Source organism: Lupinus angustifolius, chromosome LG07 (assembly GCF_001865875.1).
Source record: "Lupinus angustifolius cultivar Tanjil chromosome LG07, LupAngTanjil_v1.0, whole genome shotgun sequence".
Taxonomy (NCBI): Eukaryota; Viridiplantae; Streptophyta; class Magnoliopsida; order Fabales; family Fabaceae; genus Lupinus; species Lupinus angustifolius.
The window spans coordinates 3035310-3091594 of record NC_032015.1 but is presented as its reverse complement, the minus strand read 5'-3'; the positions used below and the strand labels follow the sequence as shown (position 1 = coordinate 3091594).

Below are 56285 nucleotides of genomic sequence, written 5' to 3'. Positions count from 1 at the left end.
CGTTCTATGCTTCTGTCAGCATCGGCTCCTTCTGAGTTCTGGGGTGAGGCTGTCAAAACTGCGGTTCATGTCATTAACAGAATTCCTTCTTCTGTTACTTCAGGTTTGTCTCCTTTTGAAAGGTTGTATGGTCATCCTCCTGATTATTCATCATTGAGGGTTTTTTGTTCCACTTGTTTTGTTCTTCTTCCTCATGTTGAACGAAGTAAATTGACCTATCGATCTGCCATATGTGTCTTTCTTGGTTATGGGGATGGTCAGAAAGGTTATCGTTGTTATAATCCTTCTACTCGTAAATTGTATATTTCTCGTCATGTTGTTTTTCTTGAGCATTTGCCTTTTTATTCTATTCCATCTGACTCTCAAAACATTACCAGGTCTGATCTCATTCATATTGATCCATTTGTTGCGGATATTGATGGTCCAAATGACTTTAATTTTGAGAATTTCAGGGATGAAGCTCCTCATACCCCCCCGCCTGCCCATGACCCTCTGCAGATTGGTGATCCTCATCCTCAACCACCTCATCTTCCTCGTCGTTATCCTCAACGTATCCATAAGTCCACTCAGCTCCCTGACTTTGTTTACAACATTTATTCTACTTCTTTTGCTTCTGCTTTGACCTCTCTCCACAGGTTATCTGAGCCATCCTCCTATCAAGAGGCTGTTCTTGATCCTCTTTGGCAGCAGACTATGAACGATGAACTTTCTGCTTTGGACAAAACAGGTACTTGGACTATGGTGTCTCTACCACCAGACAAACGTGCTATAGGTTCTCGTTGGGTCTTTAAGATTAAGATCAAGTCTGATGGTTCTATTGAGCGTTATAAAGCTCGTCTTGTTGCCAAGGGATATGCTCAACAATATGGCATGGATTATGAAGAAACTTTTGCTCCTGTTGCCAAGATGACAACCATTCGCACTCTTATTGCTATTGCATCTGTTCGTCAATGGCATATCTCTCAGATGGATGTCAAAAATGCTTTTCTAAATGGTGATCTTCATGAAGAAATATATATGGTTCCTCATCCTGGAGTTTCTCATAATCCGGGGGAAGTATGCAAGCTGCAAAAATCTCTCTATGGGCTCAAACAAGCTCCTCGCGCTTGGTTTGAGAAATTCTCTATTGTGATAACTTCTCTTGGCTTCTCTTCAAGTCCACATGATTCTGCTTTATTTGTCAGAAATACTCCTCATGGTTGCATTATCATCTCTTTATATGTCGATGATATGATCATTACTGGTGATGATGTTGATGGGATTACAAAGTTGAAGACGCAACTAGCAAAACAATTTGAGATGAAGGATTTAGGTACTCTTACATATTTCTTGGGAATTGAAGTAGCCTCATCTCCTAGGGGTTATCTTATTTCCAATCGAAATATATTGCAGATATTCTTGACATGGTTAGTCTCTCTAACACTAAAGTTGTTGACAGTCCTCTTGAGACTAATGCTAGATATACATCTTCTGATGGTGTTCCTCTCTCTGAACCTACTCTATATCGCACTCTTGTTGGTAGTTTGGTGTATCTGACCATTACCAGACCCGATATTGCTTATGCAGTGCACATTGTTAGCCAGTTTGTGAGTTCTCCTACTACTGTTCATTGGGCAGCTGTTCTTCGGATCCTTCGTTATCTTCGAGGCACTCAGTTTCAGAGTCTTCTTTTCTCTTCAACTTCTTCCTTGACATTGTCTGCTTATTCAGATGCTGATTGGGCTGGGGATCCTACTGATCGCAAGTCTACTACAGGTTTCTGTATCTTTCTAGGAGATTCTCTCATATCTTGGAAGAGTAAGAAGCAGGATGTTATTTCTCGCTCTTCTACAGAGGCTGAGTATCGTGCTATGGCAACCACCACTGCTGAAATAGTTTGGTTGCATTGGTTACTTGCTTCTTTGGATGTTGATCAACCTGAACCCACTCCCATGTACTCTGACAATAAGAGTGCTATTCAAATCGCTCACAACTCTGTCTTTCATGAGCGTACTAAACACATTGAGATTGATTGTCACTTCGCACGTCACCACTTCCAACATGGCACCATCACCTTACCCTTCATTTCTTCTTCGTTGCAGATTGCTGATTTGTTTACCAAACCTCATTCTACTCAACGTTTTCGTTTCTTGACTAACAAACTCTCGATGCTTTCGATTAACACATCTTGAGTTTGAGGGGGAATGTTAAATGTATTTTAGTTATTAGTAAATGGTAGTCTTGTCTTTTTGTATTTACTTAACTTCCTATATGTATTGGCCCCTTGACCTTATCTCCATCATTAATTCCATTTGCATTTCTCATCTCCCTTCTCTCTTCTTCTTCTACTCTCCCTTCTCTCTTCCTTCCTATGCAGCTGATCTAACATGCATGTTATATAACCTTGGTAAAATATTAACACCTATCTTTTTAATAATTTTCTAAAATCGTCTTATATATGTAAGATAGCAAAATTATCCATTATGTTGATATAACATGTCCAAAACCCCTTTGGCTAAGCATCTTGAGCTGGAAGATGAAGAGATTGTTCCTTTTTTAAATCTGGATATACCACTTGCCACTATATTGTTCAAATGCATAGCTCATCATTGTAACACAGAAATTACTTTATGGCATAGTGAATTTTGGCCCGTACCAATTAGTTTGAACTTTTAATTGGCACATTCTGCTGAATTAAAAATACATTGAGATATTCTTTTATAGTTGTAGGATACATAATTACACTTAGACGACAACACCAAATCAACCAAGTTTTATAAGGGTTTAGTTTGAGAGTTGAATTTTGGAGGGGTAGAAGAGAAAAAGAAAACTTAAGAGTCATTAAATACATTTGTGAGATGACTCCCAAACTTTCTATTTCTCTTCATTTCACTCCAAAATTCAACTCACAAACTAACCCTAAATCAAGAAACATGTCATCTCCCGAAATTAGAGTGGATCCTTATTGCAGATTAATAAAGATGAACTACAGGGTTGTTGCAGTGTCGTATGCATCGTTGGAACACCATTGTTGTGTTGTTTATTTTGAATAACCTCTACATGTGTGTGGTAGGGGTGAGTAGGACCCGACCCTACCCGTTCACCCAGCAAGGTCCGATAGGGTCGGGTCTGATTAGGTCTAAGACCGGGTTCGTGTTCCAAAAATAGACACGATCAATATTTAGGACCGGGTAGGGCCAAACATGACTCGGTCTGTCCCAACCTAGGGTCACTCGCTCATCATGTTTATATGTGTTTTTACTCGAATATATATAGAGTAATGATACTCTTTTGGTCGAAAGTATCATTTATTCTTTAGTTTTTTAAAATATATACATGATTAATTATATATATATACATATATGTTTTATATATCAAACTACATATTCATAGTAATAAATAATATTGAGAAGTCTTTATCTAAAATAAGTATGCATTATATTTAATCGGGTCTAGGGTCGAGTTTAAAGCTCACTCGGCCGCTAATTAGGGTCGGGCTAGCTTCAGATCTAGAAACGGGTCCGGGTTCAAAAAAATGACCCAACCAATATTTAGGGCTGAGTAAGGACAAACCTTAACCCGTCCCAAAGTGACCTATGCTCACCTGCTCTGTGTTTGGTGACCAACCCGTCCCAAAGTGACCTATGCTCACCTGCTATGTGTTTGGTGACCAAAGTTCCGAATACTTGAAAGCATCAACTAACTCAATATCTTCCTCTCACAGAATAAAACAAATTTCATGTCGAATTGTTCCTAGGTAGGTTTCTTACTGTTTGTGTAGATTTAAATTGTTTATAAAGTTAGGCTATTCTTCTATATTATTCCTAGTCCAAGAATATCCTCAAAATTAATAGACCAAGGGGGATTCAAAATCGTCCCACCATGAGGTTTGGAAGTGACCAAAATTTCAATCAAGTATGAAGATTCAAATTAAAGAGAATAGAATGCCAATTATGGTGTCCCACAGACTTCAAGATCCTCAATAATGGTGTCCCACTATGCAAACCATTTTTGCTAATTATGCTTAAAAGGATCTGCTGCAGTGCTACTTATTCGGTTGCTGGTATATCTCATTGAAAACTCTATTTCTGAAAAGAAAAAAATAATATGAAAGAACGAAGCAAAAGATATCAAACTTCTTTTAATAAAAAACAGACTATTGAAGTGGTATCCCATAATTATATATGCAAGTAAGTAGTACATAAAAACAAAATACTAATACTAGGACAACTTGGCAGTATTATTATAATAGGCTCAACTAGCAACAATAATTTCCACTAATCACAAAATGCGCTTATTCATTTAATCAGAAAATTAGTCTTCTCATTACAAGTCCAATCAAATTTGCAAAAACAAACTCAAATCAGCACCGACGCTAAATAGTGGAGAGTGCAATTTAGCGTCGGTGCAAACCAAAACAACAAAAACCATTTTAGCCAACATTTGAACAAAGTATAGGAAAAACTAGAAATAAAAAATCTGACTATTTAATAGGAAAAGGATTGCGGGTTGGTCGGTCTAACCGATGAAAAAATCAGGTCTAGTGAACATAACTTGATTTTCAGAGTCATTATTATCAAGAGGAATGAAGAAAAGGTAAATGTGAGACCCATCTTGGACCCCACAATCAACCAGGGACACCTTTTCTTCATCTTTCCTCATCAGAGGGCTACGATCAGCATCAAGAACCAGGATCAAACGGTCACAAGGGAGCTTCTGTTGGGTCTCAATTTCCTTCTTTAGATCTTCAATCGTGGCATCATTCCCCACCTGTATGTAGAAGAGCGTTCCTGTCAAATTCTCCACTACTACCTTCATGATCGTATACACCAAAAATTGCTACCATCTTTACAATGTTTATTTTTTACCTTAAAAAATAAATGGGTTTCAATAGGGAAGAGGGATTTGGAGTTGCACACATATGAGGAGGTGTGTTCATGTGTGCTGCATTCTCGGAAGTTAGTTTCTGTGTGCATTGAATGTATTCTAAACTTGGATTCTTACATGTTATGGGAATGAAATTGTGATACATCTACATATGTATCATTAAATAAAATCTGAACAGTTATAATTTTTAAAGTTGAAAAAAAAGGTGTTAATTAGTATATTTTTCTTAATTAAATGATATAGTGCATTTATCACTTTTTATACTTGCTTTTCCTTCGTATCAACCACGTATTCTTTACTACATAGTACATACAATGTTAGACTACATAGTTCTGTTAACAAATATTGTATGGACAATCATTTGGAAGCTGGTTAAAAATTTATATTTTTTAATGACTGTTATCAGGTATTTAATACAATTATATCAACTATTTATATTAAGGGATTACAAAATAAATGATATAATTTTGACAATCATAAAGCTTCTAAAACTTATGAGCTTAATGAGTTGATAACTTATAGATATAATGAGAACCCTATATGTAAATGCATCATGAACGATTGTGGTTATCGACACATTAAATTACAACTAGTTTTCATTTCTCTAAATAAGAGAAAAAAGAAAATCTTTTGTGAAAAGAAGTAGACATGAGAATATAAATTCAAGTATATGTTCATACTCTTATTCTATTGTATGTATAAGAATCATGAATTTTAAAATCCTTACAAAATTGATTATTCATCAATCTTAAAGAAATTTCAACATATTTTTCTATGGAAATAGAGAAAAATAACTGAAAATATATTCAGCTGTGATTTATGGATGAGGTGAACATCATACCCCATCATACCCCTCTTGCTTGTTAGGGAATACATCTTCTATCCACAATATGTGTCATTCCAAGTGTTATGAGTCTTGATAGTTCAGAAAAATACTTAATAATTATATTTTTAAATTATATGTATTTTCTTCAACTAATCATAGCTCATGACACATGAAGTAACTCATATCGTGGATAGAAAATATGCTTCCCACTCTGGAACATGGGCATGTAATCAAGCAATAAGGCCGTTTCTGATAAGATATACGACTAAATAGATCCCAAATGAAGCCCAGGAGCCTTGCATGTTTTTTGTTGCGTCTACGAAGGTGCAAAACAAAGCCTAAAGCTTAGTTATACGATAACACTTGCGCCATTTTATTGTCATTGATTTATTTTAATAAAAAAGCTCTGTCATTTGTGAGATCAGTCCTTTTAAAAGCAAAAACAACATGCTATACATCTTTATTATTTTTATTTATAATAAAATAACATGTTTACCCATAAAACAAAAAAAAAGAAATCCTTCTCTAGTGGCGAAATATTATCTGCAATTTCATTATCCGCCTTTAAAAGGTTATATTTAATTAAAATAAGAGTAAAAGACTTTTTAGAAAATATATGGAATATTCTGATGGGCTGAGCTGTGTGATTGAGACTACTTGTCTCGTATCTGAACCGCCCAGTATTAAAAAAAACCCTATGACCCAATACTTGTTCATATTTTTCTCACTTTCACATTCGTATTCTCCGTCAATTCATTGCGCTTCTTCTCATTTTCTCTCCCAACTGTTATTAGGTATTCTAGCTATTTTCCTTCTCTCTCGCTTCTTCTTATTTTTTTTATTGCCCCCCATATGCTTTTTATTTTAGACTTTTGGTTTGTGAGTTTCTCTGCATAACGAGCACACAAAACAATAACATGTTATCAATTCTTGTATCAGTTCTTTATTATATCAATTTTATCATAGCAACACATTTTGGGGGATCTGAAGAGTATTCTCTTGTATTTATACCCTGCAGGATTTCTGTTTTATCTTGGTTTTGATTCTTTTTTAATTTGATTTATGTTAATGCGAAATTTTATTTGGGGCTTTATTTCGTTAGCTGATTAGCCTTTGGGTAAAGGTAACAGCTTGTGAATCATATATTCTCCGTGATCAATTTGTAGGGTTTATAAGTTCAGTCACAGTTATCTCATTTCCATATTTGTTCTTTAACTCTTGGGTTAGGAGCGGATTAGGTTTTATTATCTACAGTTTTATGGATCCTCGCAGCCTTGAATACATATCAGATCCCATTTGAATATATAGTGTCAACTGTCAACTAATGAAATTTTCCATGATTAAATGTATTCGAACGGCAGTGATGTTATGAGTGACTCAGATTCTGTATATTCTATGATCTTTTGGGTCTGTGATGATTACATACAAGTATAGCGGTTATCATAGTTATTGTACATGACAAGTATAGTGGGTTATCAATTGTTATGGTCCAGTTTATATCTTCACATGTTAAGAACTAGTGTGAGTAACATTTAAATAGGATTGCACCTTCAGAAATGCTGATTGTTACATATCATCTCTGATTTGAAGTATATTTGATTTCTTCCAGTACTTCGTGCCAGTGGTTGATTAGATCAGAAGAACTTTGTCACAACTCACAAATTACCAACGACAAGTTTCATGTCTGAATTTGACACAAACATCCCAACTGCTTTTGGTGAGTGTTGGGTCTATGAGCTCAATCTTTTTTTGTGTGGTATGATGGTATCTAAGTTTTTGTCCACACTTTATTATTTGTTTCTGACCTGGTTAATTAAATAGACCCCTTTGCTGAGGCAAATGCTGAGGACTCAGGTGCTGGGACGAAAGAGTATGTTCATGTGCGTATACAACAGCGTAACGGAAGGAAAAGCTTAACAACTGTTCAAGGGTTAAAGAAAGAGTACAGCTATTCTAAGATACTCAAGGACTTGAAGAAAGAATTCTGCTGTAATGGTACTGTTGTCCAGGACCCCGAGTTGGGCCAGGTTTGTTTTCTGTTCTTCATATGTAATTTTTTATTTAGCAATCATAGGATAAGGAAATTACTGATATTTATCATGCGGTGGAAGTATTTATCGCCTTCTTTGGCATGTAGACATTCTCATTTAATGAGATTTTCACCAGATGTGTCATCATGTGTATCATTTCTTCTTATCTCCTTATCAATGAAAGCCTAAATGATAATTTTGCATGGATGCAGGTTATACAACTTCAGGGAGATCAGAGAAAGAATGTTTCTACTTTCCTTGTGCAGGTAAACAGTTTGTTCTGACTGTATTATAATGTAGCTGTTATTAATTTGGTCTCCTGATTTCTAAATTTCTCTATTATGCTGTTGTTATAAACAGGCTGGCATAGTAAAGAAGGAGAATATCAAGATTCACGGTTTCTAAGCCCTCTTACCAATAGCGGGAAAATTTAGCTTCATGTTTCATATATAGTCTGCAGAATACAGTCAATAGCAGTAGCTTATAAATCTGTGAATTCAAGCAGTCAGCTGCAGCAGCATTCTGTTATAGTCAAGAGTTTTCTATATCTACTGTTTAAGAATCTAAATTACTATTTCTTGGTTTTTTGTGGTTGGATTATATATGTCTGCTTTCGAGACAATTATGTTGAATAAATTGATTATCATTTCTCACTGTGCAAATTCCTTAGCCCATGTCGTTTGCCTTTTGTTTTTGGGCCAATGCTGCACTACGTTTAACTGATGTCGGTACTCAAGTTTTAAGTGTAGGAGAATTTCATGAGTCCCAAGTCCCAACCTAGGTGTTGGTATTTTAGTTCAGTTTTTAACTGGATAATCAGAATGGGTTTAGCTATTTAGGGATGGGAATACTGGAATGGGATTGCTATCACTAAACCTGATCATATTTTGCGTCAGAACTAACCAACCGAACTTATTCCCTATTTTTTTGAGTTGATTTTTTAACCAATCATAGTTGTTTGGTTCCTGGTTTTGGCTGAATTAAACCAACACAAAGAATCAATCATAATAACAATTCATTTTACTAGTTTGGTACGCTTTACAGTTTACACTCTTTAAGTCTTGCAGTTACTCATTGAAATGATTTAAATACTTCCTATTGCTGAAACTTAAAGATCGATAATGTAATTGTGTGACAGAATTGGATTGTTTACTCATCATTAATGAGATAATGTATTCGTGTGACACAATTGACATTCTTAAAAGTCGATTTATAATCTTTATTGACATATTATTTTATAAACTATACAATTTTAAAGCAGGATTGGATAGTAGAGAATGTATACCTAAAATGCTAAAGTAATCTACTTAGCTTTTCAGTTTCCAATAAAGGCTTACATTAGTTTTAGAAAAATCGTTTAGCTGTAAGTGAATAAGCATTTTAATTTTTTAACTGAGCCTGAAAAACGATTTTACTTTGAAAGTTGTGTTATAAGTTGTTAGAGTATGATATTTTAAAAGGGAATTTCTAATTACAAAAGAAAAAGACTTAAAAATTACTTTCCAAATTTTGTGCATCCGTAAAAAGGTAATTTTTAAAAGAATAATTAAATACGTATTAAAATTTTGAGATAGATCTTGTTTCTAAACAAGCAAGCACTTTACGAATGATTATATGACAAATGATGTTGTGAATATTATAATACTGTGTTCGCTAAAATGATTTTGCTTCAGATTATAAAATGTAGCTTCTCCAAAAGCTAAAGTTAGTATTTTTTTTTAAACCTTAATCGGCAAGTATTAAAATGTTGAAATAAAAACATTTTTATATAAAATAGGTGAGTATTCACTGAAATATATATGATAAATTATTCACAATTATTGATTTTTAATTATATGATCATAATTACGTGGTTGTTCTAAAATATGCTTGAAAGTGTATCGATCTAGATTGTTGAATATAATGAATGGTTTTTATTAGAGTAAATTCCACCGACATGTATGAGTTTAATCGAAATTATATAAATAATCTCTCAATTTTTTACACCTACATAAATCTACTAATTTTTATAATTTTATTATACGGATAACCCTTGCATGAGAAATAAGTGTAATATTTTAAACAAAAAATGTGATAAATGTAATTAAGTTAAACACAAATGGTATATTATGGAGACAAATCTAAATAATATATGAGTCGATACCTCTTTATTAGTTGTGGTTCTTTAGATATAAATAAAAGCAATTTAAACAATATCTCTTTAGAATTGTTGATGCATTTTGTAATAAAAAAATAATAAAGATACATTCATATATTATTTGGATTTTTCATAATATACGACATTTTATTTAACTTAATTGCATTTATCACATTTTTTATTTAAAAAATTACACTTATTTCTCATGCAAATGAGGTAGTGTAATGAAAGTATAAAAATTATGAGAGGTTTATATAGGTGTAAAAAATGAGAGATGGTTTGTGTAATTTGACTAAAACTCAATATAATTGACTCTTTATATTATTAGACTTAATTTAAGGATTTAATATATATAAATTGTCAGTGTAAGTGTTTTTTACACTGTTAGTAAAACATCACCATTGATTTATTAACCACCATTGACTCTCAAACAAAAGTAATACAAATCAATGATGAATGATATGTTGACAGTGTAAAAAACTTTTACACTGTCAGTGTACAAATTTTAAACTAATTTATATAGTAATATCTATATCAAATTTTGATCTAAACTTATGGGCTTTGAACTATGAAGTTGTGCAAGTTGCACCCCCACCCTTGATTTTAATATGTTCTTCTAGAAAACTAACACCAATATAATAGGGCTCACTTTAACAGATATAAAACACGATTTAAGCAGGGCTATTAGTGCAACAACGTAGGAGTTGATGTTAGGTGTAGCTGTGTTTGGAATTCTTATCCTTCAGAAAGATGACTCACCACCTCTGGTGTTATGTATTATATTCCACTAGAAGACGACAAACAAATAGATTATGTTTGATTGTGTTTGTATAATTTTAGATAAGGACCATATATAAGATTTATATACTATTATTGTTTATCATTTTTTCTGAATTGTTTACTCTTAATTAAAAAAGGAAATCTAAGTGAAAGAAGGTGAATAATTTATTAACACATTGTTAATATGTTAGTACATAAATATTACACTTATCCTATCTTAAAGTCAGATGGTGTTGACATTTAATTGAATATTGTTGAGTGCACATCAAAAGTAAGCATATCATTTATATATGTTGAGGAATAGAATTTCTTTTGGTACAAGAGTATTAGAAGTAAAATATAAATGTACAAAAATAAAATAAAAGACAAACAATCAAAAACTGTAAAACAAATTGATGAGACATGCAAATGTTTAATACCTAATGATGCTTTGGTATTGTGATGTCAGGATTATGAATCCTAATAAGGTACTTTATAGAAGGTTTAATCTATCGGTTACCTTGATATAAGGGTTAGTCCAAAAAGTAAATAAATAATTAACAAACAAATCAACTCATTCCGGAAGCCACACTTTATGGAAACGTAACTCTTTTTTTTATATTGATGTTGATCTAATTGTTTGCAAAATTTGAATAGAATAACGAATGTAATTGCAATTCATTAAATTTCAGACTGATTTAGCTTAACTTTTTAGTTTGAATAATGCTTTTAATTTAAAAAAAAAAGATTGACATAAAAAATCCCAATATATAAAAAGATTTGTTTTTTCAATTTATAGGTTGAACGAGAAATATAATGTGTCTACATTATTGCATAGATTTATAAAATGTCCCAAGAGGTGCTTGAGTAATTAGAGTTGTAGAGCATTTGGGAATATTTAAATTCAAACTCGACAACTCCATAATTTATTGTCTCCTTATTATCCGTTAAAAAATTTTGCTTATAAAAAACACAATTATACATGACCTTACATTCTAATCTTTAAATATAATTAAATTATTTTTCTTATAATATTTATGTATTATTAGTGTAAAAATTATTCACTAACAATACATAAATAAAAATAGTATATAGTACAATAATAATATATAAAAATCTTATTCCATTAGTCACTATAGAATGAGGAAGGAAAATCTATCTTAATATGGCCAACAAAAGGTACAAAAAATTATATTTTCGCTGGGCCACACATTATTACAGGACCAACGAAAAAGAAAGCGTTTCAACTACCACGCCACTAGCCCGCACTAGGCACTAGTATCTTTAGTTTATGTAAAATAATATAAAAATAAAATATTTACTTATACTAGTAAATAAATAATTTTTTCCATTTACTAAAATTTTGACATATATTATATATTTTTTAGATTTTAGAAATACTATTACAAGAAAGGGTTAAACAAGACACATATATAATATATTATATTATTGTGGATTGCCTTTATTCTCACTAATGTGTACAAACATTTCTCCATCGAATATTGTGCAATACTACATATTCAATTTTTTATATATTATATTTTTTGTTTATGATAATGTTTAATTTAAGGTGAGATATGTGGTTAATTAATATATTGATGGTAGTTGCTTATGATTATATAGTTTTTTTTGTAAAAATTAAATAATATTAAGAGCAATATAGGAAATGAAAATTACATTACGAGATAAGTGTATTTGTGTATAAATAATATATTAATATTGTAACTTTCCGTCTATATTTATATAACAAACCTATCATTCCAGGTCCAGTTTGTATCTAAGTTTCTAGATGCATGTTTATTTTATTATTCTCTTTCTTTTGTCGTTTATTGTATTTTTTTCATTAAAAATCTATTTACAAGATCCTCTGTATTGCATGTTAGCTTTTCCTCAGTTATTGAGGAGACAAGCAGAATAATCATCATATGCTGAATATACCACATTAAAAATATATTATTTCTGGTTTTATTTATACGGATCTTTTGGACAATTTCACATCGATTTAAAAATAATTAATATGATTAGTATTATTAAGTTTAGCAACAATTTATTTATATACACATTTCCGGAATCGCCATTTATTAATGAGATTTTCTAATCTTCTATATGCACTCAATTAATTAATTAATTATTTTTGGACAACTAATGTGAGATTGTTTCTACACCAAAAACAACTAAAATACATAAAACTTGTGAAAATATTTATATACATGAAGTCAAATGTAGTATATTAGTTACTTCTTGTGGTTATAATTTTGATTCTTTTTTATACAATCATTTTTAAAGTTTTATGCATATCAATTTCTTTTATGATTAAAATTGATTGAAAAAACAAAATCATTAATTAATTAAAAGTAAGTCAATGTAAATGAATCCAGTTAAATAAAAATAATTTTAAAATGTACATATAATTATCAATAAATTTAATAATGTTAATCACATTCCTCCTCACTACGCTAAGCTTGAAATTATCCAAATGTTCATATAAACAACATCCTAGCTAATAATATATTAGTAGTTGAAATATATGTATTGATAGTATAAAGTTTTTAATATTGCCAATTTATTATCCATTATTTATATGTATTTCTTTTGTTTGAGAGTTAATGATCCTTAACAAATTAATAATAAATAATTTGACAATGTAAAAATTTCTATCAGTATATACATATTTAATCCTTAAACTTTTATGCCTCTCCTTTTTTTTTGATAGACATGTGCCGTGATTGTGATTGGTGAGTGACCACATCTAACACCAATCCATTTTTAATATATTTTCAATCTTAAAAAATACACTTCAACTAACACGTACGTGGCCAACTACCAAGCAAGTTAGGCTGATATCACATGTGTTCAACTACCACTCTTCTCTCTATTTTCGCTTTCAGCAACTATTTTTCTCCACTCTCCTAATAATTATTAATTTACTTCCTCCTATTAGTACCACTTAATCATTGCCATGCTCAGCAAACTCGGCTACTTATTCAGATTCAATAGACTAAGACTCAATACTTCACAGCACTTTTGATCTTTGTGTTACTATGGCTGGCATTGATCGCTCATCTGGCGATGATTCAGCTGATTCTAAAGGTACCCTCACGTCTTTTTTATGCATGCATTTTGAGATTAGATCTTGTGTTGGATTTCTGTGTAGTCTTTTTTATGAGTCACATTTGAAAATTGCGAACTTCTTAGTTACATAATAATATTTGTTGCAGTTTATAGATATATAATGCTTCGTTGGACTTCACCTTATAATTTATGTGTATTATAGTCTAAAGCTGTTATCTATGATCAAATGATTTCTATAACACTAAGTCATTAACCCTTTTGCTTTGAATCCAACCTAAAACCTATTCTAATTCCCAAATCTATTGGTTTCTTCATCTGATGGTTTAAACTTTGGTATCTCATGGTCCTATTATTTTCACCCCGCTTCTTGTAAATAAAAGTTGGATTGAACATTATTTCTTATAAAAAGGATGCTACATTATTCATACTTCGAGCCCAAAGACAATTACAATGGAGATAGATATATAAAATCATTCAAAGATATTCAAGTGCTTATCACCTATTAGTTTATTACAAACTTTAAACTTTACACTTTTATCTATCAAATGAGAGTACATATTTGTTGTTCCACTTTTTGTACGACTCTGTGTACCATTAACTCTCATAAGTTGAAAAAATTATTTAAATTAAAATTATAATTATGAAATATTTTTCTGGTCAATCATACCCCTAACATATGGAGTAATACAAACTAATTAGATATTAGATGTGATCCCAATAATACATCACTAACGAGAAAAGGGAAACCTACCTAAGTGATGCAGTTTGACTAGTTATTTATCAAACTTTTTGAAAATATTACAGGACTAGTGTGAAGTGTTACAACTTAATTTATCTTATCTAAGTGGTGTAATTAATAATTGATTTAATATAAGTTAGTTTAGTGACCATTTGATGGACATAGACTTGTTCTGAATGGTGTCTCATTCTACGTCTTAGTCTATCATAATGTTAATTTTTTGTTTTAAAATTTTTTATACTTTGAATAAGAAGTCCACAAAAAACCCCTAACGAAAAAGATACCTAAAGCATATGCATGAAGAGCGTTCGATAGACCATCACTCGGAGAATCTAGAATAACAAAACTCTTATTCATGCTATCCATTACTCAGATGATTTTCACTAAAAAAATACAAGTCCTTCATTTTTTTCTTATTAAATTTTCACTGTTGATTTTTTTATTAACAATGAAATTTATTGATTTGAAGTTGATATATATAAAATCCAATACTAAGAATCCAATACTAAGATAATTTTGATATGAAATAATAAACCAAGAAGCATGCCCCTTTATTCCCGATGTAACATGAATCAACTTCCCTGTGTTTTAATCACACATGAATCCTTATTCAGACTTAGGAAGGTAACCTTTGGTTTTTTGTGCAGAGCAAACCAGCCAAGCTCCCAAGGCTGAATTTTCTGATGAAGAGGGAATCCTTATTACCATTTTATATAATCTGGTCGGCGAGAGGTCATTATACTTTCCTTTTCGCCACTAACTTTTTTGTGCCGACCTTATTTTTTTCACAAACCATTTGAAGCTAAAGTTTATGACACAAGTTACTATATTGTAGGTGGTCATTGATTGCTGGAAGAATTCCTGGAAGAACAGCCGAGGAGATAGAGAAGTATTGGAATTCAAAAAACTCTACTGACGAATGAAGTCACAATAAATGAGTGTTGTTCACTCTTGAAGCGAGAAAGAAAATATTGGCTTCATGCAAGAGTTGTAATAGGGATATGAAATGTAAAATTGAGCTTAATATGCGTACTTAGCTTGTGTAAGTATTCATATTTTATATTTATATAACCAAAAGGGGCATGCTATTTAAAAGCCCGCTAGTATTTTAGAGTTTATATACGAATTAAGTTTTGAAGAGAATGAAAGAAAATAAAAAATTTAAGAGTCGTGAAATATAATTGTAAGATATTTCTAAAGTTTTAGCTCAACTTTAAATTTATATAATCTTTTATTCACTATGTTCATGTAAACAACAGCACAATGGCTGCATTACTCAGTGCAGACCACACAACATGTGTATTTCTGATTCACTTAATTAGCCTCTTCCTTTTAGTACCAAATTAATATTATATGGTGCATCAACTTGGTTGGGGCTTAGAGTTTTTAATTATAGCATTCTTATTGGGGGGAGTCCGGCTGTGGGGATTTGAGATTCCAATTTCTAACTCTCTTGGAATTAAGTCGTTGAGTATGGATTGATTTCCCACGCTAAAAAATTGACTATACGTGTCACACACAATAAATATGTAATTTGACTACATGTCCGTGCTTTATCTATGGTATGGAAGATTATACTTCCATAGAAAATGTGATAAGAAATTAAAGTTCAAGCGATTGAACTCCTTGATAGCGTGTCATTGTGAAATGGTCCAACTATTTCATGTATCACTTTTCTTTAGTTTCCCATATGTATACTTGCACCGGCAGCAATCATGTCCAAGCCAATAACATTCACAGGTACGTGGGACTAACTTTCCGAGCAATCATTTTTTTCATCCACAAGACTCGAACCTGAGACTTTGCTTAAGAGAATCAAGTATGTACCACAGTTGGTATTTCATGTATCACTTGTTGTCTTGTTTTAGTGACAAGTCTTTCTAATTCTATTTTAGTTTAATATCTATATACTATCAGTTTAAAAATTTATACATAATTATTATATCACTTACTACTTGTTTTAGATTACTTTTTTTTTTGAAGAATAAATGATAATTAAAGACTAAATTAAAAAGAAACAAGAAATATGATATGAATAAAACTATAGTTAGAAGCTAAATTGAATGTCTATTAATTTCTAAATTTTTTGAACAACGTTAATATTTTGTTTGGATGTTTTAAATTTTCAATCCATATTAATTACCAGGACACTATCTCATCGATCATTTTATCTTGCTTCCACTATTATCATTAAACTTTGAGTAAATTACCTTAAAATCTCTGAGTTTTAGCAAAAATATACAGTCACCTTTCATTTTTGCATCTACACAAACTCCTGATTTTTACAGTTTTATTACACTGACCACCTCTGCAAGTGAAATAATTGTAACATCTTAAACAAAAAATGTGATAAATGCAATTTAGTTAAACAAAACATGATATATTGTGGAGACAAATCTAAATAATATATGAATCAATACCTCATTATTATTTTTAGTTCGTTACGATATAGTATAAGAGCGATTTAAACAATATATTTTCAAAATTGTTGATACATTTTGTAACTAAAAACTAGGGATACATTGATTTATATATTATTTGGATCTCTCTCCGCAATATACTTTATTTTGTTTAACTTAATTGTATTTATTACATCTTTTGTTTAAAAAAAATATTTTCTCATTCAGGGGTCTCCCTGTAATAAAAATATAAAAATTAGGGGTTTATATAGGTGTAGAAAAGTGAAGAGCGATTTATATAATTTCACTAAAAAGTGTGAGTATAATTTACTGTTGAACTTTTCAAAATCAATACATTAATTGAATAACACGTCAATATGGATAAGTTAGGAAGAACATTAATTTCCCAGGGAAAATATATACATAGTAAAAAACCAAACAAAACTTAAAGAACTATGAGATGTTGGTTCAAGTAGTACATGTTTGATTCTCCTTAAGTAATAATGTATTGAGTTCGAGTCTTATCGATAGAGAAATATCCGCTAAGAGAGTTAATCTACATATCTATAAATATTTCCAATTTGGACAAGATTGTCTATAGTGCGAGAATACAAGTGAAAACAAAAAACAAACCTTAAACAAAATTAGTTATATATAACATTTGCAACTTACACGTGCATTAGGAGATGATGATATTCTTTTGCTGAAAATATATTATATGTGCAATTATATTATTAATAATACATATGTTATTTGTGCATACTTAAAAGCACGTATGTTTGGATTAAAAGTATAATGCTTCTTAGATTAATAGTAAAAGTTAAATATAATAGATAGATAAATGCAAATATTGAATATGGTGAAAATATTTAGTTTTTCAATTTAAATTAAATAACTACATAAGGGAATTAGAAAGATTATATTAAGATTTTGTTACCAAAAGTGATTATCATAATATTTGATAATAAAAAATATTAATTGTTCATAGTTACTTGAATAATGGTATATTATTAGATATTTACCATTAATAAGAATAATATTCATCACATCTCTCATAATTAAAACTCTAAAATAAGAATAATAGACTATTAATACAAAATATAATTTTTCTTCTAAATTTTAGTTATTTATTATTAATAAGAACATGAAATAGTATTTATCACATTTTCCATAATTATGTTAATTAAAACTTTAAAAGGTTTCAGTGTTGCATTAATTATTTTTCATCATTGTCAGGAACACTTTATTTATTAATAATTATGAATATATTGTATAAAAGTGACTATATAATGTGGGTAAGTACGTAGTATTATCATAAAATCTTTTAGGAGATAAATAAATTAGGGAGAAAGTCATATATGACAAACGATAATGTATTAATATTGTGATAATATATATTCAATTTTTATATAATTCATTTTTTATTATTAGAATATATTTGTTATATTCAGTATATTTTATATTATATTTTTCTGTGTTTATGATAATGTATAGTTTAATGTGAGAGATGTGATTAATTAATGTGTTGGTGATGATTAATTAAGATTATATGATTTTTTTGTAAAAATTAAATAGTGTGAAAGGCAAAATAGGAAGTGAAAATTATATCATGGTGGAAGTTACACCATGTTTTGTCTTTATATAATATAGTATAGTATATAGTATAATATAGATTATGAAAATATACATTGTACAAAAGTTATTATACAGCGTGGGTAGATACGTTGTAGTACCATGAAACCTTTTAGAATGGAAACAAATTAAGAAGAAATTAACATGTGTAAGTGATAATGTGAAAATAGTTTAAAATAAGATATTTATATGGAAAACGGATAGAGTGTGACTCGATGCATTGTAATTATATAGAGTTGTTTGAGAGGGGGAAAATTGCACCAGCATCTCATAAGTGTCAAATGATAACATCATCATAAACTTTTTTTATTACATAGTAAATAAATTTAGTATGACATATAGTTATCACATATAAAAGCCTAATGTCTTGTTTTCTGTTTTGAAATTATTAAGAAATGCAATAATAAATTTATTATTATTATAATAATGAAAGAAAATATATAGTCTAGCTATGATAATAAATGTTCAATGCCACGTTTTTTGTTTGGGAATTATTAAGAAATGCAATAAGGAATTTAATATAATGTACATATGAAGGAGGTGAAAACATTTCAGTAGAAAAAAGTGAATAAGAAGTTGACATGTAACAATAGATGATTTGAGATGACTTTTTTTTATTATATAGGTAATAAATTGAAGATATATTATTTTTTTATAAATCAAATAATGTTTCTTTAATTAACACAAATGACACTTTTTTGTTGTTGAAAAAGCAGATGTTTGCCCATTGAAATTTTGTTAATAAAAGTCAGCAAAACTTAGGTATAGTTCTAAGAAGACGAATACAAACAAGAAATGTTTCATAGCAAATTTGTGTGTTGTTAGGTAGGCCACAGTATCATACATTTGATTTTTCCATTGTAAGAGATATATGTAGCCTGAGATAACCAATAAAATAAAATGATGAAAATTTAATTCTAACTAAAATTTAATTATAAATTATAATATCAAAAAATATAAATACATTTATGTCCAAACATGATTTGTTATATATATATTTATATTTAGATCTTGTGGATAATCAAAATGTCAATGATCCAATTTTTTGGAACAACACTTATCAAGATGAGTCACACAACCCAAAATAGATTAGTTCCCTATAAAAAAAGATAAAGGTGGTAATAAAAAATTATTATTCCTTATTCCTTCCTTTTTACATCTCTTATTTCTTCATTTTATTATTCAGTTTCCGTTATATATTAAATAAGTTTATTTTAATCTAATTGTATTCAACTTTTAGTTTACATCATTTATTAATTTTTAAACTGTTTGTATAACCTTAAATATCAAAAGTTTTGGAATTAATGAAATAATTAATAATACTTCTATATTATAAAACAACTTATATTTAATTTAAGGAAAACAAACTTCTAAAATGTTCGTCTGTGGCATAAGAAAACGAGTCTTAAAATGCTCTTTACCTTATGTCTTGTATTATAGTAGTGATAAACATATTGCATGATATGTACCGAAAAACATACTGCATGATAGATGATAGAAGGATTACACATGAGGGAATGATGAAATTGGGCTTCCATACTTACCTGCAAATGCAACTTTCAAGTGTCATATTTCTACCCTAAACAATTTCTTAGGAACGAATATTTAAAGAGAGTAACTATATACACCGCTAAATATTATTTTTGGTGTAAATAGTGTTTATAAATAATATACCATAAGAGCAAGATAAAGTCCTCTTAAGTAAAGAAAAATAAGGCAATAAATATCAACTAAGTCTTAATTTCACTAATTGAGATCAATTATGTTGACTGAATAATGTTATAACACTATATCATAAATTAATATTTAAGTAGTTTGTTATTGTTTGTCTATTTTTTCAGCGTGTTCTTCATCTAAATATTGGAAACTAAAATTAGTCCGGAACACGTGTAATCAGATGAGATAAAATTTATTGGTTTTCATTTATCTTATCCAAAGTTACACATGATGTACCATCTAGGGGATTGCCTCCTTTGTTATATAAATAGAGGTGCTTGAAGGATCTTTTGTATAAACTTGTCATACTTGTTTTAAGAAGTAAAATTTGCTTAAAGGACAAAGTTCTGAACATGGCTGCATCATTCTCAGTGCCTTCATCCGTAAGCTCACTTCTCAGCACTGTTCCTTTGCTTTCTTCTCATTGCATTGCATGAATATCTCATGTTCTAAAATTGTTTACTTAAGTTTACTACGAATTACTTGAATTTGTTCATTGAGTGCTAATGCCATATTCTGCTTAATTGTAGAATTTTAGTAAAGATTTACATGACTCATGTTTGTGAGTTTAATGGTTCAGCTCCTTAATTTTTTCATGATACAATATTCTAGTGTCAGGAAACAGAAGCTAGCATCTCTCCCCCATTGCAGTCTCTACTTATGAATCACCTTCTTGTTCAATTAAATCTGATCCTTACGCGAACCAACATGTTAAAATTTCAGCAACCTTACTTATTGAATATGGCTGAAAAAGCCGAGTCCCAAAGAATGTAAAATGCAGATTCTTTAATGGAATCTAAGATAAAAAGGATTGTGTCATTTAGTGTTGTATAGGTTTTCGTAAATTACTAGATTAAACCAAGAATCAGAAGCACTGCATTTCCCTTGTTATATCGCACCAACAATAAGCAAACCGTAATTTTATTAGGTGAATATAAATGATGTTCTTTAATAAAATGTTAATTTTAAATCTTTACTAATTATTTTAACAAAAATTTTCATGATCTATGTTTATCTTGAATTTTGAATAACATTAATTTAATATGCTCTGTTTACTCAAACTTCTTACGAGCTTTTGCTTTTTCACATATGTTCATATCACTTAAGCTCAGCAATCAACACTTCCATCTTTTCTATGATAGTTACTCAAACTTTTTTTATTGTACATTCATTACTAATATTATATTATGTAGCATGTCTATTCATCTAAGACAACATTGTCACATTGGATTTATTATCATGTGGATATTTTACTGCATAAATCTCATATCATATTATAAGCTTATAATTATGTAGTCCACCTAAACTTGGTTGTCACATTTCTATCACATACAAAATCTAAAACATGGGACTACAAAAATTTATCTACACATTTACATATTTTATATATCATTTTTAATTGAATCAATTACTCATATAGCATATGTTGAATAATAATTGTAATTATTTGTATGTTTTTTTAATTAAATTAAAACCTTTAAGTTTATAACAGACTTACTTAGCATATGTGAAATTAGTTAAATTGCTTATAAAAGAGTGTGAAGGGAGTATATTATAATTTTTTATTTCTTTGAGATTATATATAATATATTTTATTACTATATCATAATAAATTTTAATTACAAATTTATAATAGACATATGTTATCCTTCATTTAGTAACATTATATATTAGTCTTTATCCTATCATACAATCATTGATTGATCAAATATAAACTATTCAAATTACATTCTTATCTAAAACTTTTTACTATCTGTTTAACCACATTATCATGTGTCATTCATTAGCATCACTAAAAACATTTTTTTATGAATTGGGTCCTTTCTCTAAATATAATAGTTTGGCATCACTAGAAACATTTTGTATGATTACCTTTTCAAAATATAGTAGTTGAAATTACAAATTTACCGCACAACAAAAACCTCCTTAATTTAATTTTTTTATGATGGTTTTTGTTTCCTTTTCTACAAAGCAGTTGCAAAATAAAATTGCAATAACACCTTGTTTTATAAGATTGATGATTAAATTCCTGAATTTAATTTTTTAGGATGGTATTTGTTTCCTATGAAATTTAACATGTACATTAACAATATTGGTTATTTCTACCCAAAAAAAATCATATTGGTTATCACGTGTAACGGTCTAAGTAAATGGTAACTCATGGTATATATGAGTACAGGTAATGGAAGAAGAAGCAAGATTTGAAGGTGAAGTAGCAGAGGTGCAAGCATGGTGGACCTCAGAGAGGTTCAAGCTAACCAAAAGACCATACTCAGCTAGAGACGTTGTGTCTCTCCGCGGCAACTTGAAACAAACCTATGGCTCAAATGAGATGGCTAAGAAGCTATGGGCAACTCTCAAGACCCACCAAGCCAATGGCACTGCCTCAAGGACTTTTGGTGCGCTTGATCCTGTTCAGGTCACCCAAATGGCTAAGCACTTGGACACTATTTATGTCTCTGGCTGGCAATGCTCATCCACTCACACCTCCACCAATGAACCTGGTCCTGACCTAGCTGATTACCCTTATGACACTGTCCCTAACAAGGTTGAGCATGTATTCTTTGCTCAACAATTCCATGACAGGAAACAAAGAGAGGAGAGAATGAGAATGAGTAGGGAAGAAAGGGCAAGAACCCCTTACATTGATTACTTGAGGCCTATCATAGCCGATGGTGACACCGGTTTTGGTGGCACAACCGCAACTGTTAAGCTTGCTAAGCTCTTCGTGGAGCGCGGTGCTGCTGGTGTCCACATCGAGGATCAGTCTTCCGTGACAAAAAAATGCGGCCACATGGCAGGGAAAGTGCTGGTTGCAATAAGTGAACACATCAATAGGCTTGTAGCTGCAAGGTTGCAATTTGATGTCATGGGTGTGGAAACAGTTTTGGTGGCTAGAACTGATGCTGAAGCTGCTACTTTGATTCAATCTAACATTGATACAAGGGATCATCAATTTATCTTGGGTGTGACCAACCCAGGCCTCAAGGGTAAGAGTCTAGCAACTCTTATGGCACAAGGCATGGCTTCTGGAAAGAGTGGTGCTGAGCTTCAAGCTATAGAGGATCAGTGGCTATCAATGGCACAGTTGAAAACTTTCTCAGATGCAGTTGTAGATGCAATTAAGAGCCTTAACATTGGCGAGGAAGAGAAAAGGAGGAGGTTGAATGAATGGATGAATTGTTCTAGTTATGAAAAGTGTCTTTCAAATGATGAAGGGAGAGAGATTGCTGAAAGGTTAGGTGTAAGAAACCTCTTCTGGGGCTGGGATTTGCCTAGAACTAGAGAAGGGTTTTATAGGTTCAAAGGTTCTGTGACAGCTTCAATTGTTAGAGGATTGTCTTTTGCTCCACATGCTGATCTTATATGGATGGAAACTGCAACACCTAATGTGGCTGAGTGCACACACTTTGCTGAAGGGGTTAGATCAAAGTACCCAGAGATGTTGCTTGGATACAATCTTTCTCCATCTTTCAATTGGGATGCTTCTGGCATGAATGATGAGGAAATGAGAAACTTCATTCCTAGGATTGGAAGGTTAGGATATGTGTGGCAGTTCATAACAGTGGGTGGTGTGCACTCTACTGCACTCATCACTTCAACATTTGCAAGGGAATTTGCAAAGAGGGGAATGCTTGCTTATGTGGAAATGATCCAAAGAGAGGAGAGGAACAATGGGGTTGATACACTTGCTCACCAGAAATGGGCTGGTGCTAACTACTATGACAGGTACCTCAAGACTGTCCAAGGTGGTGTGGCATCAACTGCTGCAATGGGAAAAGGTTAGTCCTAACCATTTACCATCTACTCACTGTTTTGTTTTCAAAGCTCAAGTTCTTGATTAATGATTATAAATTGGTGTAAAAAGAGGTGTAAGAATATAATCACATAATTTTGTTTCTCATTTTTTTCTGTGCTATTTTGCAGGAGTAACTGAAGACCAATTTCAAGTAGTTAGTAAGGCCAGAATGTAAAAGAGCTACATCTGCTATTGCTGAGAGAGGAAGTTTGGGGAAATTAACCAAATAATGAATTGGATTTAGAATAGATGTTGTTTCCATTATTTCATTAATTAAATAAATCATTCTGATATTTTTCGGCTACACATTTTCTTTATATTGCAATGGCTTGCATTGATAGCTCCTCTCATAACGATCTAAATCATTCTAAAGGTCATAGTTGACAAGATCATCGGAAGAGGTAGATGAAAACGTAAAACGTGATCGTAACACGGATCGTAAGATCCTACCAAATATTGATTTTTTTTTTATATATATATATATACATATACACAAGATAATAAAAATTTCAGCTTTCTCTATTGTTATAAATAACAAAATTAACAAGTTACACTTCAGAAAACTTAAACTTCAACATCAAAATATTATTCACATTAAAGTATTAGGTCTCATATAATTGCAAAACTAACATGTCAACACAATAAACTAAAGTATTTGCAACAAGCAAAAAATACCAACAAGTATTAGAACCTAATATCTAAATCAATAAATCAAATCACAAAAGGGCATATCAAGATATTCATCTTCATTAATGGTGTTTGTTCAAATAAGAGAGATACATTATAATATTTTCAAAAAGAACACAATAAGTGTGTTGAAGATGAAGAAGGGAAACTTACTTTATGAAGATGAGAGAAACTTCTGAACTTCTTTCACATGGAAATTAATTTTTGGAATGGTATATTTTTTATGTTGCTATTTAGGGTTTAAAATAATTTTGGGTGAGTCAAATGAGTTTAGGTCATGGGTTTCCCTTCTATTCGGGTTTAGCAGATTAGGATTTTACAATATAGGGCTTTGCAAAAAAAAAAAAAAATGGTAACTCGTAAGATCTTTCCGATTTCACGATCCTACGGTCTTCCCTGACGATCTCACCAGCAGTAGTGATATCGCATTCAAAGTGGGCACGTGACTCGCTAACTCTTGAAAACTCATAAGATCTACCGATCCTACGAGTTAACTCGCGAGTTTAACTACTATGCTAAAGGTACCTCACGTCTTTTTATGCATGCATTTTAAGATCAGATCTTGTGCTGGTTCACCGTTTAGTCTTTTTCATGAGTGACATTCGGAAATTGCGAATTTTTTAGTTACATAATAATATTTGTTGGAGTTTATAGATATAGAATGATTCTTGTAACTGCACCTTATAATTTGATTATAAGTGTATTATGGCCTGAAGCCATTATCTATGATCAAATGGTTTTTGTAACACTAACCCTTTTTGCTTTGAATCCAACCTAAAACTTATTCTAATTCATTTTTTATAAGCTTATTCTAATAACTAAATAAATTGGTTTCATCATCTAATGGTTTAAACTTTGGTCTCTCATGGTCCGATTCTTTTCAGTTCCCTACTTGTAAATAAGATCAGTTGGATTGTACGTTATTTCCTATAAAAATGGATGGTACCTTTTTCATACTCTAAGCCCAAAGACATTTACAATGGGATTTCTTATATATATAAAATCATCTGAATGCATTCAAGTGATATAACCAATTAGCCTATTACTATTAGTTCAACGTTTAAACTTTGGGTTTACTTTTATCTACCCAGTAATGACCAAGGAGAAAAGGAAACCTATCTAAGTGATGCAGTTTGACCAGTTATTTATCGAAGCGGTGTGCATTATAAATTTTCAAAATATTGCAGGACCAGGGTGAAGTTGAGAACTTTGTGGGAAATTTATCCAAGTGGTGTAAATAATAATTAATAATTGATTTTATACATGTTAGTTTGGTGGAATTTGACACTGCCAGTATCATCTAATAGACATCAACTATCTTACTTTTATATCTCATTTATGTATATATTCAATTAGAAACCTAATTATTAAACAAAGTAATAAAAATATAATATAATTTTTTTATATTATTTGTGGAATGTAATTGACTTTGGGATATAGAGAAAAACTTTTTGGATATCTAATCATTTTGAAGTATCATCTCACCAAAGTCAATGTTCAACAACTTTTTTATACTTTAGATAGGAAATGTAGAAAAAGAAACCCTAATAAAAGAGATGCCTAAACATCAGAACCATCACTCGGAGAATCTACAATATCCAAACTCATATTCATGCTGTTCATTACTAAGATGATTTTCATTAAAAAGATACAAGTGCGTCATTTTTTTCTTATTAAATTTGTACTACTGATTGGTATTAATTTGAAGTTGATATATATAATAATTCAATACTAAGATAATCTTGATATGAAATAATAAACCAAGAAGCATGTCCTCTTATTCCAGATGTAACATGAATCAACTTCCCTATGTTTTAATCACACATGAAGCCTTATTTAGACTTAGGAAGGTAACCTTTGTTTTTTTTGTAGAGCAAACCAGCCAAGCTCCCAAGGCTGAATTTTCTGATGAAGAGGGAATCCTTATTACCATTTTATATAATCTGGTCGGCGAGAGGTTATTATAATTTCCTTTTCGCCACTAACCTTTTTGCCCCGACCTTATTTTTTCCACAAACCATTTGTAGCTAAAGTTTATGACACAAGTTACTATATGTTAAGTGGTCATTGATTGCTGGAAGAATTCCTGGAAGAACAGCCGAGGAAAGAGAGAAGTATTGGAATTCAAAAAACTCTACTGGCGAATGAAGTCACGATAAATGAGTGTTGTCCACTCTTGAAGCGAGAAAGAAAATATTAGCTTCTTGCAAGAGTTGTAATAGGGATTTTGTGGGATATAAAATGTAAAATTGAGCTTAATATGCATACTTAGCTTGTATAAGTATTCATATTTCATATTTATATAACCAGAAGGGGCATGCTATTATAAAAGTCCACTAGTGTTTTAGGATTTATAAGCAAGTTAAGTTTTGGAAAGAATGAAAGAAAATAGAAAATTTGAAAGTTATGAAATATAATTATAAGATAATTTTGAAGTTTATCATTTTCTTTTATTTATCTTTAAACCTCAACTTTAACCTTAGATAATCTTTTATTCACTATGTTCATGTAAACAACAGCACAATGGACTCAGTGCAGATCACACAGGATGTGTATTTATGATTCACTTAATTAGCCTCTTCCTTTTATTAACAAATTAATATTATATGGTGCATCAACTTGCTTGGGCTTAAGGTTTTTAATTATAGCATTCTTATTAATTAGGGGGAGTCATTCCAATTTCCAACTCTCTTGAAAGTTTAAGTCCTGGAGCATGGATTGATTTCCTAGCTCTAAAATTGACTATCACTCACAATAAATACTTAATTTGCCTACAGGTCCGTGTTTTATCTATGGTATGGAAGATTATACTTACATAGAAAATGTGATAAGAAATTAAAGTTAGAGCGATTGAACTCGTTGACAGGTTGTATTTGTGAAATGCTCCAACGATTTCATGTACATGTATCACTTGTTATCGTTAATGACAAGTCTTTCTAATTCTATTTTAGTTTAATATTTATATACTTTTAGTTTAAATATTTATACATAATTATTATATTATTCATTGTTCATTTTGATCTGCCTACTAGAAAAACTGGTAGTCAAAGTGAGTATTCTAGGCTAATAGAGAATTTTTTCATATCTTGTTCATCCGATAACCATAAGCATGTCATTATTACTAGGCAGATCACTGCATTTCGTCATTATCACTAGGCTAATGAGGTACTACTATAAAGTGGACGGAGAAGCAATTGCATTATAGCAACCTAGGAGGACGGTTTGGACTTGATTGGATTGGAGAAACGATGAAGAGTAACTAAGCCGAATTGTCAATATCAATGAATATGGACCACATATTAGGTATTCCTTACTAGGCCCATTTCGTGTTGGACTATTTGAGAATGAGAGTCAACTAAGAAGGGAATAACAGGAGAAAGAAACAAAGGAATGAAACCTTGCTGGAAAACAGAAACAAACTAGATTAAAACATATATTTAGTCATTCTTTCTTAATTCAGATTGTATCTATTTTTCTAATAATTTCATACACTTATAAGGTTTGTTACGACTTTAGCAGACACTTTGCAACATCTGTTTTTGTATTCCTTGTAAGGTTTGTTACCAAACTATTATATTTCAGATATCCTATAGTAGTAACTGTGATTTTGAAAATACTACAACATCTTACTTATGGTACATTTATGGTTTATGGATATTTTCGTGTTGACTTAGGGGATGATAACCCCGATTCGATTTCTAAAATATTTATTTAGTGAAAGGTATCGGAGTCATCATTCTGAATACTAAAGGGCTTGCATGTTGTGCATAACAGTTCGCCTGTCGTGACTAAGACAAATACTGGGATTTACTATCTTATGCAAATTAAGAAAAATGATTAATATTTTAAGTCTTATTAAACTTATTAACAAAGTATATATATATAAAAGATTGTGGTTCATTAGTCGTTTCATTCATTTTTTCTTTCTAGTAAACTTATAATTGATTTTAGTAACAAAAAAAAGTGAAGAACAATTAATATTTATAAAACTTAAAAAAAATCATTAAAAATCCGATAACTTAAGAATATTAACTATTGTTTTCACCACATTCGTAAATGGGAGGAATTCACTAACTTAAAGAGTAAGTTTTTTAACCACACTTCACATTATAGCTATTAATTATATAGAAATCTAATACTTTATTCACTAATTTAAACCATTGGATTTTTCTAAAATTGATGGTCAGAATGTGGAGTAAGTTTTTTAAACTTACTCTTAGAATAAGTGAATATACTCCCTTAATTATATATTAGCTAAGATAAATTATTTATCGGTAAGTTTACAAATATAATTTGATTATAAAATTATTATTCTCTTTTATTTTTTGTATTTAAGCAACGTCTCCTCAGCATTATTAATGTATTTTATAAGGAATCAGAAATAATAAAGATATATTGAATCTTTTACTCTTTGAACTTGGATATATAATATACCTTATTTTATGAAAATCTATTGTGAGATTTACAAAGGGGATGACATATTATATTCCAAAAGAGTGAATAACTTCACATATTATTGCTTGTGATTGATCAAAAAATACTTGATCATTAAATTTATAAATTAAATATTTTTTTAACCAATCACAAGCAATGATATATAGAATGATGTACTGTATAAAACAGTGTTTAGAACATGAAAGTAACTTTCAATATTCCACTTACAAGTTCACCCTTCAAAAATTAAATTTTTTTACACTCAACTGAAAAACTCAGTTATATTTCTATATATTATTTTCATATTGAATTTTTTTGGTAATGTATAAATTATTAATGCATTTGATTATTAGATGGGTGAATAAACTATTTTCACATTATTTTTTTAATGATGTATAATGTTAACACTAAAAGAATACTATAAACTTATAAGTTTATTATATTTTAGAAAAAATATTGAAATCAACCAGCAATAATCTATTAAAATAAAACAAATAAATAAAATATTGTATGTCTAATTGTAAATAAAATATTATATAAATGGCTGAAAATTTTGATTTTAGATTATGTATGTATTTAAGATTTTAAGTACCGTAACAAATATTATTTAGTTAATAATTAACTAAATGAATAATAAATAAATATTTTATGTATTTTTTAGTCCTATTTCAAATTTAAGCTACTTCGAAAGCTACTTGTATCGAACTAATGAACTTTGAAAGTTTCCACTTACCTTTACAATTACATACTACAACCTACAAGATAATTTTTAAAATCGTAACACGGATCGTAAGATCCTACCAAATATTGATTTTTTTTTTATATATATATATATACATATACACAAGATAATAAAAATTTCAGCTTTCTCTATTGTTATAAATAACAAAATTAACAAGTTACACTTCAGAAAACTTAAACTTCAACATCAAAATATTATTCACATTAAAGTATTAGGTCTCATATAATTGCAAAACTAACATGTCAACACAATAAACTAAAGTATTTGCAACAAGCAAAAAATACCAACAAGTATTAGAACCTAATATCTAAATCAATAAATCAAATCACAAAAGGGCATATCAAGATATTCATCTTCATTAATGGTGTTTGTTCAAATAAGAGAGATACATTATAATATTTTCAAAAAGAACACAATAAGTGTGTTGAAGATGAAGAAGGGAAACTTACTTTATGAAGATGAGAGAAACTTCTGAACTTCTTTCACATGGAAATTAATTTTTGGAATGGTATATTTTTTATGTTGCTATTTAGGGTTTAAAATAATTTTGGGTGAGTCAAATGAGTTTAGGTCATGGGTTTCCCTTCTATTCGGGTTTAGCAGATTAGGATTTTACAATATAGGGCTTTGCAAAAAAAAAAAAAAATGGTAACTCGTAAGATCTTTCCGATTTCACGATCCTACGGTCTTCCCTGACGATCTCACCAGCAGTAGTGATATCGCATTCAAAGTGGGCACGTGACTCGCTAACTCTTGAAAACTCATAAGATCTACCGATCCTACGAGTTAACTCGCGAGTTTAACTACTATGCTAAAGGTACCTCACGTCTTTTTATGCATGCATTTTAAGATCAGATCTTGTGCTGGTTCACCGTTTAGTCTTTTTCATGAGTGACATTCGGAAATTGCGAATTTTTTAGTTACATAATAATATTTGTTGGAGTTTATAGATATAGAATGATTCTTGTAACTGCACCTTATAATTTGATTATAAGTGTATTATGGCCTGAAGCCATTATCTATGATCAAATGGTTTTTGTAACACTAACCCTTTTTGCTTTGAATCCAACCTAAAACTTATTCTAATTCATTTTTTATAAGCTTATTCTAATAACTAAATAAATTGGTTTCATCATCTAATGGTTTAAACTTTGGTCTCTCATGGTCCGATTCTTTTCAGTTCCCTACTTGTAAATAAGATCAGTTGGATTGTACGTTATTTCCTATAAAAATGGATGGTACCTTTTTCATACTCTAAGCCCAAAGACATTTACAATGGGATTTCTTATATATATAAAATCATCTGAATGCATTCAAGTGATATAACCAATTAGCCTATTACTATTAGTTCAACGTTTAAACTTTGGGTTTACTTTTATCTACCCAGTAATGACCAAGGAGAAAAGGAAACCTATCTAAGTGATGCAGTTTGACCAGTTATTTATCGAAGCGGTGTGCATTATAAATTTTCAAAATATTGCAGGACCAGGGTGAAGTTGAGAACTTTGTGGGAAATTTATCCAAGTGGTGTAAATAATAATTAATAATTGATTTTATACATGTTAGTTTGGTGGAATTTGACACTGCCAGTATCATCTAATAGACATCAACTATCTTACTTTTATATCTCATTTATGTATATATTCAATTAGAAACCTAATTATTAAACAAAGTAATAAAAATATAATATAATTTTTTTATATTATTTGTGGAATGTAATTGACTTTGGGATATAGAGAAAAACTTTTTGGATATCTAATCATTTTGAAGTATCATCTCACCAAAGTCAATGTTCAACAACTTTTTTATACTTTAGATAGGAAATGTAGAAAAAGAAACCCTAATAAAAGAGATGCCTAAACATCAGAACCATCACTCGGAGAATCTACAATATCCAAACTCATATTCATGCTGTTCATTACTAAGATGATTTTCATTAAAAAGATACAAGTGCGTCATTTTTTTCTTATTAAATTTGTACTACTGATTGGTATTAATTTGAAGTTGATATATATAATAATTCAATACTAAGATAATCTTGATATGAAATAATAAACCAAGAAGCATGTCCTCTTATTCCAGATGTAACATGAATCAACTTCCCTATGTTTTAATCACACATGAAGCCTTATTTAGACTTAGGAAGGTAACCTTTGTTTTTTTTGTAGAGCAAACCAGCCAAGCTCCCAAGGCTGAATTTTCTGATGAAGAGGGAATCCTTATTACCATTTTATATAATCTGGTCGGCGAGAGGTTATTATAATTTCCTTTTCGCCACTAACCTTTTTGCCCCGACCTTATTTTTTCCACAAACCATTTGTAGCTAAAGTTTATGACACAAGTTACTATATGTTAAGTGGTCATTGATTGCTGGAAGAATTCCTGGAAGAACAGCCGAGGAAAGAGAGAAGTATTGGAATTCAAAAAACTCTACTGGCGAATGAAGTCACGATAAATGAGTGTTGTCCACTCTTGAAGCGAGAAAGAAAATATTAGCTTCTTGCAAGAGTTGTAATAGGGATTTTGTGGGATATAAAATGTAAAATTGAGCTTAATATGCATACTTAGCTTGTATAAGTATTCATATTTCATATTTATATAACCAGAAGGGGCATGCTATTATAAAAGTCCACTAGTGTTTTAGGATTTATAAGCAAGTTAAGTTTTGGAAAGAATGAAAGAAAATAGAAAATTTGAAAGTTATGAAATATAATTATAAGATAATTTTGAAGTTTATCATTTTCTTTTATTTATCTTTAAACCTCAACTTTAACCTTAGATAATCTTTTATTCACTATGTTCATGTAAACAACAGCACAATGGACTCAGTGCAGATCACACAGGATGTGTATTTATGATTCACTTAATTAGCCTCTTCCTTTTATTAACAAATTAATATTATATGGTGCATCAACTTGCTTGGGCTTAAGGTTTTTAATTATAGCATTCTTATTAATTAGGGGGAGTCATTCCAATTTCCAACTCTCTTGAAAGTTTAAGTCCTGGAGCATGGATTGATTTCCTAGCTCTAAAATTGACTATCACTCACAATAAATACTTAATTTGCCTACAGGTCCGTGTTTTATCTATGGTATGGAAGATTATACTTACATAGAAAATGTGATAAGAAATTAAAGTTAGAGCGATTGAACTCGTTGACAGGTTGTATTTGTGAAATGCTCCAACGATTTCATGTACATGTATCACTTGTTATCGTTAATGACAAGTCTTTCTAATTCTATTTTAGTTTAATATTTATATACTTTTAGTTTAAATATTTATACATAATTATTATATTATTCATTGTTCATTTTGATCTGCCTACTAGAAAAACTGGTAGTCAAAGTGAGTATTCTAGGCTAATAGAGAATTTTTTCATATCTTGTTCATCCGATAACCATAAGCATGTCATTATTACTAGGCAGATCACTGCATTTCGTCATTATCACTAGGCTAATGAGGTACTACTATAAAGTGGACGGAGAAGCAATTGCATTATAGCAACCTAGGAGGACGGTTTGGACTTGATTGGATTGGAGAAACGATGAAGAGTAACTAAGCCGAATTGTCAATATCAATGAATATGGACCACATATTAGGTATTCCTTACTAGGCCCATTTCGTGTTGGACTATTTGAGAATGAGAGTCAACTAAGAAGGGAATAACAGGAGAAAGAAACAAAGGAATGAAACCTTGCTGGAAAACAGAAACAAACTAGATTAAAACATATATTTAGTCATTCTTTCTTAATTCAGATTGTATCTATTTTTCTAATAATTTCATACACTTATAAGGTTTGTTACGACTTTAGCAGACACTTTGCAACATCTGTTTTTGTATTCCTTGTAAGGTTTGTTACCAAACTATTATATTTCAGATATCCTATAGTAGTAACTGTGATTTTGAAAATACTACAACATCTTACTTATGGTACATTTATGGTTTATGGATATTTTCGTGTTGACTTAGGGGATGATAACCCCGATTCGATTTCTAAAATATTTATTTAGTGAAAGGTATCGGAGTCATCATTCTGAATACTAAAGGGCTTGCATGTTGTGCATAACAGTTCGCCTGTCGTGACTAAGACAAATACTGGGATTTACTATCTTATGCAAATTAAGAAAAATGATTAATATTTTAAGTCTTATTAAACTTATTAACAAAGTATATATATATAAAAGATTGTGGTTCATTAGTCGTTTCATTCATTTTTTCTTTCTAGTAAACTTATAATTGATTTTAGTAACAAAAAAAAGTGAAGAACAATTAATATTTATAAAACTTAAAAAAAATCATTAAAAATCCGATAACTTAAGAATATTAACTATTGTTTTCACCACATTCGTAAATGGGAGGAATTCACTAACTTAAAGAGTAAGTTTTTTAACCACACTTCACATTATAGCTATTAATTATATAGAAATCTAATACTTTATTCACTAATTTAAACCATTGGATTTTTCTAAAATTGATGGTCAGAATGTGGAGTAAGTTTTTTAAACTTACTCTTAGAATAAGTGAATATACTCCCTTAATTATATATTAGCTAAGATAAATTATTTATCGGTAAGTTTACAAATATAATTTGATTATAAAATTATTATTCTCTTTTATTTTTTGTATTTAAGCAACGTCTCCTCAGCATTATTAATGTATTTTATAAGGAATCAGAAATAATAAAGATATATTGAATCTTTTACTCTTTGAACTTGGATATATAATATACCTTATTTTATGAAAATCTATTGTGAGATTTACAAAGGGGATGACATATTATATTCCAAAAGAGTGAATAACTTCACATATTATTGCTTGTGATTGATCAAAAAATACTTGATCATTAAATTTATAAATTAAATATTTTTTTAACCAATCACAAGCAATGATATATAGAATGATGTACTGTATAAAACAGTGTTTAGAACATGAAAGTAACTTTCAATATTCCACTTACAAGTTCACCCTTCAAAAATTAAATTTTTTTACACTCAACTGAAAAACTCAGTTATATTTCTATATATTATTTTCATATTGAATTTTTTTGGTAATGTATAAATTATTAATGCATTTGATTATTAGATGGGTGAATAAACTATTTTCACATTATTTTTTTAATGATGTATAATGTTAACACTAAAAGAATACTATAAACTTATAAGTTTATTATATTTTAGAAAAAATATTGAAATCAACCAGCAATAATCTATTAAAATAAAACAAATAAATAAAATATTGTATGTCTAATTGTAAATAAAATATTATATAAATGGCTGAAAATTTTGATTTTAGATTATGTATGTATTTAAGATTTTAAGTACCGTAACAAATATTATTTAGTTAATAATTAACTAAATGAATAATAAATAAATATTTTATGTATTTTTTAGTCCTATTTCAAATTTAAGCTACTTCGAAAGCTACTTGTATCGAACTAATGAACTTTGAAAGTTTCCACTTACCTTTACAATTACATACTACAACCTACAAGATAATTTTTAAAAAACTAAAATGAGCTTAATAAAGTCTAATGAGACTGACAAATGAATCTTCAAGCTTAAAAACTCAGTTATATATATAGACTGCATCAAATTCAGTCCGTCAATGATTATTCTGACTTTAGGAGTAATTGAATTGTATCCAACTTCTATCATACTCTTTTATATTATTCTTGTTAATGCCCTAAATTGAAGAGCAACAACACTCTTGAAGCCTTAAAAAATTGAGCTTATTTTCATTAGAGTCGGATCCACATCTCAAAGTCTAAAATATTATTTTGGTCATACAAGAAAAATTCATGATGGTCATCATAATTCGATACTTGACTGTCACGTATGTTCTTGGTCAAAGGACACATTCCATTAAAAAAACTTCTCCTCTGACATTAGGTCACAAGTATTATTCGGCTTTAAAGTATATCTCAATTGACTAAGTATCAGATATATAGGTGCTCATGAGATATTAATTAATCCAATTAAAGGTTCATCTAAGTTGCAATCCATTTCTACTGTAACCATTTTTTTGGACGTTGAACAATCTAGTTTAAATAATCATATTATTCAATAACTAATTATTCTTTTAATTTCTAAAGATCATACAAATAAAGTTGTTATGGATGAAAAAACAAATGCCCGATAACACTTACTCGAGCAATATTAGTTAAGAGAAATCTTATATTTAATTAGAATACAACCATGTCAATGGTTATAGAGTTTAATCATTCCTCAATCCATGAGGTAGTTTTTAGATTTATATCCATAATTTTTTAATAGGATAGTCTAACCCTCCTGGTGAAAATGTCATCTTACATATACTTCTATATAGGTAAATACTTTATACAATATCTTTGCCTGGGAACATTCTATAAGTGTCAATATCCATAGTGGCTGGCAAACAACAACCCATGTATAAAATATAGTACATTTTAGGAATATAAATGGAACAATATCCATGAAGCTCTAATCACGTATCTTTGAGGCGTCAGAAATCAGGTATATATAAGAGAGGCGTTTTCCTAAAGTAAATTATATATTGGTAAATATTTCATATATTATCATTGTCTGCGAACATTCTCTGAGTGTCAATATCCATAGTGGCCGGCAACTAACAACCTATGTATAAACTATTGTCCATTTTAGGAATAAAAATCGGAATAATATCCATCAAGTTCTAATCACGTATCTTTTGGACGTCCACAACTGAGTTTAGTGGGTTTTCGGATTTGGTCGTGACATCTTTTCCGACTAATTCTTCTCGTAATAGTTTCATTTCAATAAATTAAACTAAATATGTTCTCTTAAAATAAATTAATTTTTTTTATCTATAATTTTTTATTATCTGTACACGTATAATATAAAAATTTAAAAGCTACAAGATAATTTAAAGTTTCTCTATTAAATTGTTAAAATGACATTATTGTTCAACACGCATTTATGTACCGTGATATGAACTCAGTATATGCATATTTTAGTGTAAGTTTCAACTTCAGTGTTCATCTAGTTAATAATTCTTTCGAGTAATAAAAATTATTAATAAATTTATTCGTGGAATATAAATGTTTTATTATTTAAGCTGGAGCGTTGTTTATAACTCGTGCCTACTTAAAAGAAGTACAATTATGTATTGTAATTAAATCTTTTAAATCTTCAATAATTCTTACTTGTTGAGTACTATATTATTCAGTGATCTTTTCGCAGTTTTTATTAATCAACAATAACCGTGGAAAATAAAACTATTTTATTAGAAAATACAATGTTTTATGCCTTGATGTACAGATTCATTTTTTATGGGCGCCTTACAAATTCTTTTATAAATTATTATAATTATGGATCCATTTACCAGAAAGTTTAAAAAACATAATATACATTCTAACCATCAATTTTATTGGACTCTCTACTTTATTTTATGAAAATAAAGTGTCTCTTCGTACCAGGAGATAAATTATCTATTTAAATTCAATTTAATATGTGTTTTATTTTTTATTTTATAATATATTTAAAATGAGAATTTCTCGAACGAAAGAAAATAAGACATATGTCAAAACACTGAGTGAATTTAAAGATATAATTTATCTCTATGGGAATATTTTATTCTCCTATTTTATTTCAATCATTTAATTGGTGTAATAATATTATGATGGTCATGCATATTAAAGAACAATAAAAATATACAAACTATTTCCATTACTGAATGCAAGAAAGAAAAGTCTGATTTTGATGAATAAACTTTTTGATTTTTGCACCTTTAACTAATTAATTGTGACTTTTGATAATAATTTTGAGGATTCAATTTATTAACAATATAACTATGCGTTATTCAATAATAATATAAAATCTTCAAATCAAATTCAAAGAATAATGTGAGATAAAGAGCAACAATGATTATTCCACTATAATAAAAGAGAATTACAAGTATTTCACTCACTTCACAAAATCCAAGTATACCCAATTTTACTCTCACTCAAGTATTTCTCACACAATTAGAACAAGAGAACAAGAAGAGAAAAACTTTTAAAGAATCCACTAAGCTAAGTATTTGGTGTGTCTTATAATGGTATAGAACACTCTTATTTATAGCCAAAACTCTTGAACATTATATGACTAAAATGAAAAGAACATTAATATTGGTTTCACCATAACCACTTCTTTTCACTTAACTAAAATTTTCTCTTTAGCCATTTCTTTTTTGCTTAGCTTAATAGAGTATTCTCATAATCTTTTTCTTTTGAACAATATTCAATATATATCTCAACGTTTTAGGTTACTGCCACTAAAAGCGCTTTACACTATTATTGCAATTTCAGTATATCAATGTATGTGACTATGTGTATAGATACGAGGAACACGTAAGCTCACTATTTTTACCGAGTACATCTGCTATCCTATAATCTATGTTACTTTATATATTATTTGTTTTTATATATTATTTGTTTCCGAATACTTGAAAAAAATTATTTAAATTAAAAAATTAATAATTAACTACTTTTGACAAATTATAATTTGTAGTACATGCAGTTATACAACTTATGTGACAATGGATGTGTACCATATTTTTATTGTAATTAAGTTACATAAGATGCTGGATTATGATGGAATTAATGATAAATTGTCATGATTCCAGCACTAGCTAGTACTAGTATTAACAGATGAATTATTGCATAACGTGTATTGTGTATATCATAAAAGGTGAAGTTGATCCTCTATTGTTCGTTTAGGCTTTGAATCAGACCTTTGATCTACCACTCTATAACACAAATCACATCATTAGTGGTTGTTAACTATTTGATTGGTTACCTAACGTGTAATGTTAACCAAATTTTAGCCAAGTGGTTCAGGCTAATTGACTTTTCAAAACTACTAGTAAGTTATATATATCCAAATCAAGAGGCTCATATAATTATATGGCGTAATGCTTTTGAGTTTTGTTTAGCTTTATGAATTATTAGTCTAATCTCCAACCATCTCATGTGCATAACTTTGATCTGGCCGTGACATTCCATTATATGTAGATCGTTGTCAACAGTTTCGCCAATTTTGTAGTATACTCTCTTTGATGGGACTGACTTATTAGAAAATACATTTGCTGTACCATAAAGTGTATCACTTCATATGTAGTGATTAATTGAAAAATATATTTAAATTAAAATTTTAATAGTTAATTTTTTTTCTATAAATGGCAAATGAAATGACATACTATTTTGAGACAACTGATATTCACCCTCTTATTAACACAAACCACACATGGACCGTTGGCAATTGAAATATTGAGCTTTATCATTAATTGGATTTCACAAACACACATCCATTACCAACTAGCTATAGGGGTTCAGATAATAGTGTAACATTTTGTTAGATTCCAAAACAAATAAAAATATCAAAATTTTAATTCATAAGAACGACATTTGTTGAGATAAATAATCACACGCCACAGAGACACTACTCTCTTACCTATAGGTGATAAAATACCATTGATAATACAAAAAATGCACATATCCATTCTTGATTGAATCTATTAACCATGACTTGATGTTTAATAAATGGCTGCTAATATTTTGGTTATGGAGATCTGTAGGCTTATAGGTCAGTTAGAAATGTATAAGCTAGCTGCAAATTTAAACTTAGAACCTGAAAATTGATAGTCCGTAAATTACTTCGTTGTATAAAAAATGTTTAAGAAAATTAGTTAATAGGTGTTAAATGAAATAAAGTCACCTCTTTATATAGGCTCATAAGCTATTAAAGTTGTTTATCAAATGCAGATTTATGAATTCATAGTTTATTTGAATAAGTTTATTTGTCAAACACAAACAGTAATTTATTTTTTTGTCAGACAAAATAATTGGATGTTTCCAAACACACTTAAAGCATAAGTAGAATAAGTCTCTCATATAAAAAAAATAGAAAGGGACATTATATATATGCTTTTCATAAACACAATTATAAGGTTTTGAATTGAGTTATGTATGTTTTGACTCAATGTTAAAATTTCTGGTATACAAAGGTTAAAACTAAAAATGAAAAAAATAATAACCTGAACTAGATATGAAAATAAAAACAAATAAGTGATTACTAACTCACCTATTTTAGATACTTTAGCACATGGAGGGGTCTTTTATTGCAGCCGTTTCAAAGAATTCTTTATTAGATGACCGGCCAGCAAGCGGTTGGAGACGAATTAATAATCTGCATATATCTATTAATAATAAGAAGTCTTAACCTTACCTGCTCTTTCCTTTTAATCAATAAAATATAATTTTGATATTATATTCTATAAATTAATCAAGTTTGAGTAAACTATAATACTAAATCAAGTATATTATGTATTTTAGTCATAAGCATATTCGTAGAAGAATATTATACCAATTGTTTATTACCAGCGTGTCAATGAAAATTATCATAAGAGATCAATGTTCAAGGGATTCAGGCACCTGATGGGAGCATGCATATATGGAACAAAAAATATGCATAGACTGCTATACAATTCGGTTTTTGCTTTATATTCAAAATATACATATTTTCATCCATATACTAAGTTGGTGTAGGGGAATGTATACCCCCCTTACAAGAATCTTGGAAGAAGCTAATAATAAAAATATTATTTTATTATAATTAAAATAATAAATGTGTCGGTTATATTTTTTGGTTTTTGAAGCACTTGAGGAGGATCCTAATGTAACATCTTCCCCTTTGAATGGTTGTTTCAGTATTTATTTATTTTTATTCTTTTTTTAACTCTTTAATCTCATAAAGATTAGTATTGATGCCTAAAACAAATGCTATATTACCTGCTAAGAGCGTATTCACTTAAATAAAAGGTTTGAATTAAATGTAGTTGCTAGTCAATACTACGCAATTTAATAAACGTTAAAATGAGGATTGATATTAATGAGAATGGTTGATGATGCAAGCATTAAGATTATTTTTTCAAAACATGGTGTAAATTTTGTTTTTAGTTTTTTAACAGTTAAAATAACAACTAAACACCAAACGTTTTTATTGGAACTTATTTTCTTATTATTTTGGGATATGCTTAGCTTTTTAATTTTATTTCATGCATAGAATATTCCTTCCTTCCTCTCACTCATGTCTCTACATTTTTTACCAATGGAACTAAAGTTGCGAAATATATATAAGTCCTTGTATTCTAACATATAAGAATCTTCATTTTTCAACAATCGAAACTATGTGAAAATTTGCTCTAGGATGCTTGTTGAATATTATGCCACCACATTTATGTTTAACATCCGGCAGTGGCAGGTATCATCGATGTTTATTAAAAAGTGTTATCACTGATCACCCTTATTCAAATTTATAAAAAACCATGTTACTATCTATGGCTATTTCACTATGAATATCTAAGATTCACAGAATCTAATTACCTTATCACTAAGCAAATTCTAATGGCTTATACACTTATACCTTTTGAGTTTTAGCCCACCTGGATCACTTCCTATACAATATCAAATATTTGTCCATTTTTACCGGTGTCCATAGCAGCATGAAGTGTTCTATGTCCCTATTCAATATTAATTTATTAATGATAATTCACATTATATTAATGCCATGATTATCATCCACATGTTTTTTAGACATTATCTTCACAAAATTATAAAGTTAACAAATTAAATAACTGAGAGACGCTATCCCATTAAGCTTCCTATGATGAATACATTAATAAATAGACTTACCAACATGTTAACAACGATTTAGTATAATATACAAATATTGAAGTTATTGATCATCCTCTGAGAACAGTAACATATACACCACATATAAGAACACCGAAAGAGGAGACAAGGAAGGATCAGAAGAGAATATAGTTCTATATAGACATAATAAGTATGAGTCAACCCAAATAATTAACCAACATCGACACAGGAACCAGGCATAACCCTCTTTTCTTCAAGTCTGTGTAGTCAATATTAGTTCCATTTAATTTTGCTTCACCATGCTCATGATCTGTCTGCAACTCTGAATAATTCTCCGATGATGTGAATCCCTTTACCTACACAATCATGAATTAATCATATAGCATTTGCTTGGTTAGTATTTGCAACAAAATTTATTTCTTCTATTCAGATGAAAATAATTATAATACATATTTACCATAGAACCATTTAGACGATCATCAATCCTCCTGGAAACCGTTTCAGTTGGATTGAAATACCCTACCTACAAATAATAAGTATTGTGAAAAGTTGGGAAAGCAAAAAACGAAGAGAAAAAATATGTATATGAATGGTTAACGCCCTAGACTCCAGGGTTGTGCAAGATGAATGGATTATGTACACAATTTTATTCTCACATGTGAAGATAATATTTGGATGATTTTTTTGGATACTACTAATGATATCCCTTACTTTATGTTATGGGTAAAGAACTAAAATCTTTCGGGTTTATGGCTGTCACTCCTAACAAGTCTCTCACAAGAATCGAACCATTGATCTTTTAGTCACTTGGGATCTACCGGCATCTTACACTACTAGGCTAATACCAACACCTTGTTATTAATATTTGGATGGTTTGAACTTGTGACTTTCACATCATAAACAAAAACCTTACCTTTTTGACTGACAAAGCTTAATATCTTATGTTGAAAGATAAAGGGAAGGAGAAAAACCAGATCACAACATATAAGGTCAAGAAAATAAGTAAAGTTGGTGATAGGATGTGTGTGTGTATATATACCTTGGGGCTATTAACAGGAGAGCTAGCAGTGTCCTCTAAAGGGTCATCCTCTGATATCTGTTTGGCTCTTGCTTTCTTGAAATTTAGTTTCTTAAGGAGATTTGGTGCACTACTACCCTTATGGTGATTCTGATGAGAGAATTTCCAAGAAACACAAGAAGCAGCATCTGAGACCAAAGAGGAGCCACCTAAACTGGAACAATAACTAGGTTCTATGCCTTTTGAGAAATCTTCAAAGTAAGATGTCCATCCACTTTCCTCTTCTTGACAATTGCTTACAAGGTTTTTGTTAGCTGATGATATTGCTTTGCCTCTAGATGAATTCAAGGAATGATGATCCATTAATCAGTCTAAAACAAGAAGGGCATCATAATAATGATGGGAGAGTCTTTAAGTCTTTGTTTGGCCAGATGTTGAGAAAACCTCAAGCAGATTTCCAACCGAAAGTTATGAGAGAGTGAAGAACGGAGAAAAAGGGGAACCCCATAATATAGAATCTTGGGGTGGGCCACAGTGTGTAGAGGAAGTTAAAGTAGCAACTGAAAACCCAACAATAATCAAGACATATACCTGCATTTGATATTTTTTATACTATTGTTTATTAGTAAATTTTAATTAAGCATAGTAATTCAATGGTTGGCTGAATAAATTGCACAGGAATAATGTCGTGGATAGTTGTCAAATTAGAACTACAAGGTTTGTCAAAGGATCAAAAGTTAATAGGATAATTTGTATTCGCCCAACAAATGTTATATTCCCCTAACAGATGTTAAATGTCTTCAATTTTACAAAAAAAACTTCACAATTGATTTTGCATGCATTCCAAGAAATATAGTTCCAATGGCGATGCCAAATAACTTTTATGTTGAAGTTTATGACATCCATACATGATACATATACATATATATATATATATATATATATATATATATGTCTATACGCATTTTTTTCTCAGTTTAGAGCTAGAAAGAGAAAGTGGGAAGAGAACGTGCATAGAAAAGAAAAAAAAACAAAGTATAGACTTAGGGGGCAGGTTGACCTTAGTGGTTAGAGGGGTTTTCTTTTGGAATTGGAAGTGATTTTCCTTACCAATATCACTTTTCCATCTAGATTCCTATTATTTGTAGAACATATTTAAAATTAAGTCATATTTTTGTAATTTAATATATTTATTTGTAATTTTCCATCACTTCATCCTATAATTAAAAAATAATAACAATAATATATGGATATGAGTGTCCCATCTCAGTATTTTATTGTTTCCCTTGCAATATAAAAAAAAACTACTACAGCAACCTTCATAGCTTCCTTCTTTAAAAAATTAAAAATTAAATAAAACAATGGGACCCTTTGTTCTATTTTTTAAAAGAAAGTTGTTATGTTTAGGTTAATGTATGAAGTTGTTGCTCTAAATTAACTTGTGCTTCCATCAAATACAACTAGGGGGAATAAGTGGAGTGCAAACGTTTGACGGCTTCAGCAGCAAATACTCTACCCCAAATAGTCTGGAATCGGTTCAATTTTAAGGCCCGAAATTATGATTTTTCTTGCATATGAAACAGTGTTGTGCCTGTAACTTTGGTTCATAGCAAACCTTGGGAGAAATATAAGTTACCTTTATGATGGGAGGGTCAAAACTTTGCTGCCAAATTAGGTTAAATTTTGCGTTCTATTGTGTTGGCTTTAACTATTAACTCTAGTTTTGTTGCTAGTGGTCATTCACTTTCGTTTCACTCTACATGCTTTTTTTAAAGCCAAAATGAAGTGTTTTCTTAGTTTTTTTGGTTGTGAAATTAACCCTCTCCACCATCAAATTGGTCCTCTCTCAAACATAACTCCTTTTTCTAGTTTAATTCCCGCATCCTTACAATTGAAATATGTTGTACTTTTAGTAAATCTTAATAAAATTGTCTATACCGGTTAAAAAGAGATCGTCGTGGAGGGACAGCAATAGAAGTGACGGAGTATAGATACCTCCATTAATGAAGAGACAAGTCCTTGGAAAAAAAAGTAACATTTAATGACATATTTATCATTTTAAGTATAATAAAATACATCATTATCATTCAAAATATAAGCAAAGTAAAATATTTGTCTCTCCATTAATGGAGAGGATCCTTATGACGGGATAATAATGATGATACTTACGATGTGGTAATGGCAACACATGGGTGTTAATTACTAGCGGTGAACTGTGATGGAAACAATGTATATCTATGCATGATAATGTATTAATGTAACTTCCAAAGACCAATTCTAATTTCATAACACTTCTGGTTAGTTCTGGATGCTCCATCAAACAGAAGATTCTTTATTAATGTCTTACAGTGGCTAGATTCTGAACATGTTTCTTTATTTCTGCCAAAATATGTTTCTTTTTCGAATTTTAACTTTTGACTAAATTCTGGATCATAAAATTATAATAGTAAGTAGTTATCTATTTGAATAATATATATGTAATAAAAGAATTCTGATATAAAATAAAATTTATGAGAAAAATAAATTTGGATCTACAACCATATATGAATGATTATGATTAATAGTTAATTAATGATTGCATTACTTAAAAAAGTCATAAACATTTATATTTTATCTTTTAAGCTTAACCATTAAAAAAAGATGCAATCATCCCTATTAATTTTGTTGTCATATGGTATAAATATTGCCCAGTTTAACCGAATGCGTAGATTAGTTAATCATCCACTAGTTGAGCCAATAAACAAGTATTACAATGCCTTGATCCGTATAAAATTTATAAAACCTGCAGACAGCAAGAAAACACCACAGACGGCAAAAAGGCAGCAAATGAAAAACAGATGATGACATTAAAATAAAACTTTACATATTTCTGTCAGTGTATGCCAAATTCCATTAGCCAAAACGGCTTTCATGGAGATAGTAAATCCACTAGATAAGCACAAGAAAATAACAAATGCAGAGCTGTAAATATTAAAATCATAGGATAGGCAGTCCAAATGTCCATGGAGCTAAACCACATCAAAGTTCTAGTGACCATATTTCTGAAACTCCCACTCACTGTTATCTGTACCAGCACAGAAACATCAGGTCAGTAAGAAGCACCTTTTAATCCTAGGGGTACCAATAGAAAAGAAAAGGTAAGAGGAATTAGAGCCAAATACCTAGAGGACAAACTTGACGGGTCTTAAGCCATCGGCTAATGCAATGGAAATGAAAAGCATGGTTACAAACCCCTGTATATGATGTAATACATCAGTGAGTAATCTTATGCCAAGGGAACAAAATAAAGGTTTCACAAATTAATTGGATCTAGCTATACCAAAATCTTTGTGGAACCAAAAATTACATTAACAGTATAGTATGCAAATTAAAGAAGCATCTTGGATAACAAAAGATAAAAACAAAGAAATGCTGAAACACAAAGATATTGCAGCTTTACATGTGAGGCTTCGAGTGAATCACAAGTTCACAACTTATGTCTCACTTGAGCTCAAGGAGAGTTAATTGCAGCCACCATGGCACCACCCAATAACAGTCATGTAAGCACAAACAGCACCAGGAAGGGCTTGTTGCCATAAAAAGTTGTTTTTTTCCTTGGGATACTTAAGCCAAGTGTTCAGACAATAGTTCTGACATTAACTATAATTTTCAATATTGTGTTCTATGCAATCTTCATGTGGAGTCTATTGATCATTTATTCAGTTGCTGTGATTTTGTGTCAAAATATGGAGGATGTTGTGGTTTGTCTACCTGGACAATGAGGAACCAAGGTATCTTTATGGAGAAAGAAGTGAGTTATGTTCATCTTATGAATAGGATTCAACCTAAATCTTGGATTTGGTTTTCTTCATTTGTAACTTTATCTTCGGTATCTTTTGCAAACTGGTGTATTGACTCAGTGTACTGTATTAACTTGTATTGGGCAGGCAACCTTGTGCTCTATTTAATATAATTTGCTTATAAAAAACTACAATTTTCAATATCCACTGGCTATTATGTGATATAAGCCTATAAGTGGAAGAAGGATGTAAGGTTAACTTGATGGATATTCATGATGCACTCACTCTGTAGCATCAATTTAGGAGCAAGTTTATCATTTATGAATAACCAAACTAACTAGACACCTTCCTCACACCTGAAGTTGAAATAAGCAAATAAGTTTACTATAAACTTAAATTATACAATATTCACAAAACTAGACCTAGCTTCAATCCTAAGATGTTATTTATGGTATTTCACATGAAATCGCAGATTAAAGTTTAAAAACAGAACAAACAAGATAGGTGGAATTTCGAACATACCCCAAGCCACAGTGCATTCCTCGCTAGTGGCACTAGCCTGGTTAGCTTGGCACTCAATGCCTGACCAAAAATACAAAGGCAAATTAGTACAAATCGATGGTGAAGTTATTAGCATTATAAAATGCCTGATCAAAATTTTACATAGTAAACAAAATTATGAGTAGCTAACGAGGGGTACGAATAGAGAATATGGAGTGCAAATAGCAAAACCTTCAAATAGAATAGTCACAGTGATTGATTGATAATAACTTGAAGAACGATTTGAATTGAAAATAACATGCTTACAGAGATCCATGATATGGTTACGGCAGATAGCGCAGTTATCCACAACAATGTCTGCAGTTACAACAAATATAAAATAAAATAAAGAATTAAAATTCAATCGAACACGCAAGAATCGTAGAAATTAGGGTTCATTGGAGGAAAGAGAAAGACACGAACCCCAAGCCCAGAGAGCGACGGCGTTCCACTTCTTGATCTCAAAGCGCTTGGGTTTTTTGGAAGAAGGGCCAGCACTGCTGGAAGGTTCGCCGGCGGGAACCATAGCCACGTCGGAATCAAGAGTCGCCATGTTTTTCTCTCTCGCACCTGTGCTGTAAGAGAATAACTGTGAAGTGCTGTGTTGATTATGAAAAGCACTTATACCTTTTGATTGGGTTGGGCTCCAATAAATGGGCTTTTCAGTATTAGGCCCGACGCAAAGTTGTTTGACTACTTCATTCACTACTTTCACTGCTTTATATAAATAAATACTTAAACTGATCTATTTTTATGTCTGTTTAGAATTAAAATATTATTTGTACACACATCATATTTTACAGATTTCACATTGACCTTGACTTGATAGTTACTCTGCCTTATAAAATTACAAATTTTTATAACTGGATTTAAAATCAAAATTATCGCATTTGATTCTAAAAATAAATTGAGTATTTTAAAAATAGTTACTATTTTTTAAAGATTTGAAAGATCACAGTACTAATATCAAACCAAATAATTCACTATAGCATTAATTAATAATTCATATTTACTAACAAAAGTGACCTAAAATTTTCAACTAATAGTGGATTGTTAATCTTTAAGCAAATCGAGCAAGAATTTTCAATACACGATAAAGATATATGAGAATATATTCTAATATCAGTTTGAAATATAGCTATATAATATGAAATTGTAGTCATTACCTAAAAATTAAAAAAACAACTCTTACAATATATATTATGTATTAATATTTTACAGACTAAGGGGGAAACCCCTATAGTCCATCTGTCCATGCATGAAGTGGAGTAAGACAATATTTATAGACATGGACTCTGCTAATTAAAATCGAATTGCAAACAAATTATTAAAAATTCAAAATAATGTGTGGCATGTTTCTCTCATATATCCTGAGAGAGGCAAATCATCAGTTAGAAGATGGGATATTTTTTGAATATGAAATTGGATCCTCTTTCATATTGAAAAAGTTCAATATCTAAAAATATTGTAATATATAATCTAAAAAAATTAAAGGTACAAATTATAAGTTATTTTTAAATAAAAAATTATAAATGATAAAATCAATCTGGACTACGAAAAAAAATTTCACACTAGTAAATATTGGGTATGACCTCTACCACATCATTTTGTTTGTAAGGAAACATATATCAGGTTGTTTTTTCTAGGATGATTCCCGATTTTTTTTTCTTATTCAATCGTTTTAGCCAGTTGGTAATTGAAAACAACAAAATTAGTGAATAGCTAAATTTACTGAATTTTTATAGGGGTAGCAATTAAGATAATATCATGCGATTCAATACTTAATTAATTTTGTTCACTTCATATTTTATAGAAAGATATCAGAAGTTTCACCATAATAAAAAAGTTATTATGCTGGTAAAGGCTGTTTATAAACTTACATTTCGTTCCTTCTTAATATCAGAACCATATTTATTTATAATTAAAATATTGGTAATTAGTTATCATGTGATATTCATTATTCATTTCTCTATATCTACTTTTTATTCCCGAACAAAAGTTTTAATTGGCACCTGTTAGATTATAAATTTGTAAGATTATAATCTGTAACACGAAGATACTCTTGGTCGGCACACTTTATGAACCTTTCTTTTGTTTAATATGTGTCCAAATTCATTTATTATAGTGAATTAAAGTGCATGAATTCCCTTATTTCATTAAATCCCAATTTTTGTTCTACCAGGCTCGTATGATGTAATCTGCGTCCAACCAAGTAGGAGTACCAATTTTGACACAGAAGATCCTAGTTTTAAATATCATAATAAATCTTCTACCAACAATACATATTTCCATAATGAGGCATTAAAAGAACAAAGAAGTGTATATAGACACTTAGATCATATTCAATTAATGTAATAAATTTTCTGAGTTCCATTAAAGAAGCATTCAAATATCAATCTCATGTAGACATGCACCATAATAGTAGTTACGGGCAAGCATAAATCAATTGTACTCGTTCACCTGCTTTAATCCAATCATTATCGAGTTTGAATAAGATGAGGTGTAGATTTGAGTTTAGAAATTAGATTCAGTTAATATTTATGGTTAAGTAGGGGACAAATAAGACTTGGTCTGTCTGATTATATGATCACTCGTTCATTATGTTTGTATATTTCAATATTCATTCTTTAAGCGTGCACAACATAATGACACATCTTTGATCGAAAGTATAATAGGTTCTCTAATATTTTATCATTTATACATGACTAATAGTATATATATGTATATATACATATATCATTTTATATTTTATATGTCAAATTATATATTTATAATAATAAGTAATATTGAAAATGTTTTATCTAAGTGATTTTATTGGTAGAAAATTAGATATTCAATTTCTACCGAAGACATCAAACCAATACCCGAGCATACATTAATCAAGTTCAGCAAAACAATACAATCTAAGTTTATAAAAGTAATTCCTTTGCTAATAGCTAAACAGACCTAAGGTGTAGGATAATTTAGGGGTGAGCATGAGCTAGGTTGGGACAAGTTAAGGTTTTTCCTTGCCTAATTCTAAATGTTAGTTGAGTTAACATTTAAATCTGACCCTAGACTCGACTAAATATCATACATAAGTGATTTAGATAAAGTCATCTCAATATTATTTATTATTATGAAAATGTAATTTGGTATATAAAATGATATGTGTTTATATATATATATATATATATATATATATATTTATTTAATCATGTATATATACGATAAATATTTTAGAGAATCAATAATATTTTTGACCAAAAAAATATTATTATTTTCTATATATTTGAATAGAGATACATACAAATATGATTGCGGAGTGAATGATCATGGGATGAGTCGGACCGAATTGTGTTTGGTCTCTACCGGACCCTAAATATTGACTGTGTATAATTTTTGAACTCGGACTTAGCCTTAGACCTGATGAGACCCAATCCTTCAGATCCGATTATAATTGTGTTAGACCGGGTAAGCGGGTAGAGTCGGGTCCTACTCTCTTCTAGTATAACTTACCAGCTTTGCCACTAAAACTGAGAGGGTGACCAAAATTGAAATAACCTACTAATGTAAATATGTAAAGATCATATACTAATAGATCATCATCCTAATTTCTTCAGTTAAAATATAGATCGAATGAAGGTAACAACATTTGATATTTCTTTGCCTTAATTATAGTCACTATTTGATACCAATAATTTCATTAGCTAGGTCTTTGTCAAGTTGACTCGGTTTAGATGCTAAAACATCTATTAATAACTCCCAGAAAGAAAACATTAAACTCTATTTTGACCTATGTTTGTCTATATATTTATAAATATAATGACAGCTTCAAGGACTTGTGGTAGAAGGAAATGAAACCTTGGAAAACGCTGGAGGACCGCCATAGCTATGTGTGCTGTTTCACTTGACCTAGCCTCCTTGACTCTTGTTTTTTGTTTGACTTCGTCAACGTGGAAGGTTGTTTCTTCCAACTTCACGGTTTAGACCTTGAATAGATGTTATTTGTCCCAAAAAAATATATCTCAGACTATGGTCTCATTCAATAAAATTGTAAGTTATATTAAAAAAAATTAAATAGTAGAAAACAAAATTAAAATTATAATCCTTCGCTTTTGTAAGTCAATGATGACAAATATGGGATCCACTTGCTTTCCCTTAAGGCCATGACAACTATAGCAACATGCATGCAGACCCAACCATATTTGGATACAGACTTCAAAATCGTGGCATACAACAAATCACAGATGGATATGCAATTTTGGCATATCTGGCTATGAAGATACTGAGGTGAGAGATAATGCATCAATAAACTTCACCAAAAAAATATTCAATAAATGAAACCCCATCTACCATAATAAATAAAGGGGAAAGGAGTTCTGAAATGAATCATTTCATGTCGAGTGAACATCTATGTTTATGATAGTGGGGCATGTGCCCCACAAAATCATAAAAACTATATTGTATATATATAAAAAAAAATTATTAAAGGAAAATATTATCAAATATGCTAACAGGTTAATAAATTCAAAATGTTTTTGGGTATTAGTTAACCAAGATAATTAATTAAAATAATTACACACTCAAGAGTCAAAATGTAATGATGGTTTAGAGAAAAATCAAAATCAAAAGTAATCGGAAAGCATCATTTTTCCTCACACACTTGTTGGGTTTATTCAAGTGTGAAGTCTCACGTTGGATATGTAGGAAAGAGTAAAAGAGTTTATAAGAAGGAAAGGCTCATGAAACTAATGCCTTAAGGTTTTGGTTCAAGACGTGGTGTCTCACTTGTGACTCTTCACTCTTCCCATACCCATGTAACAATAGAACTCCCTGGTGGTTGGAGGCTCCCCGGTCACAGTCTGGTCCAACAACACTTATGCCACTGCTTAAATCGAAAATTAATTTTTTTTGGAGTTGTTTGAGCCAAGGTTAAAAACAAAGATATGTGGCTATATTCATTATTCAGATCCTGCATATAATCTGAAAGTTTTGTTCAAAAAAAATATTTTTTTCATTATTAATTAGAGAATAACGAGAGACACTTGAGAATAACGATCCCAAGTAGGTAATCAACCTATCCTTTTAAATGGTATTAAAGATATAAGCAACCAAGAATAATGTCCAAGCACAAAAAATTATTCCGAGACATACTTTCTATCACTGTTATGTCTATTATTAACTTTTGAATAAAGAGGAGGAATGTGAAGCAACAAAAAACATGATCGTTGTATATACTTTGTCTTTTCAAAATTATTAACACATTTGTAATCGAATTATATATTCTATCAGAAAAATAATATTCTTAGTTTTTAAATAAATTAAAGTTCAAAAAAGTTGCTGATTCTCATAATCTCATTAATGAATAAAGATCAAATAAGAGGGGACAAAACCCAAGATAAAAAGATAGAATATTTTACAGACATATGCAAACAATTTATAAGTTGTGTATTATGATAAGGACTAAATGGAGAATTACTTTTCACTACGAGTAAAGATACGTTGATGGAAAAAGGTCAGATACAAGAATGCACTTCAAAGTCTATTTTTTATCGGCAAAGTCTATTAAAAATGAATCTAGGCAACAATTTGATATATTTTCATTAATTGAGCAAAATGGTCTCAATAATTTATTATATTCAATTAGAATTGTAATCTTCTCCTGTACTAAATTTTTTAATTCAAAATCCAACCGTTGAAAAATTTGATGCCACTACATGTTATTTAATCAAAATGTGTTTTTGAGAAATGGGGCCAATTAGATGAGCAATTAAAGATAACCAATATATACACTACACCACAACGTCTCTAGCAAGGAATATATTGAAAAGCTTAGAGAAGGTTAATAAAGGCGGCTATGATGCTTTCCTTGAACATATATTGAATTTCTTTAGAACTTTCTCCTTTCTCTTTTCTATTAAATGCATTTTAGGTATGGATATTCCATCATAATGGCAAGGGCTAGATACATCCGTCAAATTTGTTCCATTTTCTTTACAATAGACAATGATATTATATTCTGAAAGAGTCGTAATTCAATACCAAAATCAAAATTAACATCAAGGTTGCTTGGTACATTTATTTCACCAAATATTTTCGTAGTCTATACATTATAGATTATACCCCCTTCTCCAATACCCGGTAAATATAACTAATCTATATAGTAGTAGATCCTAAAAAACGACGTATAAATCACAAATTATTACGACATGCAACAATCAAATTGGGAAATCCTTTGCTTGCCCGTTTTTTTATGCTACCCTTCTCTTGCCCCTATAAACTATGGGTTATAATATCTGTGATGTCATGACACTTTTGACAAACGGGAATTGATAATCCACATATTATGATGCAATGCAACTAATTAGAGAATGAATTTTGTTTTAGTTGTATATTAGGTAATTATTAACTCATGGTACATGTTCAAAAAAAATGATGTGGTACACTAGACCACCAGTATCATTCTGCAGCAGCGGAATCATGTTTGAGGAACATAATCTCAAACTCTCGAAGAATCCTTATTATATGCAGTCCAAAGGCTGGCTTGAAGAAAATGTTCAAGCACAACCTCTCACTCATTAACTAATAACTCCTTGATAGCATAAAGCAAAATATACCTATGGAATTTAGGTACCTTTGTTTTACCCTAGTTCTTGAATGCACGTCAAGGCCAAGCAAAGAGATTAACCGAGCAAGATGAGCGTTATCCAGGCATTCTCGTGTCTTGGTAGTTCAACCCATATCAATTTGCATCGATTAGATAAAAGCGACAAGATAGTACGAAATCACTTCTGACACTCTATTGCTACGCCACATGCACCACCTCTCTGCCACAAACATGATGGACTAATGGCATGACAACACATGCCAATGTGAGTGAAAAGTCAACTGCTTAGAGGGCACAAAGCTGCCAAAGCCGTGTGACACAGAAAAACAACTTTGTCACTGATAGATTCGACATGTCATTTGGTCGACTAGACCAACAACATCTATAAATGAGTTTTATATATCATTTTTAAATCTGTATAAGATTAATTGTTTCATGCTGGCCAAAATTATTGTAACTAATAAATTATGGGTGATTGTACAAAGCATGTACAAGTTGTTGCAAGAAAGTCCAATCTCTTGGTGATGATGTTTTACTTTTAAAAAAACTAGAGGAAAAAAATCAAATTTCTGTTAGAAATATATCTTATGAATGGAGTTAATTGTTATTGAAAGAAAGAAAGTTATGAAAGAATGAGAGAATGAGAAGTGAGTGTACACCAATTCTGAAAAATGTAGATCGTGATTAACAACCAATCTAACTACCTTTTTTCTATTAATAGCAACTTTAGTTACAACAAGGCTCAACTCATTACATTCAAGGCCCAACTCTTCCTATACTACAAGCTATGGAATTATACTAACAGCTTAACACTCCTCCCTAATTCAAGCTTGACAAACTCATAACACCAAGTTGCCTTCTTTGTTTCTCAAACATTTATCTTCTTAATGGCTTTGTAAACATGGCAGCCTGCTGATCCAGGGATGTGCAAAATTCTAACTCCAAGTTTCCCTTCTCCACTTGATCCCTCAAGAAATGGCACTTGGTGTCTATGTGTTTGTTATGCCATTGAGAAACAAGATTCTTGGATAGATTGACTGTTGATTTATTGTCCACGAATATCATCATTGTCTCATTAGCATTCACTCCTATTTCATTGAGCAGAGACTGCAACCATAAGCCTTGGCAAGCTCCTAAGCAGACATCAATGTACTCTTCTTCACAAGATGAAAGTGCCACCACTTATTACTTCTTTTAGCTCCAGCTAACTGATGCATTTTCGAATTTGAATAAGTATTCAGTAGTGCTATTTCTATCACCTTTATCTCCACACCAATCAACATCAGTATAGCCATGTATTGCCTTTTGTTTCATCTGTCTAGTTGTAGAGAAAATCACACCATAGTCTAGACTTCCTTTAAAGTATCTAAGTACTCTCTTGGCTGCTTGCATATGTGAAGCTCTAGGATCTTCCATGTGTATGCTAACCAACCCAACTCCATAAGCTATATCTGGCCTGGAATCACACACATACCTCAACGATCCTATCATTTGTCTAAATAGTGTTATGTCAACATATTCTTCTCAAAGGCTTCATTTGCACAAGATGTTGCCTACTACAACTGGCGTCGCAGCAGAGTTGCATTCGAACATCCCAAATCTTTCAAGTATTTCTTCTGGTGCATCAAAATTCCACTTCTAACTCTTGTGAATTCAATCCCTAGGAAGTATGCAAGTGTTCCTAGATCTGACATCTCAAATTACAACTTCAATTTTGTCTTTATGTTCTTTATTGCCTCTTTGTTACAGCTTGTGATTAAGAGATCATCCACATATAAGCATATTATTACTGATGCTTCAGTGGATGCTTCTTTTATGTAGATACCATGCTCATTTCTGCATATAGCGAGTCCTTGTTTCAGAAAAAAGCCATCAATCCTCTTATTCCATGCCCCTGGTGCCTGCCTAAGTCCATATAGAGCCTTGTGTAGCTTGTATACCTTCGACTCTAGTCCAGGAATTACAAATCCTTGAGGTTGAGTTACATAGACCTCTTTATCCAAGGGACCATTCAGAAAAGCTGATTTTACATCTAGCTGGCTTAGGGACCAATTTAGTGAGCTTGCAATTGCCATAACCAGTCTCACAATTTCAATTCTTGCAACTGGAGCAAATACCTCATCAAAATCTAAGCTTGGTCTTTGCAGAAAACCTTTTGCAACCAATCTAGCTTTGTGCTTAGAGACTTCTCTATTTGGTTTTACTTTCACCTTGTACACCCATTTGACTGAAATTACTTTCTTCCATTTAGGTAGTGTTGTTAGTTCCCAAGTATTGTTCCTTTCAATTGATCCAATCTCATCCTTCATAGCTTCTAACCAACATGTCTCCTTTATAGCTTGTTCAAAGTTAATTGGTTCCATTTCAGCCAACATTGCCATATGAACTAGATCACCATTTGTTGTGATTGTAGTATCAAAAAATACTTCATAATCCCTTAGTCTGATTGGTAGTTGCCTTTGTCTCTGAGGTCTATCACTTGTCTCACTGATATTCTCACCATTTATGACACCCTCTTGTGGCTCATGAGTCTCTTCTATGTTCATTTGACCCACTTTATCTGAGGAAGTTCCTTCTGAATTCCAATCCCAGGCTTGAGTCTCATCAAACTTGATGTCTCTGCTATACAATATGGAATTAGTCTTTGGATCATAGATTTTGTAGGCTCATGTTGTGTGATACCCTAGGAAGATGAGTTTTTCTTCTTTGTCATCCAATTTATTCCTTTGTTGTCTGACATATGCCTGAAGTAGATTGATCCAAAGACCCTAAAGTGCTTCACATCTAGTTTGATGCCTGACGAGGCCTCTTCAGGTGTTGTTCCTTTTAATCTCTCTGTAGGACTTATATTTGCAATATAGGCTCCAATGACC

The 56285-nt window shown here is 30.5% G+C and overlaps 4 protein-coding genes and 2 long non-coding RNA genes across 8 annotated transcripts in view; 2 read left to right on the top strand and 4 right to left on the bottom strand.

Annotated features, from left to right (window-relative positions):
- On the bottom strand, window positions 3472-28303 carry LOC109351784. The gene is made up of 3 exons (XR_002108278.1): window positions 28293-28303; window positions 23561-23571; window positions 3472-3583 (listed from the first exon to the last, which is right to left on the bottom strand). It is a non-coding gene; the product is annotated as an uncharacterized LOC109351784 (long non-coding RNA).
- Window positions 6374-8387, top strand: LOC109351783 (protein translation factor SUI1 homolog). Of its 2 annotated transcripts, none has more exons than XM_019593404.1 (5): window positions 6374-6486; window positions 7302-7409; window positions 7514-7719; window positions 7935-7988; window positions 8083-8387. In XM_019593404.1, exons 2-5 carry the CDS (start codon window positions 7373-7375, stop codon window positions 8125-8127), a joined length of 342 nt encoding a protein of 113 aa, XP_019448949.1. In that variant the 5' UTR covers window positions 6374-6486; window positions 7302-7372; the 3' UTR covers window positions 8128-8387. The 2 variants fall into 2 exon arrangements, with proteins under 2 accessions (XP_019448949.1, XP_019448950.1); XM_019593405.1 differs by having other exon boundaries at window positions 6390-6486; window positions 7315-7409.
- LOC109351782 (isocitrate lyase 2-like) lies at window positions 20491-24217 on the top strand. The gene is made up of 3 exons (XM_019593403.1): window positions 20491-20559; window positions 22356-23958; window positions 24104-24217. Exons 1-3 carry the CDS (start codon window positions 20530-20532, stop codon window positions 24148-24150), a joined length of 1680 nt encoding a protein of 559 aa, XP_019448948.1. The 5' UTR covers window positions 20491-20529; the 3' UTR covers window positions 24151-24217.
- On the bottom strand, window positions 41465-43066 carry LOC109352752. Of its 2 annotated transcripts, XM_019594944.1 has the most exons (3): window positions 42526-43063; window positions 41944-42009; window positions 41465-41842 (listed from the first exon to the last, which is right to left on the bottom strand). In XM_019594944.1, the coding sequence occupies exons 1-3, from the start codon at window positions 42865-42867 to the stop codon at window positions 41684-41686; spliced, it is 567 nt and encodes a 188-aa protein (XP_019450489.1). In that variant the 5' UTR covers window positions 42868-43063; the 3' UTR covers window positions 41465-41683. The 2 variants fall into 2 exon arrangements, with proteins under 2 accessions (XP_019450489.1, XP_019450490.1); XM_019594945.1 differs by lacking the exon at window positions 41944-42009 and having other exon boundaries at window positions 42526-43066.
- Window positions 45245-47441, bottom strand: LOC109352320 (RING-box protein 1a-like). Its single transcript, XM_019594246.1, has 5 exons — window positions 47247-47441; window positions 47091-47141; window positions 46806-46865; window positions 45666-45737; window positions 45245-45568 (listed from the first exon to the last, which is right to left on the bottom strand). Exons 1-5 carry the CDS (start codon window positions 47374-47376, stop codon window positions 45531-45533), a joined length of 351 nt encoding a protein of 116 aa, XP_019449791.1. The 5' UTR covers window positions 47377-47441; the 3' UTR covers window positions 45245-45530.
- Window positions 54556-56285, bottom strand: part of LOC109351781 — a 10573-nt gene continuing 8843 nt past the window's right edge. The window contains exon 3 of the long non-coding RNA XR_002108277.1: window positions 54556-54566. This is a non-coding gene — a long non-coding RNA (uncharacterized LOC109351781). The remainder of the gene's footprint in view (window positions 54567-56285) is intronic.

Coding starts and splice junctions, on each gene's coding strand:
- LOC109352320 (XM_019594246.1), bottom strand. CDS start 47,376: ATGGCGACTCTTGATTCCGACGTGGCTATGGTTCCCGCCGGCGAACCT. Junction 47,142..47,246: donor CGTCGCTCTCTGGGCTTGGG/GTTCGTGTCTTT, acceptor TTGTAACTGCAG/ACATTGTTGTGGATAACTGC. Junction 46,866..47,090: donor TAACCATATCATGGATCTCT/GTAAGCATGTTA, acceptor ATTTTTGGTCAG/GCATTGAGTGCCAAGCTAAC.
- LOC109352752 (XM_019594944.1), bottom strand. CDS start 42,867: ATGGATCATCATTCCTTGAATTCATCTAGAGGCAAAGCAATATCATCA. Junction 42,010..42,525: donor CTCCTGTTAATAGCCCCAAG/GTATATATACAC, acceptor TATTATTTGTAG/GTAGGGTATTTCAATCCAAC. Junction 41,843..41,943: donor ATCGTCTAAATGGTTCTATG/GTAAATATGTAT, acceptor ATGATTGTGTAG/GTAAAGGGATTCACATCATC.
- LOC109351783 (XM_019593404.1), top strand. CDS start 7,373: ATGTCTGAATTTGACACAAACATCCCAACTGCTTTTG. Junction 7,720..7,934: donor AGGACCCCGAGTTGGGCCAG/GTTTGTTTTCTG, acceptor GCATGGATGCAG/GTTATACAACTTCAGGGAGA. Junction 7,989..8,082: donor TTTCTACTTTCCTTGTGCAG/GTAAACAGTTTG, acceptor TGTTATAAACAG/GCTGGCATAGTAAAGAAGGA.
- LOC109351782 (XM_019593403.1), top strand. CDS start 20,530: ATGGCTGCATCATTCTCAGTGCCTTCATCC. Junction 20,560..22,355: donor CATTCTCAGTGCCTTCATCC/GTAAGCTCACTT, acceptor ATATGAGTACAG/GTAATGGAAGAAGAAGCAAG. Junction 23,959..24,103: donor AACTGCTGCAATGGGAAAAG/GTTAGTCCTAAC, acceptor GCTATTTTGCAG/GAGTAACTGAAGACCAATTT.